The sequence below is a fragment of the Adiantum capillus-veneris genome, chromosome 2 (genome assembly GCF_014529385.1).
Source record: "Adiantum capillus-veneris isolate H3 chromosome 2, ASM1452938v2, whole genome shotgun sequence".
Lineage (NCBI taxonomy): Eukaryota > Viridiplantae > Streptophyta > Polypodiopsida > Polypodiales > Pteridaceae > Adiantum > Adiantum capillus-veneris.
The window spans coordinates 144277110-144349198 of record NC_140932.1 but is presented as its reverse complement, the minus strand read 5'-3'; the positions used below and the strand labels follow the sequence as shown (position 1 = coordinate 144349198).

At 40.4% G+C, this 72089-nt stretch overlaps 1 protein-coding gene and 1 pseudogene across 1 annotated transcript; one reads left to right on the top strand and one right to left on the bottom strand.

Annotated features, from left to right (window-relative positions):
• Positions 1 to 29447: 29447 nt before the first annotated feature.
• LOC147463790 (protein argonaute PNH1-like) lies at positions 29448 to 35429 on the top strand. The gene is made up of 3 exons (XM_086491033.1): positions 29448 to 30750; positions 32319 to 33600; positions 33694 to 35429. The coding sequence occupies exons 1-3, from the start codon at positions 29727 to 29729 to the stop codon at positions 35183 to 35185; spliced, it is 3798 nt and encodes a 1265-aa protein (XP_086347159.1). The 5' UTR covers positions 29448 to 29726; the 3' UTR covers positions 35186 to 35429.
• Positions 35430 to 42396: 6967 nt separating this feature from the next.
• Positions 42397 to 42942, bottom strand: LOC147463789 (large ribosomal subunit protein eL27-like; annotated as a pseudogene).
• Between the last annotated feature and the right edge of the window lie 29147 nt (positions 42943 to 72089).

Genomic DNA, 72089 nt, shown 5'->3' with positions numbered 1-72089 from the left:
GTAGATTCCTTTTGTTGGAGTACCTTTTATTGGTATGCTAATGAAACCACTCTTTTTGCTTCCTATTAGTAGACAGGCATGGGTTTACACTAAACTCCGTAGCTACAATAAGTCTTGACCTAATACTAACTTCACCTATTGGTATAAAGCACCGCAACCATTTATGTTGCTGATATGGGGCTGCTTTTGGTTTCTGTTGATAAACAGGTAATTATCCTTCTTATTTAGCAAATATAGCTCAACGTCGGGCTTTCTTTGCTGATGCGATATACATTAGCAAAAATAATTGTTATTTACGGTTGTCTAATGGAATTCTATTAGCTTATGACTCCTTGAAACAATGGATGACATGGCTGGATGGATATGGTTATTGGCTCTTAGCAAGACTCTAAAAGAATTACTGATTTCCTATTTTCGAGTATAAAACTCCTGCTTTTTACATTTTTATGGTTATTCTCGACATGGACAATATGTCCAGAAACATAGACATGATCTGTTGTTTGTAGGTGTACTTTATCCCTTGGTTTCTTTTGCTATAAGGAGTAGGAGGGAATAACTTGGTGGGATCAGACTAAGGGCATATTTTTATAAAATAAACTAGTTTGGTGATTCTTTACTGTCTCGGCATGTTATGGTAGCATGTTTTGATTACTTCATATAGCGTCTGAGTAGTGAGACTCTCGGGTTCCTTGAAAGTTTGTTGGAATCCGGCCATTTATTGGCTAGTGTTGCTCATGATTTGGCAGAACCTATCAGGGTTTTCTTGTATACAAGAGTGTGTATATGACCATTTCTGTTGGAATTAGGGTTGCAGGGAAACACAAAGAGCTTGGAGAAGACAAAGGAAGCTCAAGGCACACAAAAGAGTGTATTACTTAGTGTGCAACAAAAAGATAGATAGCCTTATACCAAGCACACAAGGAGATTGCTTCAACCCATACAAAGCCTTCTTACATCTGCACACTTTGTCCTCTTGTCCTTTCCTTACAAAACTGAGAGGCTACGTTACATAAACTTCCTCAAATATGTCACCATTCAAGAAAGCAGTAACAATGTCTGTCTGATGTACATCCCAACCAAAATGAGCTGTCAATGCACATAAAAACAAACAGAAGTCATACGACAAGTGGGAGAAAAAGTTTTTCATAATCTATTTCTTTTTGTTGCACATAGCTTTTTGCAACAAGTTGAGCCTTATGGCGATCAACCTCACCATCCGGCTTGCGTTTCAACTTGTAAACCCACTTTGTAACAATGGCCTTTTTGCCATGAGGCAAATCACATAAAGTCCACATGTCATTTTCTATAAGTGCATCATATTCTGATTACATGGCAACCATCCAATTTTTTGAATTCTGGTGCTTCGACAGAGGTTCCTCAACATCATGTAAGCTAGACACAGCCAAAGCATAACAATCTGATGCATAAGAGGCATGGCGAGAACCTGAACGAGTATGAGTAGACAGGCGAGAACCTGAACGAGTATGAGTAGACAAAGGTGCATCCAATTTACTATCACAAAAAGTGTGCACCAGCCATTTTTGCATACCTCTAGTCTGCTCATTTTCAGCCCTTTCCTCATCAAGTACACATGTACATCTGCATCAATAATAGGCTAATCTGTAACATTTTCAGAAACCCCCATAGGCTGTACATTTGCCTCATTGGAATTTACATTCGTACTTTCACCACTGAAAGAGGCAACAAAGTGTCATAAATGTCCTATGAGCTTACATTACTGTCTCTAGCATATGACAGCAAAGGCTGAATGGAATCTTACACAAACATAACATCACATGAGACCAAAATACACTTTCTTTGGGGATGGTACAACTTGTAACCTTTGGTTTCAGCACTATAACCAACAAAAATACAATTGACAGCTTTATCATCCAATTTTCTGCGATGCAATTGTGGCACTAAACCATAAGCCAAACAACCAAAAGCACGCATGTGCTCAATAGATGGCTTTCTATCATGCCATGCTTCATATGGAGTCATAGACTGCAACGCTTTTGTAGGACACCTATTAAGTACATAAGTGGAACACATGATAGCGTTGAGCCAAAACGAATGTGGTAAAGCTTGATTATTGACCATACATCTTGCCATTTCCATAAGTGGCTTGTTTTTCCTCTCAACAACACCATTTGTTTGAGGCGTATATGCCACTGTACATTGGTGTTTTATCCCAGGACTAGCCAAAAAATGCATTAAATTCATGAGATATATACTCCCCCCCTCGATCGGAACGGAGGGTGCCCATAGTACATTTCGAGACATTTTCAGGCATAGTAATAAAGTGCTTGAAGCACATGAACACTTCGGACTTAGCTTTCAATGGATGTACCCATGCAAGCCTAGAGTAGTCATCAATGAAAGTCACGAAGTACAAGTAATTTCCCAAGGACGGAGTTTGCATAGGCCCACAAACATCACTATGCACAAGTTGCAATCTGCATGTAGCACGAGCTAATCCATCCTTTGGAAACTTAGCATGCTGCATTTTAGCCAAAATACAGCCTTCACAAACATGTTTGACAGGTGCTTCAAGAGGCGGCAAAGAAGCAACCATATTAGATTTTTGCAAACGTAGCAAACTGGCAAAATTTTAGATGCCCAAAATGTGCATGCCACAGTTTTGCATCTGAAACAACCCTTGAATCTGCAACTGCATTTGCAAAAATTTTGTCCACACTTGTCATATAAAGTGAGCTTATACAGCCCATGACGCAAAAAACCAGATGCAACAATTTCATCACCAAAACCGAGATGATGAACTGTACATCTATCATCCAAAAATTTGACTACAAGTCCAAGTCTAGCAAGTGAAGATATAGACAAAAGATTCTTCTTGATCCCACATATATAAAGTGCATCAACAAGTGTGAAAGAACTATTATTTACAGCAGTAAGCATGATCTTTTCAACTCCTTGAACATGATAAAAGGCATTGTTGGCACAAGTCACCGTATTCCCATGAGGGAGGGACATACTCAATAGAGGTAAACAAATCACGATGTGAGGTAATGTGCTTTGTAGCACCATTGTCAAAATACCACACATGTGAATCTGTAGCAACTGACATACATGCATCATGGACAATAGAATCATAAGTGCATTCTTTACTAAATACCCAGTCTGCATCAACATCAGCATCACAATCTCCTTTGACAAAAGACTCTACAATCGTTTCACTTGTATTGGACCCTGTAGTGGATCCAACCTTTTTCTTCTTAGCATCTTTTGCCTTCAATTTTGGACATTGCTTGATCAAGTGATCATTAGCTTTACAACAATGGCAATGCATCTTCTTTTTGCCCTTATCACCAGAATTGCCAGACGAAGTGCTGCCAACAGAAGCATTAGAACAAAAGATTTTCTACTCGCAGCAGAACCATAAGAAGTGGTTACATTGTTGTACCCACCTTTTCTTTGAGCTGCAATAAAAGCCTGTTCAACTACACGCTGCCTAGTCATGTTTTTTCTGGAAAGTGACTCTTGCAATAACAATGTGCATAATGCATCAAACTTGACAACTTCAGGATTTCCTTGGGTCATAAGTCTCCAAGTACTAGCAAAAGTCTGGTAAGAATCTTGCAAAGCATCAAGAACAATTTGCACAAGTGAACGATTAGAAATGACTTCTCCTGCAGATATTAGGTGCTCATTAACATCCTTGACACCAGTAAGGAATGTGTCCATTTCATCTTCCCCATGCATAATCTTTGATTCCAGCTCTTTACGGATCAATGCAATTTTAACGTCATTGCGGCTTGCATAAAGACCAGTCAGAATATCCCAAGTTTGTTTTGCAAATTTTGTTGAACAAATGTGAGGAGTAATGGTGACAACACAATCAACACATGAGCATGCGCATCCTTTACATCCCAACGAGCTTGTTCTACCGTAGGCAAAACAACTCTAATAGCAACAATCCTTCCAACATCCTCAACATTGCCTACATCCTCAGAACCAGGATGTACATCAATGCCCTGCACAATATTCCAGACAACCTTTGACACAAGAACATGTTGCATCATGTAAGCCCACATAGGGTAATTGTCCCCATCCAATCGTTCCTCAGCAGCAACACATATGTGTTGTTGTTAGCCATGGTAAATGTTGCACCTGATGTGAAAACCAACCGAAAAGAGGATAAACAAAGCGAAAACAACACGTGCTATATAGCACAAACCGTAGAAGACTGTAAGGGAATTGTTATACAGAAAATGACACTGACAAAAATTTTGCACAAAATAACAAAATAACTTGTGCAATATTGCCTGTAGTGGAAACGGAGGCGGAAATGAGCCCGAATCAAAAATCTGAGCAGACTGAGCTCTACGAGTATATCCAAAAAATTTGTTGACCTATGAACACTCGCCAAAGCTCACTGAAACTGGAGAAAGTGAGCAGGCGTGTGTGCTGGAGCTGTTGTGGTGACTAAGCCCGTGAGGATGCAACCTGCTCTGATACCAATCGTTAGAATTAGGGTTGCAGAGAAATGCACACAACTTGGAGAAACGAAGGAAGATCAAGACACACAATAGAGAGTGTATTACTTAGTGTGCAATGGAAAGATAGATAGCCCTATAATGAATGGGCGTATATACAATGCACGAGGGGAAAAACCTCCTAGAGAGGAAAAAAATGCCCCGATGGTCCTAAGTGTGTTCGCACACATCACTACCACATGTATATGGTAACAGTTTCATTGCTAATAAAGCCAAAAATGATTTGTCTATTGTATCGAGTTATATCAAGGTACAAGCTGACTGCTTGGATGAGGACTATAGTCGATCCTATCAAGAGGGCACAGATCTCAGAAAAGCTTAAAGCGGCTAGGGCAGAATATGTGGCCTCTTTTGCAGCTAAGCACATGGCGTATTCAAGGAAGAGAGCCTATCTTAATAGAACCTGCAAGAATAAGGAGATAAAATATAAAGACCCTTAACATAAATTCCATCTAATGACAATCATTGGTAGTTGGTAGGCTGCTGAAGTTTTTATGATGTTGTAATTGGCTACCAAAGTCTCTTAAAGTTTCTCTTTCAATGATAAGTTGACTTGCACACAAAAAAGTTGTACCTTTGTGACATGGATAACAACCAGGATGCCCATGCATCCCCTGCATACAAAGCCAATGCTAATAGAATGTTATGTTGTTTCTATGGGTGCAGGTGAGGTCTACTCTCTTTGGTTCAGCTTTTTGGTTGCTTTATTCTTTGAATTTTGTGAAGGAGTTTCTACCTTTGGGATGGTGATTTGTACCAACTTGATGTTATTCATTTGGACAAAATCAAGCTATCTAAGTTTGTTTTGTACAATAAACCTTGTATTTATATGGGTACCTTGGTCTTTGAACATGTATATGTTCGTCTATGTGTAACATAAGTAAATAACTAAAACACACACAAATTGCACTTAGATCGAGTCTTACCACTGGGTCACGACCAGGCTCCCAGTATTGTGCTAGGCCAGGTTGTTTTGCTGATACAGTCAATCTGCGCTAGCAAGGGCTAGCCTCACACAATCATTAAGAATGTTTTCTGACCGGTTGAAGGTTGAGGTTGCTACTAGAATATTATTACTACACCATTAGCTTTATAATTTTTTTAAGATTCTACCCTTTATAATATTTCCTTTCAAATTTCTAGGACATTTCTAACTATGCCTCCTTCAGGCAATTTCCTTGTATCAGGGATTGGATTTGCCAATGGAGCCGCTTTCATGGGCTTCAATTTTGGTTCTTACATGCATTCAAGATGCGAAAGCATCTGCTCTCATTGTGGCCTCAACTAGTAATCGTGATACCTCCCTGATTCACACAGTCTCCTTTGACAAATGGGTCAAACTTTGGTTGTTTTGGTTAAAAACAATAAGGAGGGTGTCTCTAAAGCTCATAAAGAGAACTTGGCTAAGTTCTCGTCTGATGGTGATGAACTTGCTAACCTTCTTAGAAAGCAGTGTGGGATCAGCTCGAGTTTTGTCACGGCCCTGACTAATCCAATTCTCACACCTACCAACAGTCTGGGATGTTGCAGTTGCGGAAGCTATTAAAGAATTTCAGAAATTTTTCTCTTAGTGAGACTTTGCTTTTGGAATTAGTACCTAAAGTATCCAGAATTTTCCCATTTCTACCTATACGACAAGTGGAGGTTGAATCTTTACGGGTGGAGCACAAACTTTGGTTACTCCCTAATAAAGGTTTTCTGGCTCCTATATCAATAGAGACCTAGTTTTTTTGAGCAAATCTGACAACTGCTACAATGGAGGATTCTCGGCTAAAGATACTCAAAGGAGTGCAATGTTTGGACAAAGGAGAACTGATTAAAGCTTCATTCAACATGTATTTTTTGGATTCCAAGAAGTGTAGCTCTAATGCAGGTCTTTATGTGAGAACCAAAGGTCTGATGGAATTCAGTAAAAACAATGTTGATTATTATGCAAAATCAATTTGGAATATTTACACACCGTATCTCAAGTATGCTTGCAAATTTCTTGACGCTAAAGCGTCATGTGAGTCTAGCATTATATGGTTCGACCATGCAGTTTGGTATGCAATCAACAATTTGGAATCTATATTCCCAAAAAAGCCTACATCCTTTCATCTTACTCTCATTTGTTCTTGGTTAGGTGGACAAGCCAAAGAGTTGGTTATGGCACAAATTGCCTTCATACAATTTCTTACATTGATGGTTGACATGCTCAAGGAGCTCGGGGGAAATGAACAAGGGATGCTCCTTACTACTTACGGTTCTTGCAAAGGGATTAAAACTATTTTGGGTCTTCTGTTGCCTAACTTTGAAGATGATGAGTCCCCTTCTCAAAAAAGACCCAACACACTCTAACTCCAAACTCCATGTTTACTTCCTTTCTTACCCCCTCTTCGTCTGCTGACTCCAATTTTGGGAGAGGAAAACCTAGAAGCTTTATAAGAGGACGGAATCGGGGCTATTAAACATCTTTTGGAAATGTGATGTGCAAGTAGCGGTCAATGAGATCGAGAGGCGCTGTCTACCAAGCAAAACTGGGGATTGTAGTGCAAATTCCAGTCATTGTCATTTCACCAATAGAATTTTGGATTTCTTTTCACCAAAATCAATTATTGTTGAATGCTTTGATTTGATATATAGTAATCATTCTGTGATTGAAAATGTGGTGTTTGGTTAGAAATATTCTGACCCTATTAAGTGTTTTGTATACTCAGATGAATTTCTGAGACATGAACCTATTTTAAGGTGTAAAGGTGAAAATTTTACCGCTTACTGCAAGGATTTTGGTTTACTTGGTGTGCACGTCTGTACAACAAACCTAACTATTATTAAGGTTTCTTCTCTTCAAGATTTACTTGGAATGGGTTTGATTCACATACTGTAGAACCTCTATAATCTTGGAATGGCAATGTCCGCACTACTGGATTGACTGGCTGACTTGGCCTTAAAGCTCCAACTAGTAGCAGATCCTACAAGATCTTGTTGAAAAACTTAAAACGGTCTTTTTTCAAAAGGCTAGTCTTTTGCCAGCAGATAAATGGCTTAGCTTGGATACTACTTGGGTCACTCCAAAAATTATGCAAGACTGTCATGAGCTGACTCATGTTGGTTTATAGTCGGCCTTGATAAAGCTACTAACACTGTATCAGTTATATGTAAGAACTTGTTTATGAAGCTGTCCTGGTAAGGTTGGGTGGAAATGAATTTGAAAAGGCGAATGAAAGCTTTGCTGAGAGATTTGGACAATATGGGATACAATGAAACTTCAAGAAGCTTCCCGTGTTGTTCTTGACTTTTAAAAAACATAAACAAAAGTTCAGATGGATTTTCAATGCTTCAATCTATAATTTTTTCTTGTGTTACAAAAGATGTTACTTCTTGCCTAAACCTAGTCATGGTAGAGGTCTACAATCTTTGTGCTAAACAAAGAACACATCTTAAAAGATTCAGTGTTAGTGTACTTTTTGGCTTGCTAGGAATTTGTCGGAGGTGTTTATCAACTTACCTACGGATATCTATTGTATCTTCACCGCTGATATTACACAATGGTATGAAAACATTCCTCTCTCAGGAAATGACGGTCTTCTTAAAGTGCTTGAAGATATTATCAACCTGACACAAGGGTTTGAAAAGATCTTAGTGGTAAGAGCACCTTGTTGGGTTAAAAATTCAGTCAAAAAGCCACCGTTGTGCTTTGACAAAGTTACTTTGATTATGGTAATTAAATGGATATTACAAAATTGCTTTATTCAATTAGGGCCAAATTGTTATAGACAAAAGGTGGGAATACCTATGGGGTTCTCCTGCTCACCAACAATGTGCAATCTATACTTATTATTTTTTGAATACAAATGGTTGTGTTAAAAAATGAAATATTATGAGGAGGCCAAACAACTTTTAGTCTTTAATAACACGTTTAGATTCATGGATGATTTATTGATGAATATTAACAATTAGACCTTCAAAGACTACCTAGTTGATACTTACCCACCTTGCCTCATGATAGAGCCTACCTCGCTAGAAGAGTTGCCTCGTGATATTTACCTGGTTGATATTTACCCACCTTGTCTCACGATAGAGCCTACCTCGCTAGAAGAGTTGGTGGTAGATGATAAAACTATAGTTAAAAAAACCTGCTTTTTTAACATGGAAATTCAGCTTCACTCTCCCTATATTGGACAATACACTACACGCTTCTTTTGGAAGCGGGATAATCTGTTACTTAATCCTATTGAATTCGTTAAGAGGAAAAGTAACAGACCTATAAAAAATGTGCATAACACTTGCTTAGGTATTCTGTCACTGATTATTTATTTATCTACAGATAGGTTCTCCGCCTATGAAGAAATCAACAAGTTGGTATGTAAATTTTGTAATAATGGTTTTCTGCAGAATGAACTGGTTACTAGTATAACAAAAGCAATTTGCTTAAATAGCTGGCCGGGTGCCAGAACTGATCCTATTTTACTTTGCAATCTAAATAAGGAAGTAGGCCCATACCTAATGGGTCTACGACCTAATTAGGTATGTGTCTGGGTATGGGTGGGTGCACACACACACACACACACACACACACGCCCTTAGAAATTTTGGAAAAGCCTAAAAGGGGCTTAGTACATTATTATCTCATGCATGCCTATTATACGTGTGGAAACACCATCATTTTGATGCGATGAGCATTTTTTCCCATCACTTGGCAGATATGCCATGCGCTTATATGGTTTCTCCTACATACGGTAGCCCCCACAGAAGAACGTTTTTTTTGGCCTGGCTGAGGAGTGGTGCCACTCCACCACTACCTTATGCATGCATGGCTATGGATTTACAAGAGGTGTCTTTTATTACGAACCTGGTGCAAGAAGAGACTTACTACATTCAAGTGCTTGTGTATGACAATACCACCCTTGGCTTCACAAAGCAGTTATTGGGCCCTTTTTCCTACATTCAACACAATCCAATAGCTATGGAGAGCATTACCCAAGTGCCAGCCTCCTATCATAAGGAATTTTTCTTTGTAATACATTTTTTGGTTGACATCTATAACACGTGGGTTTTTCTTTGTGACACCTGTCTTCCACTGACTAATGGAATTTTTTCTTGTTGGCTGTGATGGTGACGAGTATAGAGGAAACCCTTACCCTAAAAGCTTCTGCAAGAAAAATCTCTCTATGATTTGAAAATGGCATACCTATGTATTATGATCAATTCCTAGCTTTTTCATTAATCAAAAGATGGTAGCCTATTCTCCATCTGTTGCTTTTGTGATGAGCCCTGGTCTCTTGTAACCTACACACACACACACACACACACACACACACACACACACACACACACAATCAAAAGATGGTAGCCTATTCTCCATCTGTTGCTTTTGTGACGAGCCCTGGTCTCTTGTAACCTACACACACACTTTTTCATTAATCAAAAGATGGTAGCCTATTCTCCATCTGTTGCTTTTGTGATGAGCCCTGGTCTCTTGTAACCTACACACACACACACACACACACACACAAGAGTCTGGATGTGAGAATTTTTTCCTATTTCATAGGTTTGCTTAGCTCACATCTTATGTAGCTTGTAGTTACATAGTATAATTTTTTTGGCCGACCATGGTCCTTTTTTCATGACCACATATGTATGTCCTTTTTTGGTTTTACATTATGTTGGCCTCACTTAGTAGCATTATCTTATGGCTCTGTGTAGAAATAGAGTTAAGGTGGAAACAAGAAATTTCACTCGCCTACACATGTATGCGCGATGAGTTGGATCTGCAAGTTGTGAATTCCGCCCTATTTTGGAGGTCGTCTGTTGGCATTACACATGGCCCCATTTATGGCAAAACGCCTTCCGACTAATGATTGACCGAGGATGAGCCGCGGAGCTGAATTTGGTTGTTATGAGTAGTGGAATTACTCTCAGCCTGATCCGTCAATCCTATATAAAGGTGAGGGTTTCCCTCACTTAGCAGGCTCGTATATACTCTATTGGTAGTTGTTGTGGTGAGGAAGAGTTGTTTAAGTGATTGTACTCTCAGTGTGTGACGCTATGGCTAAAGGGAAAGAAAAGCAACAAGCTTTGGAGGTCCATTCTCTGGCTTCTTCTTCTCATGTGGAGTTCTTTGGCTTGATGGGTTAAGTTTTGAAATTAATACCTCTTTGCTTGATAATTGAGAACTTACAGACATTTCTAAATGTGTTGTAATGTGCTTATGGTCTGCTTGCAGTTTGGATGGGCGACTCTGGTCTTGATAGGTTTTGTTATGATTAAATGAATATGGTGCGGATAACCACATTAAGGGGCTGAAAAGTATATATTTTTGGAATGGTTCTTTGAGAATTAGATTGGTGATGGCTTGGTATATAAAACATCTCAAAGGTTTGTTTGATAAACATGCATGAAGGAATATTTTTTGGTAAAAATCTGGTACTTGTGCTAGTCGTATCAGTTTAGGGCTAAATTGTTTTTCATATGAATACATTAGGAAGGTATGCTAAGCAGATTCAATTTGGATGAGTACCTTTGCTGGTATGCAGATGTGATCACTCTTTTGGCTTCGTCCTGGGATGGCATAGTTATACTCTAAATTCCTTAGCGCCTTTTTGGGTTTTGACTTGAGACAAAATTGGATTTTGACCTAAGATGGTTATTGTGAATTAGATTGGTGGGTTGGTTGGTATTCTCAGTGGTCTGTTTGATAACAAGCATGAAAGAGTCAGTCGAGAAAACCTGCCTTCATGTATAAAGGGCTGATCTGTTCTGTTTGGGCTAAATCATTTTTTCGAGGGATGCTGTGGGTTGATAGGTTGAGTAGATTCCTTTTGGATTAGTACCTTTTGCTGGTATGCTAATGAAACCACTATTTTTTCTTCCTACTAGACAGGCATGTGTTTACACTAAACTCCTTAGCTACAATAAGTCTCGACCTAATGCTAACTTCGCCTGCTGGTATAAAGCACCGCAACCATTTATGCTATTGATATGGGGCTGCTTTTGGTTTGTATTGATAATCACGTAGTTATCCTTCTTGTTTAGTAGATATAGCTCAGCATAGGGCTTTCTTGGTTGATGCGATATACATTAGCAAAAATAGTTGTTATTTACAGTTGTCTAATGGAATTCTGCTAGCTTATGTCTAATAGTTGTTACTGGCTCTTAGCAGGACTCTAATAGAATTGCCGATTTCCTATTTCCAAGTATAAAACTCTTGGTTTTTACATTTTTTGGTTATCCTCGACATGGACAATATGTCTGGGAACATAGACATGATCTGTTGTTTGTATGTGTACTTTATCCCTTCGTTTCTTTTGCTATAAGGGATAGGAGGGAATAACTTGGTAGGATCAGACTAAGGGTATATTTTTATCTAATAAATTAGTTTGGTGATTCCTTAGTGTCTCGGCATGTTACAGTAGCATGTTTTGATTACTTCATATAGCGTATGAGTAGTGAGACTCTCGGGTTCCTTGAAAGTTTGTTGGAATCCAACCATTTATTGGCTGGTGTTGCTCATGATTATGGCAGAACTTGTTAGAGTTTTCTTGAATACAGGAGTGTGTATATGACGGTTTTGTTGCTAGCCAAAAATAATTTGTCTATTGTATCAGGTTATACCAAGGTATAAGCTGACTGCTCGGATGAGTACTATAGCCGATCCTATAAAGAGGACACAAATCTTGGAAAAAGCTTAAAGCGGATGGGGTAGAATATGTGGACTCTTTTGCATCTAAGAAATGGCATGTTTGAGGAAGAACCTCCAATAATAGGGAGATAAACTATAAAGACCCTTAACATAAATTCCATCTAATGACAATCATTGGCAGTTTGTAGGCTGCTGAAGTTTTTATGATGTTGTAATTGGCTACCAAAGTCTCTTAAAGTTTCTCTTTCAACGATAAGTTCACTTGCACAAAAAAAAGTTGTACCTTTGTGACATGGATAACAACTAGGATGCCCGTGCATCACCTGCATACAGAGCCAATGCTAATAGAATGTTATGTTGTTTCTATGGGTGTAGGTGTGGGCTACTCTCTTTGGTTCAGCTTTTTGGTTGCTTTATTGTTTGGAAGATTGGCTGCTGGTTCAAAGTTTGTGAAGGAGTTTCTACCTTTTGAGACAGTGACTTGTACCAACCTAATGTTATTCATTTGTACAAAAGCAAGCTATCTAAGTTTGTTTCGTACAATAAACCTTGTATTTATATGGGTACCTTGGTCTTTGAACATGTATATGTTCATCTGTGGGTAATATAAGTAAAGAACTAAAACACACTCTTGTTTAAGTTCACACAAAGCAAGCATGTGCATCACCTGCATATAGAGCCAATGCTAATAGAATGTTATGTTGTTTCTATGGGTGCAGGTGAGGGCTACTCTCTTTGGTTCAGCTTTTTGGTTGCTTTACTGTTTGAAAGATTAGCTGCTGGTTCGAAGTTTGTGAAGGGGTTTCTACCTTTTGGGATGGTGACTTGTACCAACCTGATGTTATTCATTTGTACAAAATCAAGCTATCTAAGGTTGTTTTGTACAATAAACCTTGTATTCATATGGGTACCTTGGTCTTTGAACATGTATATGTTTGTCTATGGGTAATATAAGTAAATAACTAAAACACACACTTGTTTAAGTTCACACAAAGCAAGCATGTGCTACCTTGGACATGTGGCGTAGTCAAATCTGTTGGGGTATAGGCGTCTGTGCCTTGCCCGGCCGCCCAGAGTCTGGGCGCCCACTCACTTGTATACCTTATACATAGCATAAGTGTATAGGGGGCTACTCACTCTTTGGAGTCTCCCCACCCACATTGTGTGTATTTCTCCTTCTCTCTCTCTCACTCTCCGTCTGTGGTGCTCTCCGATCCCCTTCAATTGGTATGAGAGCTCTGGTGACCGCGGAGAGCACGACGGCTTTGAGAGCTTCGAGGGGATAGCTCGCTCGCTCTCGACGGTGGAGTTTGATCGCGGAGTTTCACAGAGAGCGATTTTAGCTTGAGGAGCATTGTCTTTGGAGCTTAGGAGCTTGGTGTGGTCAAGCTTGGTCGAGGAGGCGGTTGCAGCTTCCTTGGTGAGAGGAGCTTTTGAGCTCAATGGAGCTCGTTAGAGAAGTGCTCGGCGGAGGAGAGCTTGACATTCGAGTGCTTGGATGCTGTTGTGGCAGAGCTCTTGTGTTGGAGCTTGCATTGAGAGGACATTGCATCACGCAGAGTGGAGTAGGAGCAGGTTCAAGACTGTGTGCAGCTCGTTTTTGCCATTTTTGGGTTCTAAAACGCAGTTTTTTGCGTAGCTCCGTCTTACAGAGTCAGATCTACATGATCCAGGAGTCTAGGTCAGGGTTTTGGCACGCTCCGGACGCGATGGTGATGTCTATTTGCTGAAATTATGCTTTGAATTACAGCAGGTACAGCAGCAAGTTTATTTGTGCACTTTCGGATCCCAAAAACACTGTTTTTGGCATAGCTTTCACACCCGGACTCGGATACATATGATCCAGGAGTCTACCTTGGGGTTTTGGCACGCTCCGGATGCGCTCGTCATATCAGAATTTTAAAATTCTGAACGCTGAATTTTCTGCAGCAGCAGTTGTTTATTGTGTGTCGAGGATTCCACACATGGTTTGCTCTCATATGTGAGAGTGATATTTGCTGCAAGTTTCCTCACAGGTGGGAGGATACGATGTATGCCTTATGTGGTTTGATGCTCAGGGAGACTAATGTGATTGCATTTTGAGCTCGGCAATGTATGCCTCGAGCATGTTTTTTGGCAGTCACAGGTAGAGCAGATATTTGTGTACTAGATTTGCAGGTGTTTGCAATGATGTATGCAAAGTGTGGAGATTGGTGCATGCATTTGGAGTGCGGTTTGATGCGCTTTGGTTGCTCATGGTTTTGAGCGTGCAGTCAATTTGGTTACTAGTTTTGTGGCCGTTTTACTGACGAAACTCTGGCGAAATTTTCCCGGGAGTTTTATGCGCATCATTTATGCGATCTAGGTAGAGATTGCGGGTTGCACTCAGCATTTGTGTGCGGTGTTCTCTGCAGGTGGGAGATTTGTGCGTGTGTATGCATCGATACCGCACAGTGTGGGCTTGGTGAGTAGCTCACAGATGGCAGTGTGATACTAGAGCAGGCAAGGCTTGTATTGACATTGCGGGAGCTCTATTTTGGAGTGTGTGCGTGTGTATGCATCGATACCGCACAGTGTGGGCTTGGTGATTAGCTCACAGATTGTAGTGTGATACTAGAGCAGGCGAGGCTTGTATTGACATTGCGGGAGCTCTATTTTGGAGTGTGTCTCACAGGTTTTACATTGTGTTTCTGGCCATATTTGTAGACAGTTTCCAGGTGTTGTTGGTGAGGTGGTTTTGCTTTCTAGTTTGCTACATTGTGCTCATGGCAGAGACAGTTGATCGATCAGATTGTGACCTCTCACAGATGCGCATGTTTGACGGGTCAGACTTTGCGGCATGGAGAGAGTGTATGCTTGATGCATTGACACAGCGAGGGTTGCATCGACCATTGAGTGGTGATGTAGGTAGACCTTCAAACATGTCTGATGATCAGTGGCAGGAGCTAGAGGAGATGGCACTATCTACGCTCTCTTTGCACCTTGCGGAATCTGTATATGCTCTTGTTATGTATGAGACTACTTCGAGAGCACTTTGGCACAGATTACATGATATGTATGATAGATCTGAGTCATCACGGACTCGTGTGAGACATGTACATTCACGAGCACGCCGACAGGTGACATGTTGGTATTGTGGTCATTCTGGACACGTTAGACGACGCTGTTTTCGTCGTATGCGACATCGTAGGAGACATGGCAATCTCAGAGATGTATGTAGTGATGCCATGGACTCAGTTTCTTTGACAGTCGAGGCACATGTAGTGTCAGAGTATACTAGTGACGGGGATGTCACTTTTACCTCGAGCTATGCACGAGATGCTATACATGTGGATAGTGCACTCCCTTCGCAGTGGTTGCTAGACGCAGATGCTATGTTTCATGTCACGCCGCATCGTGCATGGTTTTGTAGCTATTCTAGCGGGATGCTTGGCAGTGTACGTTTGACCGATGGATCGGTGCATGCGATAGCAGGTGCAGGAGATGTGAGACTGTCATTACCGAGTGGTGCATCTTACTTGTTATGACATGTGCGCTATGTACCAGATTTGACAGTGAGTTTGATCTCGATTGGTCAGCCTAGAGATTGTGGATGTCAGATTTCGCTACGAGAGCGAGATTTTGTGATGCATTTGGGTTCGCTAGTGATTGCGAGAGGTGCCAGGAGTGGTACAGGTTACCCATTGCATGTGGATCACGCGAGAGACAGTGTTGTCTCTGTGATCACGCAGCCAGGTAGAGAGCGAGAGAGGAGGCGAGTCTCTTTTGCTTGTGGGTTGCAGGATGCTTTGCATGGAGTGCAGAGTAGTGAGCTCGTTGTGCACACAGTTGGGGCACGACTTGAGCAGTCACACAGAGAGGTGACAGAGTTAGACATGCATGCTTTGCTAGTGACTAAGCAAAGCAGAGAGTCAGTTGTGCGAGATACTTCTATGCAAGATAGACAGGTAGAGCGGTCTTGCTCTAGTGAGTCACGACAGGAGGACGTTGTGCAAGAGTCTATGCATACGGAGTTAGAGCATGAGAGCTCTAGTGAGTCACAGCAGATTGAGTGGTCATGTTTGCAGTGGATGATTGCAGAGGAGGCTGAGATGTCAGCGATTATGCAGTCATTCCTTTCTATGCTCGACAGTGAGCATGGGGATATAGTTGTGCAGGATATGTCTTCCAGCAGACACCTAGAGCAGCTGGTTTGCTCTGAGGTTGCACGACAAGTTGATGCGTCTTTTGCGGACAGTCAGGAGATGCATGTGGCTGACACGCCTTGTCAGTCAGAGATGCCTATTGCCAGGGACATATATGTTGATGCATGCTCCGTAGAGCTAGCAGGGCCCGCTAGCATTGCATCGGCATTCGGTGGTCTCATGTATGAGATGTTGATCTTGAGACAGGATATCGCAGCTGCAGTGGGAGCATATGTAGTTGGGATTGTCAGTCGTTTGTTGACTGATGATGGCATAGTGCACGAGGGAGATATGCAGGTATTGCGTACATACTTGCAGTACGTGTGCGGTACGTCTGGTGGTGTATGGACTTACACGGGAGCAGGACAGCCGGATTCACACGATCACAGCCAGCCAGTGGGCATCGGTTGAGAGCGGTTTTCTCTCACCTTTTGTAGTCTTTAGACTAGGTTCCCTTGCTTAAAGGCACAGTCGCCTTTAAGTGGGAGGTTGTTGGGGTATAGGCGTCTGTGCCTTGCCCGACCGCCCAGAGTCTAGGCGCCCACTGACTTGTATACCTTATACATAGCATAAGTGTATAGGGGGCTACTCACTCTTTGGAGTCTCCCCACCCACATTGTGTGTATGTCTCCTTCTCTCTCTCTCACTCTCCGTCTGTGGTGCTCTCCGATCCCCTTCAAAATCAAGCTTAGTAAACAAAGATGCTATAGAGTCAACTTACTAAATGAGTAAGGGTTGATCTAACCTTAGTCTTTAGATTTTTCTTTTCATTTAATAAAAACCATAATCTTACCTTTTAATTAATAAAGTCGGGTGTATGACCTTTGCACAAACCGTGGAGGCTTACGAAGCTGTCCATAGGTTACATCCTACCTACTGATTTAGGACCTGTTAATTTAGGATAAACTTTGGCAAAAATAAAACTCACCCTTTGGACTTCAAAACTTTCACCTCTTGTGCAAAACCTTAGCACAGAGTGCTTTGGAGGTGTAGCCAAGCTGCTCCCAAAACCTGCTATATTTGGATATTTTGTGGCATGTTAGAATTTCACCCTAAGTCTTTCCAAACTTTATACTTGGATTCTAAAGAGCTATTCTAATGACTTGAGCTTAACACATTCACTTTTTATTTTTAGACTCTTATAATTGCTCTCGGTCATCTCTTTTGTCATTTACCTCTTATCAAGGCTGTTGAGGATACAATTATCCTTCCTTGACCTGTACCAATGAGTGAGATAACTAGTTAGTAATCACCCTTACTCTTTTATGGACTTTACAATTTTGGTCCCAAGCCTTGACCAGGTTGGTCCATTAGCACTTAATCAATTTTATTTTTTCTCTTTTTATTTTCCCTGCACTTAAGTGGCTAATTTAAGTTGGAAACTAGTTTTAGAAGGTTAGAAATTAATATTCATGACAATGCAACACCAAAACAATTGAACCATTGTTGCACTAGTCTCTCAATTCAAGAGTATCAAAACATAACTTGTAGACGTTGAAAAACAAATTGAGAAAGAAGAAGCTTGTGTAATTTTCTTTAACAGTGTATATGCATGTAGTGTTCACTATGAATAAGTGGTTATCACCTTTGAAAATGTAACTAACATGAATGTTGCAAAAATTGAAGCTACCTTACTACAGCAAAAGAAGAAGCTCAAGGAAAATTTGCAACCACCAATTGTGAGAAAAGTACTCAAAGAGTATAATCATTGCAAGAAAAATGGACATAATCCCAAAAATTATTGGAATGAAGGAAGCCCTAAATGCAATAAATTAACAAATTTGGACACACCAAAAGAGAATGCCAAAGCAATGAAGAAAAATCTTCTTGAAAACTTGTATAAATGGTCATTTGTTTTAGCAATGCCTAGAGAGCAAAAATAAATGTAGGAGACTAGAGATCTATGTAAATGGTCTATCTAAACCCTATGACCTTGCTTAGATAGGGCCTTTTCAAGGTCTACTCCTAATGATATTGGCTTTGCTAGAGGCAAAGTATGGATTGAGGGGGGGTGTTAAAGCAAACGAGTGATGCCTAGAGAAAAGTGTACAGCATGCAAAGACTATAAGTACTCCTAGCATAAAAGAGAGGCTCCAAAACCACTGTAAAACAAGTTATTATCAAGAATCAAGTATTCTTGAGCTCACAAAGCTAGTTTTGTCTCTTTTCATTCACAATTTTCATTATGTTTTTAAAAGATATCTTGATACTCCATATCTACACTCCTATTACTAGATAGTTTGTTGATATTTATGTCATCATTTGGTCCTTGAAATTCCATGGATAGAGCATATGTGCATCGGTTGACCGTTTTATTGGCCACTTTGTATATGATAAGACATTTCTTGGATACGTAATAATCATAGATAAGACCAACATTTATGTGCTAAACAGGTTCAAAAATCCCCCTAGTTTGTAAAAAGATATAAAAAAACACCTTTACCTTAGTAACTCTATCCAATTTTGTTTATGATTAGTGTTTCTAATAAATAAGCTTCTTGTCTAGGCTTGTTTAGTATACCTCTAGCACCATTTGTTTTCCCAAGATGGGGTCAATAAGCATGCGATCCTCCTTAGCTAGACTAAGCCCTGAGTCAACCTTATTCTCTAAAGAGGGAAGTGATGTTGCTAAGAATGATGAAGCTTGGATGAATAGATAGATGGCTACTTTTTCCTACTGTGCATAATCAATCCAATTTGCTCACTACAAAAGCTTACTAGTCATGCAAATTAATGGTTGAAAGAACAGTGTTGAGGAGATCTGGGTAAATTTAAAACTGCACAAGGAATCAGTGCGAAAAAATCATCATTCCCTTGAGATAAATGAGTTCTAAAAACATAGAGAGCGGAACTTCAAAACCAATGCTCACTACTTTAATTTCATCGATTTTTATAAACAAGCATCCTAAAATGACCGCACTATGAGGTTTGTACAAGGCTAAACCTCCCCTAAACCACTAATTGGATGCTAAAATACCCTCATCCCTTCATGATGGCATTTTTGGGTCAAACTCTTGAAGATGATCCAAAAGGCTAAGCAAACTCTAGGAAGCAGCCACTTGAAACGTACTAAAACTAGCTCCTTAATACCTCAAGGGGGGATTTCTTTATACGCAAGAGTAGCTCAACAGTTCCAACTAAAGCTTACCATGGAAAAATGGGTTTCTCTACAATTGCCACAAAGCATGTCAATTGTCTTAAGGCCACATGAACACTCTAGAGTCTTGACCCTATTGAGGACCACCAATTCGGCAACCTCAAAGTATCCACTAATCTAGAGTATATGGACACATAACAACTATATGCCTATGTTGGCCAAAAACTATTGGGGACCACCAATTTGGTACCCTCAAATTGTCCGCCGACCTAGAGTATAGGGCTGCATAACAATGATACTCATCTTGGCCAAGATTCACCAAGGGTTGCTAGGAGGCAAGGAATTTCTATAGGTGGTAGTTGAGGAACTGTAGATTCTATTCATGCTAAGAAAACACCATTAAAAATGAAGAGAAAAAATAATCTATAATATATGGAGTTGTTGGGTACCAAAAAAGACATTTGTAGTGTAGGGGGCCATTGTTTCATCGTAGGGTGCCCTAGTCCTCTTTCAAAATAGAGGGTGCTATGCATCAATTCTAGAGGCTTAAATCAACTAAGACTAGAAAACACGTATCCCATTCCAAGGATTAATGAGCTCCTAGACCATTACATGAGTCTTAGATCCTCACAAAATAGACCTTAAGCCTATATATTATTATATACGAGTAAAAGAAGAAGACGCTTCCCAAAAATGGCCCTACGTTTAGGTACAAGCATCATGAGTGCAGAGTAGTTTCCTTCGGGTTTGAATATTCCTCCTACCTTTAAATGAAGAAGGAAATATATCTTCCTAAAGCAGCTAGAAAAAGATGCATTGTTGTTCTTTGCCAACATTCTTATCTAGTCTCAAGATAAAGTAGAGAATAAATGGCACATAAGAGAAGTCTTGGAACTTATTCAAGAGCAAGAACTCTTTTCCAAAGAGAGTAAGTACACCTTTGTCACCAAGAAAAATATTGTACTAGATTCAATGTCTCTAATGAGACAATATGTGTAGTTCTCAAGGATTTTCCCCAACCAAAGAATGTAAAAGAGATCTATGGATTCTTTAGGATCATTAGGTGGTACAAGGACTCTATCAAGCCCTACAAAGATTATTATACCCCTAAATTAGCTCCTTAAGTGTAAATTAAAAGGCTCTAGATTTGATAAGCTTGAAATAGCCTTCACAATTGAACCCATTCTAAAGTCTTGAGTCCAAGTTTGAGGTAGGCATAGATGCAAGATACAAATCGGTTTGCAATTAGAGGTGCTCATCCACAAGAAGCGAGACATATAGCTTATACCTCTATAAAGGTAAAGGTTATGAGAGGAGCTACACCATGCATGACCTATAATTGTTAGTATTAAGTTATGTCCTACAGTTCTACACACACTACTTACTTAGGCAAAACCTCATGCTCAACACGCCTTAAATAAATTTTAATCCAATCTGGCCTCAAAGGAGATGAATGGTCACCCTTGCTTAGTACAACATTGACATCACAAAGACGTTTGAAGGATGATGTATAGAAAATCCTTTGTTGGAGCCATCTCCATGCTACGAAAAATTGCATTATATGAAGATACGTTTTGATTAGATGGATGCTTTAAACAAATTATGCAAATCATGTCCCAAATAAGAGATTTAGATAAGAAAAAGGATTCACACAAGGTTATTGAGTCTCAAATGGGTGGCTTCTCTACAAGTCTTGTATGATTATACCCAAATATAAGGACATCAAGCAAAAAATCAAGGTCTTATTCTTCTTTCTATACCAATGAGTTGTGAAGAATAAGACCTTTGTTTTTCTTTAGATGTGTGGACAATACTCTTGAGCTTGAAACTAATGAGTTTATTAACAGTCATATGAGGTGCATCTATGTCTTACCCAAAGTTGGATGACAATGTCAAAGGAATAATGTTTTTACAACAAGGAGTGGTATGTGGGGGAAACACGTCATATATGAACATTCAAGTGTGAGTAGGGTTGCTCATTAGTGAGTGGGAGGCATCTCCTACAATTTGAAAAATATATACTGCTTTCTCAACTTCTAGTTGATGATGGTAGGCAATGTACAAGAGAATGCTAAGACAAACTGCTCTAAGTGGGCCACATCCACCCATTGTAGTTCAAGTTCCTAAGTGGGCTTGGTGAGTGCTGTGTGCCATCATCCATTCTTGGTGGTACTTTGGTGTAAGTTTCATCCTTATATAGCAATTTTCGTAGAAGTTTCAAGAGGTAGGTAGCTACTAAAGATGCACTCTAGAGTTGTCAACCTTCAAATGAGTGTTTGAAACAAAAGGAACTTTTGTGTGTGTGTGTATAGACTGAAAATGAGATAGAGAGAGGGAGAGAGCGAGAGAGGTAGAAATATAGAGAGAAACGAGGTAGAGATGGATTGAGAGATAGAGGTAAACGGTGGAAAATTGGAAGAATAGGGAAGAGCATGTTATTTGTCTATAAATATGGGCTAGTATGTCCAACAAATTATATCTGCTTGTACAACTGTATTCTTCTTCCAACTATGGCTTTCTTCTCAACATGCAAGGTCAGTTTGTTCTTGAATACTATTTTTGTTGAATCTTTGTTACTTGATTGCCCTGCAAGATTTGCCACGGTGAATCCGAGAGATTATGGGGGGTAGTAGTAACAGCGAGATGTATGCTATTCTTTCCACCCTTGACGGCAACATTCAGACTCAGGTGAAAGATGGTGTGACATTGGGTGATCAATTTCAATTTATATTGGATTTAACATTAATGGTCTACAAAATTTGTATTGGTTGCAAACAAGACTACAAACAACAATCTTTTTGTGGAGGAGTCCTCAAGGTCACATTTGGCCATGGTAGAGTGTAACCTCCAACAAAAGCCTTCAATATTCTAAATATATGTGCCAAGAATCACTGCAAGATGTTTGGATAAAAGAGGAGAAGGAAGACATATTCATTTCTTCTAGTTCAAACAAGGCTGGGATAATACAAAGTACATTGGAGCACATTGTTCTAAATAGTCACCGGTATCCTAAGTTGAGTTGAATGATTTCTAGGTGTTTAATCAAGAAGAAGGTTGTGGAAGTTCCACACGTGTACAATGGGGACTATATTTATGACTTGGACCCTATGTCAGATGGTGTTCCAAATATGACAGGGATGGATCAAAAGTATGACGGCCATTGTTGGGTTAAGCTTATCAGAGCAATAAATGGACGGGCAAATGATACTTCTTGGACATGAAAGTTGATGACGTCAATTTTGTCCATTGGTATGTTGAGCTCAAAAAATGGAACTCTAAGGTGCTTCAACTGTGGTCAAAGTCCAGTTCTACTTTGAGAATGTTCTTGTACTGTCTACTACTTGCTCGCTAAGAAAGGTTGGACCCGCTTGTTCATCCACATTGAAAACCTAATCATCCTGTTGCAAAGGGAGTTTTGCAATCGGCAATACAACGCATGAGAGAACTCGTGTCTCGTGTGGTGACTGAATCACCGACGACTGGACCTAGGCATTTGCAGTTGAATCTTGCAAAGTAGACGGTAATGGGAGCAGTTGTTCGAGAAAATGGGGAGCCACTAAATGCTAATGAGTTTCTCTCAATATTGGAGGAGTTGTAACCATTGATCCAGACACAAAGGTGATATTTCAACATCTCAACTTCGAAGATGTTTCATAGATTTTTACCTAATCTCCTTGTATCTGCTATCATTACCAGGTTCAAACACGTGATGAGAGAGGCCACTTCTGCATAGATTGGAGTTGATGCAGAGTCACAATTGCTTTGATTGAAGAATAGTTGCGGGTATAAGTTTTTCCACAACATGCTATTTCCAGGACAATCCACAAACCCCACAACAAGCTTCCATGTATTCAAAATGCCAATCAACGGTCCCGAGTCTGGAGTAGAGCTAGTAAATAGAATGCGACAAGATGGGAATGGGGACTTGAGAAGGAGTTGGATTTGCTTCAATCACGTGTAAAGATTGGTGGGGTGGACAACAATGGCATCACATGTCTATGATCCTATGTAAGCCCTGTGCAAACATGCTTCCACCACTTGTTTTTTCCTCAGTGACAATGATTAATCATTTGTCTATGCAAGATTCAAGAGATGCAAACAATTTCCATCTATGAGATAAAAGAAGAAGACACGCATGCACAAACCATGTTCTAGGAAATGATGAATGCTTTTGTTGCTAGACAACGGACACCCTCTAGCTGATTTTAGAGGATACACGACAGATGAGGCTGGGAAAAAATTGGAAAGCTATTCAAACTGTGTTCAACGAAGTCCTTGGCAATGTTATGGAAGGAAGAGAGCGCTCATGCTTGTTTCATTGGGAGCAGAGCTTGCACATTCACACCATGCAAAACGTGCATAAGAATTTCTAGGATGAGCACAAGCGTATGTACAAATTGTGGCGCTATGCAAGAAGTGAGGAAGAGGCAACCAGCTTGTACAGAAATATACGAGCGTGGTGGGCTATTGGTAAATTTTCTGATAGTAACTTGTCGTAGATGAACTATTAGCTAAGTTGGTGGCATGTACGGTACCCTAGATGGAGAAAACACTTCGTCGGGGTAAACATTGTCAAGTTAATTTTTGTGGGGAGGTTTTTTCCATAGTTGGTATACTATCTCTTAATGAAATTGTGTTGCATGAAGTGGATGATCTGTCATACATACCTACTACAAACCTTGCTGAGACAAAGCACCCGAGTTGGCTTGCTGGTGAGGGAAACAAAGAAATGCTAAGCTTGTACAATGCATTCGTGTCAGATATGTCGAACGCTTTGCTTCAAAGTGTGAAGATGCATGATTTTGTGGAGGGTAGATACCATGGGACTGGACCTTCTGCAGAGAAACTTGGTCGTTGGACACAACAAGTATGAGCACCAGGCCCGACTACTATCGCAAGAGAGATTGAGGATGAGCTCAGAAGTACCCCCTATATCAGCAACCAACAATAAAGGGGGATAATATTATAGTAGCCAGAAAGCAAAAACAGATTGGGAATGTGAGCTATGAAGAGGGAAAAGCTACACATTGACCTGAGTACCTCACAGAAAACATCTCACAAAATCATGAAGGTCTCCATGCAACTACCAGAGTGGCCAGTCATGTGGACCATGAACAGTAGGGTGGACTAGTGGTTGAGGAGACATACATTAATAAGACATTGTGGGGCAATACGTCGTATACCAAAGGGAAGTAGGATTCAATGTCAAGGGTGGTTGGGATGTAGAGTCGATAAGCGTAAGAAGAAAACAAAGAACACGAGTGCATGTGCTGTTGCACCATCCTTTTGGGGTATTCGGACTTGGGAAAGAGGGGTTGCCAGTGCTCATGGTAGCGGTTCTAAGGCGCAATTCATGTGGTTCTGTAATGATAGTGTAACACGATCACTCATTGCCTCGCTAGAGTCCCCAATATATGGCAAGTAGAAAAGGGAACAAACATAACTACTTTTGAGTTGCGGGAATTGGAATCAGGAGGCTACATAGTGAAGAAGATTGCAATTAAGGAAACAAACAATGTGCGTTATCGGCCTGGAGTATCAATTCAAGCCTCCGTGAGAATTGAATTGGCAGTAATCATGGAAGCCCAGATTGTGCAACACACTGTCGTAAAAACGAATATACATGATAAATTCATGGTGGAAACATCTTCTTCACAAGTCCGAGGTGATGTGTACATGTGGAGACTTTACAGAACAAGTTATACAAAGCAAAGCGTACATGGTCTTCAAGTATATCTACTTCGTCTTCCTTCGCTACTTTGGATTGGATTTAAACCACAATATCTTTATTCATCAGAGCAAGCTATCGACTGAGGATCTGCTTCATGTGTTTAACTGTCACTGAACGGGATAACCATGGAGTGAAATTGAGTTGTGTCTTTCAAATCTCTTGGTCCAATCATGTAATTGCATTGCATAGATTGTAATTGGTCTTTTAATATAGTATCTATCTTTTTGAGAAAGTCAGTATATGCTAAATTCTCCCATTGAGAGACACTTGTTTACAATGCAATCTTTGTGTTTTTCAAAGCCCTTGAGAACATGAAGGACAGACTATGGCTTGTGTCATCCTATTTTGCAACTTGAACGTGCATATAAAGAAAGTGTACAATACCCTAAATAGAGGGCATTGTGTAGAGCCTTGTAGATAGAATCCAAACAATGTTTTTCGGGTAGAGGGCATTGTGTTGAGCATTGTAGATAAAATCCAAAGCATATTTTTTGACTTTGTACATATTGGTTTGAAGGTCCTTTTTGCATCAAAAGCTCCCTCCGAAAAGCTCTCTCCATCCACGGTGTGGAAAGCTTTCTCACAACAAACGTCGCATTAATGAAAGTCTTTGAAAAAGCTCGCTTGTGAGCTCCCTCGAGAAGCTTGCTCGATTCCCATCCCCAGCTTTGAAATGTAACAACAAACCCTCTATGTCTGGCATAGGGCGGTTTGTGCAACTTTAAATGAGTAAAAGATGAAAAGGTTTTGTGACACACAATTTCTTTTTAAAATAAAGGAAATGTTCTTGAATAGTATATTGCCAAAATGTGTGTAGAGAATTGTCAAGCATAAGCAACCATGTTATTTCTAAATCATTATCTTGTGCATTAGTCATAAAGTCAAATGAGGTTGATAGATTATTAAGAGTGGATCTTTGACTCAAAGCAACAACTGCAACATTTTCTTTACCAGGTTGGTATTGAATGTTGGGCTGAAAATTTTGAACCAACTCACTTTCCCTTCTTTGCATGCATGCACTTACTACAGTACCCCACTCCATGACTCCCTCTAGCTAGCTCTTGATACCAATGAGAGGGCATAGGGAATGGCCCCTAGACTATCCTCCCAACCTCCCCTATATAGCCCCACATAGGCTACATAAGGCCATGAGCTTGTACCTCCCATGTCAGCCCTTGCCTATCCCTTTCCCTCACAATATGTATAAGTATATATAAGTTTTGAAAATATTGTAATATTGATGATCTTTGATATATTATATAATAAGTTTTGCCCTTCTCAATAAGCAACCATACTAAGCTGGCAGTAATGTGGGTGGTGTTGATGTGGATAGAAAGCCTAGTGTGGCAATGGTATTAAGGTTTCATACAAGATAGTGAATGCAAAATGTTGGGAGCTAGATAATGGGCTACACAACATGTCGGTTGAAGGTTATGTAGTACAATTTATATGCAGGTTGGGTGCTACATGAATAGGCAATGCGATTACACACAACACAATCCGACCGAGTTTGTGAAAGCAAATTAAACACCAAAATTTTCATAGCAAAACAAGTCTAACATGGCCACTTGATGCTAGTCTATCTAAAATAGGAGCATACGCACACCTACAACATGCCATTCTACATCAAAGCAAGTAGGCTTGGAATTGGGACCATCATGATGAAAGTAGACCTGTTGTGTTAGAGATCTTTCCATGAGCAATTGGCAATGGCTACATTGTGAGCACTAATGGTGACCTTGCAAACGCATCAACATCCAGATAATCTCTCCCATGCTGCAATGCAAGCTCATTGCATGCACCACATTATGACTCCTTCCCCACCTTGTTAGATGGGTCCTCAAGAGTGGACCGAAATCGAGAAGGGTTGCAAAATTTAGGTGTTGAATTTTGACGGGCTACGTGGACTTAGAGCCTCTTCTCGGTTGCTCTTCCTAGGAGGGCACCTTGCAAATTTGAGGGAGCTGAAGAGTGAACGCTGAACTGTTTTTACTTCGTTAGCGTAGAGGGCAAAATCGCAATGCTGCCCTCTCGTTAACCCACGTGTCCGGCATTTTCTAACGGCTCCCTCGTTATTTTTAACGAGCCTCGCTTTTTCAATCGCAATTCAATCCCAATTCAATCACCTATACTTTCGTGTTGGAGGCTATGCTTAGACCTTGAAGGCATGTGGCTCTACGCGAGTGCTCGAGGAGCGTCTTGTCCGGGGTGTGGACTCTTGGAATGCACTCGTCGTAGGATATGCACAACAGGAGCAGGGCCAAAAAGCTCTAGGTTGTTTTCAACTGCCTACCCAGACTATCGACTCTTGGAATGCACTGATTGCATGATTTGCCACAAGAGAAAGCTCTAGTCTATTTCCAACAAATGCAACCACCTATGTATGCCACCTATGTCTTGCAGGCTATGCTTACATCTTGAAGGCACATGGCTCCACACAATTGCTCAAGGAGCTTCCTGTTCGGAGTGTGGATTGTTGGAATGCACTGATGAAAGATTTCCCCCTATAGCAGGGCCAGAAACTCTAGTCTGTTTTTAGCAAATACGAAGCGAGGGCCTCTCTCTAGATGCAATCACATAAGTGTGCATCTTGAAGACATGTGACTGTAAGCAAGATGCAGATATGTCGTGCTTGGCACTACCTTGGTCAATACGTATGCCAAATGTCGAGCGCTTGAGAAAGCACAAAAAGTGCTTTGTGTGGAATGTCGCCTCTTAGAATGCACTACTTGCGGGATGCAAAGCACGTGTATCTCTCCAAATTCAGCCATATATAATTTTGTATTGCAGGCTATGCTTACATCTTGAAGGCATGTGGCTCTACGCAATTGCACGAGGAGCTTCTTGTCCGGAGTGTGGACTCTTGGAATGCACTGATTGCAAGATTTGCTCCTATGGCACGACCAAAAAGCTTTAGTCTGTTTTCAACAAATGCAAAGGGACGGCCTCTCTCCAGATGCAATCACATAAGCAATGCATCTTGAAGGCATTTGGTTGTACGCAAGATACCAATATGTTGTGATTGGCACTACCTTGCTCGATATGTAAGCCAAATGTCGAGCGCTTGAGAAAGCACAAAAAGTGCTCTGTCTGGAACGTCACCTCTTGGAATGCATCGATTGCGGGATGCAAAGCACGTCTACTCTCCAAATTCAGCCACATATACTTTTGTCTTGCAGCTATACTTACATCTTGAAGGCATGTGGCTCTACGCAATATTTACTTGAGGAGCTTCTTGTCCGGAGTCCTCTGGCAAGGCCAAAAAGCTCTAGTCTGTTTTCAGCAAATGCGAAGCAAGTGCCTCTCTCCAGATGCAGTCACATTAGCGTGCATCTTGAAGGCATGTGGATGTACGCAGGATGTCGATATGTCGTGCTTGGTACTACCTTGATCGATATGTATGCCAAATGTGGAGCGCTTGACAAAGCACAAAAAGTGCTATGTGCGGGATGTCGCCTCTTGGAATTCACTAATTGCGTGATATGTGCAATAAGAGAACTGCCAGAAAGATTTACAATGTTTCCAACAAATGCAAAGAATGTCGAGATGGGCTTAAAAAGTACACCACACTTGTCATACATGTCAACCAAAGCATTGCCAACCACGACATCTTTTTGTAACAGCACCTGCCTAACAATCTCATCATGACTCTGCTTGCCCATGATAGCTGGAGACCTATGTGGAGATAGTAAAAAATATACTTCTCTCTCCCCCTCTCTCTCTCCCCCCCCCGCCCCGTTTTTTCTTCTTGTTTTCTCTTACCCTCGGACTCTACGGCTAACGAAGCACTCTAGTTCACACTGCACTGCCGAGGAGGGTAGGGACGAGAATCAAGATGGTCTCGAGTCTCGACTCTCCTGTCCTGCTCGTAAGTTAGGACATCCAAATACAACGTTGAATAATGAATCTTGCTTTAGAGTAGGGCTGGGCTCGGAGCTGGCTGCGGGAGGCTAGTGTACGTTTCCATCGTAGGGCTCATTACTTTGATGATTATGATAATGATAATGATAAAATGATAATTATTTATTTGCTCGAGAAAAACTGGTTTGTTTACCGCAGAGTTCAGATGCCGTGCATTCGTAATGCTACATTTCAAAAATTGGTAGACAAACCATTTCCAAGGACATCAGCAGGCACGAGAAATAATTTGAAAATTGAAAAAGAAATGTGATCGGTACGAAGTGTTACAGTTTGCAAAATGCGGGCTAAAAATATAATTTCAAGGACAGTATGTAGGCTGTAATGAATAAAGAAATGGGTAAAAGGACTAAACAGAGATAATTAAGTACTTGTAATTATATTTTATTATATATCATCAATTTCATTTCCTTCCCCACAGACCCTCGACTTAAGCTCGCCATAGCCGGGTCCTCCAGAGAGCAGAGCCGTCCTCGTCTCCTTCCCCTGCCGAGCCCCCTCCCCCATCGCACTGTCTGGGTGCGTTTTCCAAATTCGAGATCAGCTGATACTCTCGGCTGGATTTTGAGCATTGAGAACTGTAGTTCTGTCTATTGTCTGTTGCGCGCACACATCGTGTGAGCTTCAATATCATCGGCTACCCTCGTTTTTTTCCTTGTTTTTTGTATTTCTCTGTATAATGCCTCCAAGAAGAGGTCAAGGGCGTGGTTATGGAAGCTTTGGCAGGGGTCAGGAGTATGAGGAAGAGAGAGTGAGCAACATTTCCAGAGAAGAAGGGCACTTGGTTGAAGGAAGGAGGCAACATCATCAACTACCCGTGCATCATCAGGAGCAACAACAGCATTATTCTCCTGGGCATCGTGGGGCCCGCATGGGCGGGCGGGGCTACTTTCACCAGAAAGATTTTGTGGAAGAAAGAGGCGATCAATCTTGGAGATCAAACTCTCGCGGTAGAAGGTCAAGTTATGAGCCCACATATGTGCACTCTCACCAAGACTGGCGCTCAGATGCAGGTTTTCATCATCCAAGGACTTCGCGGATGCTGGCTTCTGAGCCTGCAGCAAGTTTTGAGTACGGTGGGAGGAGGGGAGAAGATCAAGGGGGTGGAGGAGAAAGTTCTTCCAGCAGTTGTTGGACAGCTCAAGATCAAGGTGCTGGTGCTTTAGTCCATGGCGGAAGAAGGGGCCAAGATCAGCCGGGCTCTGGCTATGGCACAAGCAGAGAAGGATATCAAGGAAGCGGTTACAGTGGAAGAAGAGAAAATTATGGTGGGGGAGGGGGCACTAGCTCTGGGAGCAGAAGAATTGAAGATCACGGAGGGGGAAATGGCTCTGGCTATACTGGGAGACGAGGTGAGGATCAAGGGGCTTCTGTCTACAGTGTCAAGAGGGGAGTTGATCAAGGACCTGGCGATGGCATGAGAAGAGTCAATGACCAAGGAGGGGGATTGGACCCTGGCTCTGGTACAAGAAGGGTTGATGATCAAGGAGAAGGGACCCCTTGCTCTGGTGCAAGGAAGAGAGAAGATCAACGAGGAAACCGAGGACGAAGGGGTGGAGTTTCCAGGAGCAGTATTGATCATGAAAGTGGGTATGGCAGACGCTCCTATGCAGCTGGAGGAAGCAACACTACTACAGACAACACCTACGGCGGACGAGGACGGAGAGGTGGTCGCCTGGCTGCCTACCCAGTTCCACCTCAGGGTTTCACGTTCTTCTCCCTCTTCTTTTCAACCTTTTTATTTCATTATTTCATTATTTCATTATTTCATTTGGCTAGCAATTTTTTGGGCTTGGAGTATCACCATTAATCACCTTGCACAGTGTGAATTTTGTGGAACTGCCACTTGTTTGGGTGTGATGGAACTGTTGCACTTGCCGAAGTTTGGTGTTCCAATTTTATGAATGTGTAGTAAACTTTTGTCAACGATACCGAAACCCTAAACAATCTTAAAAGCAATCTTGAAGGAAAGTCCATAGAATATAGAGGCTCGTCTTGCAAGAAAATAGGTAATTGGAGTGGAGTTTACAACGCCTTGAATTGCCATTTTGCTGAACCTTGGCTAGGCTGGAAGAGAGGTTATGATGCAGCCATGCAGGAGTTCTCTAGTCATCAGTCAGTTTTAGTGATATTTCAGGTGTAAAAAGACTTTGTATCTTCGTGACTGCTTATTGCCTGCGTCTACTGCTCAAACCTGTGAACGTCTCAAATTTTGTGGGTCAGAAACTTCTGTACTGGGGTGGTATTCTCTCATGCTGTCTCCCCCCACCTGAGTAAAATGAAGTTAGCCAGCTTTGGGGAAAGATGGAAGCGAGTGTTGTCTGATATTAAAGGTGGCTCACTGTTCTATGGGTCAATTGTGCCATTGTTCATCAATGCTGTCAAAAGTTTAGGTTTCACTCCCTGTTGTCACCCTTTGACATGGTGCTTTTTCTCATTCTCCCTACTCTGTCAGACTATGGAAGTTTATAAACTTCAGTGAAAGGCTCGACCATTAACTTGTTCTTTAGCATCAGTAAGAATGGCTCTGTCATGGGAAAGAAGTATACTTCTCAAATCTTTATGTAATCAACAATATCAAAAGGGTGGCTTAAATGATCTGCAGTGCCTTGGCATAGGCAAACGAGCTCAACTCTAGGGTTGGTTGAACACAAGCCATTTTTGTGGCTATAAACAACTTCTGTTTAAATTCCTTTTTTCATGAACCACAAAAAACCGATACTAACCTTTTAGGGATTTGCTCTCAAGGCATGTAGGGAGTTGAAATAAATAATTTCATATGGGAGTACGGTTTTTTAAGGCTCATCTTTTCAGTACAATCAAAACAAAAATTCTCCAAAGTCTTGATATTCCATGTAGATTAGACCCCTTTAAAAATCTTCAAAGCACGTTGAAACTATTTTGATCAATATTTGGACATATAAAAGATGAGAATCCATGCTTATACTAGTTTTAGGAAAAAGACTATTAACTTGTTCTAGGCCTCAAAATGAGATGCAAAACCACTGTTGTGTCTCAAGCCACTTAAATAGCTTAAACACAAACCTAGTGTTAAATGCAAGCCCTCCTTAATTTAGGTTTGAGTCAGGCAAATCATTACTGTTTTTTTTTCATTCGAGAAATTCTTTGCACCATATAGTAAGGATTATGCCCGTGTTTCTTTGCAGTGTGTGTGGCTGTCTCGGTCAAAAGTGCTCATTGTAAATTTCGATTTTGTAAAAGATGGTAAGAGCTTGTTGGTTGCTTTTGATTGAATTTTTGGCTTAAGCAGGGTCGGGGGGTTCCCAAGCACCGCCTTTGGGTGAGCTCCTTCCAGGATTTTCTCGCTTAGGGATGTATGAAGAAATATCTCAAGGTCCTTGTACATCTGCAATAGATGAATGCTTGACCATGAGGGTCGATAAAGGGGGCATGTCTGCTATTTGTTCAAAAGAGGTGCGATCGTCCACAATACCCTCCTCCTTCAAGCTAGTTGCTCCACAAAGGCCGCTTGCTGGAAGCACAGGGCAAGCTATCAAAGTTCGGGCTAATCATTTCGAAGTGACTTTCCATCCTGGTGACAATATCTATCAGTATGATGTGGATATCAGCCCAAAAATCTCTTCCAAAAGTGTTGCACGCACTCTTGAACGCCAGCTAGTTGAGGATTACAGTTCTGATTTGAATGGTAAACTTCCAGTTTATGATGGTAGCAAAAGTATGTATACTCATGGTCCTCTTCCATTTGAGTATTGCGAGTTTCTTGTCACACTCTCTGCTGAAGATAAGGGGACGTCTGGCAGGGATAAGAAGTTTAAAGTTGCAATTCGCCATGTCTCCACACTCAACAGGAAAAATTTAGAGGATTTTTTGAAGGGTAAGCCGGTGCCAACTCCACAAGAACATCTCCAAGCTTTGGATGTCTTATTGAGGGAGAACCCTGCACTTCATTTCATAGCAGTTAGTAGGTCTTTTTTCAAAAGTGAACTGGGCAGTCGTCAATTGGATGGGGGGCTTGTTGCACTGAATGGCTTCTACCAGAGTCTTCGGCCTACAGAGAATGGACTGCAGCTAAACATTGATTTGTCCACGACTGCGTTTCATGCTAGCATCCCTGTGATTGATTTCCTTGGACAGCAGTTTAGAAACTTCGACCCACGCTACCGGCTTACAGATGTAGTCCGTGTGAAGGTAAAGAAATCTCTTGCTCGTCTGAAGGTGCAAGTCATTCACAGGCAAACACCTCGGAGGTACAGAATTTCTGGCCTTTCCACAAGCCCAACAAAAGATTTGAAGTTTCCCATTGAAGGTGGCGAAGAAATGCGGGTGGTTGATTATTTCAAGCTGACTTATAACTATGTGATTGAATTTCCAGAACTCCCATGCTTACAAGTCCAAGCTAACAAGCCAAGTTACTTGCCAATGGAGGTCTGTGTTATATGTGATGGCCAGAAATATGGTGGCAAGCTCAATGATAGGCAAACCACAAGACTCAGAGAATTGGCTTGTGTCCTACCCAAAGTGAGAGAAGCTAAAATTCGGAGTATTATGAACAAAAATGATGGTCCAGGCAGGTAACTTCAATTAGTATAGATTGTTTATTATACAAGGTACTACTGAAAATCAGAATGCCATCTTATGAATGTCTTGTTAACGAATCCTTGCAGAGGGGAGCATGTAAAGAATTTTGGTGTACAAGTTGTTTCTGAGATGACACTGGTAAATGCCCGCCTTCTACCTCCACCCAAGCTCAGATATGGAGATCAAGGGAAAGTTAAGGAGATCATCCCCAGCTTGGGTTCATGGAATCTGCTGAATTCTTGTGTTGTTGAAGGTGGAAATGTTGCTTACTGGGCGTTAATCAGCTTTGATCAATCAGTGAATGACCATACGGCTGCTAATTTTGTGTCTAGCTTGAGCAGGCGGTGCAATGAACTTGGTGTTCAGATGGCTGAACAAACAGTAATTTCTCCAGTGTTGCGAAGGTGGGAGGATCTTGAGACTCCATGGCTTGAGAAAAATCTGAGATATGTGTATGATCTAGCATCTCAAGCTATTCATAACAAAGGTCATGAAACTCGGTTACAATTGCTTGTTTGTGTAATGGCTGAAAAGCACCCAGCTTATGGTGAGCTGAAAAGGATTTGTGAGACCCAGATCGGCATTGTGACGCAATGTTGTCTGTCAAAGCATGTGAAGCAGTGCAAGTCTCAATACCTAGCAAACCTCGCTCTAAAAGTAAATGCAAAAGCAGGTGGGAGGAATGTCACGTTGGCTCTTGAGCTTCCCAGTATGTGCCCTGTTTTCAACAGACCGACGATTATATTTGGTGCAGATGTGACACATCCATCTCCAGGTGATGATACAGGACCCTCCATTGCAGCGGTTGTAGCAAACATAGATTGGCCTTCTGCCAACAGATATGTAGCGCGTGTTCGAGCACAAACACATAGAGAGGAGATAATTGAATACCTCAGGGAGATGGTGCAGGAGCTCTGGCATGAATTTTGTGAGAAGACAAGGAGCCGGCCAGATCGCGTTATTATGTTTAGAGATGGTGTAAGTGAAGGTCAGTTTGATGAAGTTTTGCAGAAGGAGGTCGTTGCTATAAAGGAAGCTTTTGAAGAGGTAGGGGGTCCAGATTATAAGCCGTTGATTACATGGGCAGTGGTCCAAAAACGGCATCACACCAGGCTATTTCCTGCTGATGACATCTACAAGGACAAGAACAACAATATTTTACCTGGAACTGTGGTAGATTCAACCATCACTCACCCTCGAGAATTTGACTTTTTTCTTTGCAGCCATGCTGGGATACAGGGCACTAGTAGGCCCACACATTACCATGTGCTTTGGGATGAAAATAATTTCAAGTCAGACGATCTGCAGGGTCTGGTGTATAACTTATGCTATACCTATGCACGGTGCACTCGCTCTGTTTCAGTTGTTCCTCCAGCTTATTATGCTCACCTTGCAGCTTACAGAGCTCGTCTTTATCTGGACTCTCTAGGGGGCTCAGACACTTCTGCTTCTTTACGAGGATTGCGCTCGGGTACGGCATCAAGTGGTGGAGGTGGCAGCTCCAGAGCTGCTGCTCCTGCTGTGCGACACCTTCCTCGTGTGCAACGCAATGTTCAGGAAGTCATGTATTTCTGCTGAGAGTTTTCTTCTAGCTTATTTGAGAAATGGAACATTGTTCTCATGCTATTCCGGTGTCATTATGGCTATTTGATGCTATGCATCCTACTGGTCAAGTAGAAGCATACAATTATCTTCCATATTTATGCTTTGTTTCTGCCCCACCCCAATGCAGAATGGGAGGAATGTTGACTTTTACGTTCTCCAACTTTTTTGAAGTGAAATGAAAATATGACTGCAAGAATCTTAAAAATGGTCAACACTACTCGGTTTTCTTGGTGCTTTGTCTTCTTTTACGAACCTGCACTTTTTCTGCTCCCTGTTTTCTCTGTGTATAGTCTCCCCTTGATTGAGTGCGGTTCAAGCTGAGATTATCTTGTGCCGCCATTGAAGGGCACGGAGAGATTGGGACATAGAGCCTTCTTCTAGATTAAAAGCTGAAAAGGAAAAATGCTGATCATGTTGGAATGGCTATTAAGAAATTGGAGAACATTCTGTGGAGAGCTCCTCATACAGCGATTGTGTTGGGCTAAATGCAGAAATGTGAATGGAGCTGTCTTGAAGTATTTTACACTTTATCAAGACTGGTTCCAGGTTTCAAGGATTGAGGTTGGGAGCCTTTTGAATCATTGTGGGTTGAAGCATTTTAGACAATTCTTTCTTTGCTTTTCAAGAGCTTTATTTTCCTGCTTTGCTAAAAGAGAACACTTCAGCTTTATTTGAGCTGCCGGCATGGCAAATGGTTAGTTTGGTAAGTGCTGGTAGTTTGAGATGCCTAAGTCTACGACTCATATTTAGACTGCTGCAAAATGGGTGATGCCGTGGAAATCAAGGTTTGAACTTTTACACAGGAAACTGATCGGGGTTGAGAAGCTACTACATTATTTTGCTTTGAAGGTGGAGAGTCGAGACTGTCGTATGTGGGGCCATAATGTTATTTATTTTTGGAGCACATCACATGTGTTACTTACGAAGCAATCGGCACTAGCAACGGCCACCCAGGGGGTCCCCTTCCCGCTGGGACATGCTGTAAAGAAAATATTGTTCTACGAAGGGCAAGGGCACGCAGGCCGTAGCTGAAATTTGGAATGGGGACAAAATGCACGCCCACCCAAGTGAATTGTGGGAGGACAGGAGTGTTAATTGGAAGGGAGCTGGCACTGCCACAGTACACTGCCACCCTCTCTTTGTACCCTTTCAGTTTCGCCCCTGCGCTCTCCTTCCGAGGTCTCTCCCCCACTTCCATTGGAATTCGGTGAGTGCCACGTGGCATAGAATAGATAGCTCAAGAAGAAGATTCACACATCGCTCTTGATGTTTGAGCTGCTAGATGGTACCACTTAGTACATTTTGTGCAATTTTGTCGTCTTTCGCGCTGCCCCTCTAGAGTCTAGTCTAGACTCTAGAGTCTATACTGTTCACCACTTTTTACTTTTGGGCCTCCAGGACGAGTAACTTTCGACCACCTCTTTATACCACGCACTCCCTGCCCTTACCACACGTACACAGACTCACAATGCACATACTTTTCTTCTATGATGCCACGATCCTTTGTTTGCCAGGGGGTATAGACATGCAATCCCAAGGTTAGGTTCCTTCCTGGAGCCCAAGATGGATTTTCCACAATTGATGGCCCCCTGATTAAGCGATAGGGCTCTCCTATGCATTGGGACTGTTGAGCCCATGCCCATGAGTTCGTGGAAAGCAAAGAGGAGGGTGCCATGACTCCTAAGGAACCCTCCAGTTTTTGCAGATTCCTATGTCTTGCCAAACCAGCTATTGAAGGTGGCTTCATTCAAAGGTTGCTTTGTTGACAAAGTCTTGATCATTGATACTTTGCATTGAGATTAATATCTGAATTTTAAACATGCTTGGTAACATTTATGTGTGATATTATCTTTTTTTTTTTCCTTCGGTGATTTGCATTGACCCAGGGATCGATTCGTCCCATGGGCAATAACTAGAAGGCTTCCATCATTTGAGTGTATAAACGTAACTCGGATGGGTGACTATCCACTTATGGGTGACTATCCACTTATCTCCTACATGAGGGTCTACCGTGGGACCTAAGTGGCCATGCACAAACCACCTTTTGGTCAAAATTTTATTATACACTTAGGTAACTATAACTATCTTTAAATTATTATTGAAGTGCTTTTAATTGTTTCAATGGGCGTTCTAGCTCTAACGTCTTTACTTTACTGAGGGTCTAAGTTTATAGACTTTGTTTTGCTTCTGTAGTCCAAGATAGTCATTACAAATGCGTTGCTTTGCACTAAAATACCTTCTTTAATTTTCATGGAGGATTCTTGGTGGAGGTAACTTGCCCACCCTACACAAATTGTGTCGAGTCCTCTCGACCTTATCCAACACCAATTTTAAGAGATTAGTCTTCTCTTTCTTCTTAGCAAGTACCATTTCCATGGTACTTACTATGTACAGATATGTTTGTCGTGGACATATGCCATGTGCACTCTGTATAGATGCACATTACATGACCTTATATATTTATATGCTAACACACATGCAATGCTAGCATATTCTTCACCAAGCATTTCAAGCGCCTTCTTTATGTGTAATGGAGGATTTCGAGTGAAATTAGCTTCCTCCACCCTTACAAATTGTGTGATTTCTTTTGACTTAAAATGTTTGGCCTTCTTTGTTTGTGCAAGTATAATTGCACGTGCTGCATCTTTCCTTGTAATGTCCTATATTGGTTCCCTTGCTGTCTAAGATAAGAGAGTAACAACCTTTCTTTTTTGTGTAAGAAAAATATCTCCTTCTCTATCTCTCCAACAAACAAAGCCTTGTTTTTCTTAGAGATTTGATTTATTGACTTTTTATGTGTTTAAAAGAAAACAAGAGATAAACTGTGTGTGTGTGTGTGTGAATGAGAGGCTTCTCTCTCTTCATTTGAGCCGAGATTTCTTATTCATATACTTGTGATAGTAGATTGTTGTTTAACTTATCCCAGAGACCTCTTTATTGATTGAAACGAGAGTATAAATCTTAATCAGAGGTATTTCACAAGAGTCTTAAATCTCTCTTACAACACTACAAATCATCCAGTTAGGACCACATGTCCCAGTTGGATCCAAGGGGCCATATCATCAGCATGCCCTCGACAAGGCAGTGTTGCTCTCTCTCTGCCTTGTTGCTCTCTCTCACGCGACCATATGATTCTCTACTCAGTGGCTCGACATCCAATCCTCCCCCAGCTTGCCCCCAGCACTAAATCCCATGGGGTGGAAGTCGTGGGATCAATGGAGGGTAATAAAAGTGGGCATCCCAAGGTGGATTAATGGCTGAAAATAAGTCATCTGGATTAACTTCTACCCCGCACATCCCATGACTCAAACTCACACCAACTTAGTCAAAGCCTCATTGCGTAACCACACGGTCTCGTGTGGTTGCTTGTTCGCATGGGCTGCCCTCTTGCTCAGTTACAGTTTAGACATGCCCATGAGAAAGTAAATGTCATGTCATCTATAGCATCAGGACCACGAAGCATAGATGACATGTGAGGCTAGGTGCATAGATGACACGGTTCAGGGGTGAAGTCCACATGGGTTTTCATGAGGTTAGACGGCCACATGGGTGTGTAACCCAACACACTATAGGTTAGGTTTGGGCACACTTAGCAAGTATCCCTACCAAGTGTGAATGGCTAGGTCTATACAAAGGGACTCCTATGGTTGGGTTGGCAATCTATTCCAATGCTCTCTAGTTAGAGAGCTCATAGGAAGAGCTGTTCACGAGAGGTTTCGATGCTTAGAATTCTGCATACATCACATTGGTATCAAAGCAGCAATGATTCATCGGGCGAGATCAACAATTCACTGAACCAATAAGCTCATTTGTTTAATATTTAAATGCCTATTGTATGAGTATATGTGTGCTTTGTTGTATTGTTAAGCATGGTCTTTCTACAGTATGCGTGGTTCTAAATTTAAGCTTGATTAAGAATTGTTTCAAGACTATTAAAGTTGCAAATAGGTTTGTCGTTGTATGGGATGTTGTCTTTTGCACTATTACACAGTGTATGTGTGTGTATGTGCATGTGTGGCAGAGAAACAAAGAAGACAAAAGATGGTGGGAGAGAGAGAATTGGTAGGCTCGTCTACAGACCCACTTTTTTTACCAACAAGAAGCAAGACTGCAAGGCCATGAAGCATTGGCATTGGTTTTCCTCGTTTTTCCTTTCTAAATGACATTAGAGCTGCCTTTTTTGGGACAAGCGAGTTGACGAACCTCTTGTATCTGCTTTCCCTATTTCTTCTTTCTGGAGGAATTCAAAGAATAAGGAGATCAAGGGGCAATGCTAACAACGCCCAAGAGCAGAAAGAAGGAGAGTGCACTCGAATTCTAAGATCAGATCTCCAGAATTGGAACTCCCATACAAAGGATTGTAATTTCAGTGATTCCGATTCAATGACCAACTCTTTGTTGGAGTCTCACAACAACTTTGTGCGCCTCTCTACTCATGTTCTCCTTGCAATCATGTATTGGCTTCTTGATAGTGGCTGTGGGTTCAAGAATTGAGAGTGTGATCACACATTGTACATTGATCTCTCAAGGTGCATGCAAAGCTAGCTATAGGAGTACTAGACGAGAGTCATTTTGATCTTCATTTGAACAACATCCATCCAAGAAGAGAGAGAGAGAGAGAGTCCTTAATGCATTTTGCAAGCCTCAACGTTCTCTCTACTTATTATTGAAACAAAAGATTAGTATCCAAACATCCTCAAATCATAAAAATATGGTTCCTATATGGCAAGCCTTCCAAGACCTATTTAATCCAGCCATCAATCATATATTTGACAAAGTGAAAGGCATATTAATAATCATTAGGAGGTCGATACAAACAATAAGCCAGAGAACAAAAAAACCTCCTCTATGTATCTTAGAAGGCAAAAGGCCCTACAAAACATAGTTCGTAGCATACAAACAACCATTTTTCAAGGTGGTTTTCCCCACCACAAACCAAATATAGATTATATCTCTTTATGAAGTAGACTCAAGACAATATCTGTAAAAATTAGAGACAAAAACCATTTCCTGCACAGACTCGAAAGGGTATCACATGCAACGAAACGATAAGCCTCATCCAAGGTCAACCCAAATAGCCATCAATTAGTATTGTAAGAACGTGCAAGAAGGTACCCTTGCAACCTCATTGGGAGGTTCATTCTAGCAATGTTACATGAAAAAATTCTTTGTTTATGCGCCTCAAAAGGCCCTGCAAGATATAATTAGTACAAACAAACCTTACATGGTTTGCTTAAGGTGCTATAACCACCATTACAAACCTCATTATTCGCTTAATGATCACCAAGGGCAATGCCCATTAACAACTATGATTACAAGCAATTGTCCATACACACAGACTTGAGAGGGTGTTTAAAGTATTCAGCGATGTTGAAAAAACACAAAAAAAGGGGCAAGTTCCGGGCAACACCTTGTGCATAGATTCCCTTATAAGGGGGATTCGGTATTATATTGAACGAGAGAACGCAATATCTATAAGTCCCCAAGGAGCTTGGTTGAAAATCACAACCAATCATAGTTTTATAGCAAAACAATCCCCCGTTGTGGGGCGGTTAGCTTATCTAATCCGCATTTGATAGGGTTGATCATAAACAAATTACAACCAAGTTACCTAATAAAGCAGGTATTAGAGGAGGTTGATTACCTAGCATGGTCGCCTCATCCTCCACCTTCTTTGATCCTTTAGTTCTCGATTACCACTCTTTCTCTATTGAAGAAAATATAGAATTCAACACATAGACCTTGCAAACACATGCAAGACTAAATGAGATCTAGAGCGGCTCACCTAAACATATGACCAGGTTGTCTACAAGATCTCCATTTCCTTTGTTTCATCATCCACGACTGGGTGCCCACCAAGTTTCACACTAGTGCGCACACACGCGCGCGCGCGCACACACACACACACACACACACACACACAGAGAGAGAGAGAGAGAGAGAGAGAGAGAGAGAGAGAGAGAGAGTAGTGAAGCGTGAATACTCATTCCAAGTAACAATTACAATACCTCAAAATGTGGGGTGTGATATATTGCTGGAGACATTTCCTATGAGAAATAAACTCGATCAAGAAAAAATCCCCAAGGGATTAAGGTTGGGGGGAGAGGGTTGCCAAGAATAGTGTATGTGCATAGAAATTAGTGTATGTGTATCTAGTGATCAATGCATGTGTGTGATGAAATTGACCATATTTGCTACCTAATTATACTAATTATGGCTAGATTTGGGTTGATTTTGACACTGAGTTTACCAAGTGTTGTAATCTCAATTTTGGGGATTGATTGATGATTAAATTATGCAATATGTGATGTGATTATGGTGGCACTGCATTTGATTGTGTGGTTTGCTGATACATCGGTATATTTTTTCTAAGTTCTATTTTTTTGCTAATCATTACACTAATAATTGCGTAGTTCCATCCAAATTGGCTTTAGTGGTGCATTGATGAAATTACTTGGCTAATGTGTCTTTGAGCATGTGTGCATAAGTATTTGTGCAGTGCTATACATTCTGCCATTTCCAAAATGAGGACATTGTTTTTCGTTGAATTTGAGCATTTGAAATGTTTTTTTTCTCTATTTTTGGTATTCATGTGCATATATATATGTTGGTGTATAAGCTTGTCGATGACTTCCCTTTTTCTTTTTTTGAAAGTTTTGGTGCTTTCTAAGCTATTTTTGGACGATCTTTTGTTGCTTTTGGATTTTGCATACTTTTAGGCAACAAAATTTTACAAAAACTTTCTTTTACTCTACACTTGCATACACAACTAACACACATTCATTCACAATTACCCTCACATGTATTTGAACATGCACGTGCCGCTACTCATTCTTTCTTTTGAGTACACATTCACGCACTCGAACAATCGCACTCGTCCATTCGTACATGTGACCACACACATGACATACACAACAATCCCGGTGATTTCATTGACAACAGACAATCCCTATCTCTTCAACACACACACACACACACACACACACACACACACACACACACACACACACACACACACACACACACACACACACACACACACACACACACACACATATCTGACCTACACACTCAAGATTTCTCTCTCGACTAGCGTCTCTCTCTCTCTCTCTCTCTCTCTCTCTCTCTCTCTCTCTCTCGACTAGCGTCTCTCTTTTTTTAAAGCTCAATAAAATTGGCATTAAAAGATGGAACAACCCCTTGGAGGAAGTCGTCCATGCAAAGACTTCCAAAACTTGAGAGCTCGCAGCCCAATCATGATGTCCAGACAAGTACCATAGCTAGCCTAAAACCGCAACTTGGAGAAGAACCACCCGTTCTTTCCTGTCTTGAACCTTTCCTCAAACAACCCCTTTGTTTCCTTTCTTGTCTCTACCCTTTTTGTCTTGGAATCCAGTTTCTCGGTTGTCACAACATTTTTCAAGTCCACATCCAAGGTATACCTTGTAGGCATGATATGGTTTGTAGTTAACTACTCTAATAAATGGCTTCAAGCGAGACCTCTTAGCAATCTTCTTTTGAGAAAGCTTTTTAATCACCTTTCGGGGGTATTTGTCGATGCTGGCGACGAGGGCGTGACCATACGGCCGGGTCTGCGTACCTTCGTCAAAATTTTTCACAATAACGGCCTTGCGACCTGCAAAGCGGCCTTGCAGCAGCACCACCACCTTGTTGGGCTTCAGAAACTTCACCATCTCTCCTCCCTGCTGCGCTCCCCCTCTCCCGCTGCGTAAGAGTCTCTCTCTCTCTCTCTCTCTCTCTCTCTCTCTCTCTCTCTCTCTCTCTCTCTCTCTCTCTGTCTCTGTGCAATTGGCAAAATGTAGGTTCATTCCACCATACCTCATCTTTCAGCAAAAACCAATGTCAAGGGAAACTTTTTGTCAAAAATAGTAAATCATAACTTAAATATGGATTGATAAAGAAAATTTTCTTTGAGCATACTCAGCTAACCCTCTCATTAATGAGAATAATCAAGGGCCCAAGGTCTACATTAGGAAAGAGAATTTTCCTAGCCATTCCTTATTTAACTTTGTGGATTGTCAAGAAATGTTTTGCTTCAAACCTCCTTGCTTGTAACCGGCATCATTGAATCTTCTTCAAGTGGAACAATTGCAAGCTCAGACATTATTCCCAAACACTAGGCTGACATAACATGACTATGATCAAGGTTTACGATCAAGCATGATGGAAGACATAAGTTCTAAGTTTTAGATTATTGATCAAGATTGTGCAGTATAAACTTTTCATTGAGCCCAAAAAGCTTTGTTTTGCTAGCATATTAAGATATTGGCATCACTTGGACTTTAAATAACGTTTTACCCAAGCCATCGTTTACAAGCATTCCAAGAATAGACAAATTTGTGCAATGTTGCATTTAAATTGAACTTGAACCATCCCAAAAATTTTCCTAATTTGCAATGAGTCTCCACTAAAAATAAGATTGTGTACATCACAACATAATGAGAAATCAACTATTGCTTAATTTACAATTAATGACTATTGCTTGATTTTATATTTACTAGTTAACAAAGTGAAGTTGTAAAGAGTCAATGTAAGAGGATGAGGACGAGGTAAAAGGGTAGCTGAAAAAAACAATGGGAATATAACTAAAAACAATTGTTATAGAAATAACCTAAATTGACCCCAAGTTGTTCAACCTTTGTGCGATTAGCCTCTACAGACTAGGGAATAACTATCTGTCTAATTCACTGAGATACACGATCCAACATAAGAAACATGTTAAAATTATTTGAAACCATATGCAAAGAGTTGATGTATTTCTTGAGTCCAAAATCAATACTATGATCATAAAAGGTGCTAATGCATGTAATGTTGAACAACTCAGATGATACATGCACAATACAACCACTTAAGTATTAGCTAAGGTAGTCTGATAGAAAGTGAAATAATGTTTACTACAATGATATGAAGGGCCATACCTAGGGAGCAATCAAAAGCTAGTATTATAGTGGAAAATCCTCTTAGTGCAAGTGTGATCATTGATTGGTGACCACAAAGTGTTGACTAGAGCGATGCATTACAAGTTGCACAATCATGTGCAAATAAACATGAACCAAATCAACACAAATAGCTATCATGAGTTGTGTCGTTCTCCCACTAGAAGTTGGCTGCAACACTTGGAAATGAGGACAACACACATAGATGGCCATGGTGCATTCTAGCTTAGAGGGCAGTACGACATGAATACTTTCAGCTATGCTATCATTATAGACACACTAGTTGAAAGGAGGTAATGCTATGAATGTAACACGTTAGTTGATGCCAAGGACCCCATCTATATATGGATCCACAAAAGCACATAAGGGTCTCCTTTGAATGTGTTTAGAAGACTGGAAAGAGCTATCATATACCTAGCACCCCAAAAGATAAAACCATCTCTATCTCTAGGAAGAGATTGCCCATCCCATCCTCCATAGAGTCTACAATTATACGTTTGCATTAGAGACTGTAAACATTTGGGAAATACATAATTGCCATGAGTCTCACTCTCAAGTTTGGGAGGCAAACATTATTGCAAGATATCTATTGACAATTCTTGGATTGCACAACCGTGCTATGTGTGAGAATGATGAGCAACTTGACCATAGATGACAATTATCAAGTAAAGATGCTAAGATAGTACGTGAGAAATTGAGATAATGATGCACTATAATGATGGGAAGGGCCATACAGATGGAGCAATCAGAAGCTTGACTTATAGTGGAAAACTCCTCTTAGTACAAGTGTGATCATTGGCTGGTGACCACAAAGGATTGATTGGATCGTGTATTATAAGTTTCACATTCATGTGCAAATAAACATGAAGCAAATCAACACAAAATAGCTACCATGAGATGTGTCATTCTTACATTAATAGTTGGCTACAATACTTGGGAATGAGGACAACACACATAAACCACCATGGTCGACTCTAGCATAGGGGAAATATGACAAAAATACTTTCAATGAGGCTTATCATTATAGGCACACTAGTTGAAAGGAGGTAAAGAGACACATGCTTCTTTAAGGAAGGCAAAAATCTTTTAAAAAGGCCACTTCAAAAGTTAAAATTTTTATGAAAACAACAAATGTGGGGGTAATGAAGTTCTATGTTACTTCATGTAATGTCTAAGAAAGATACAAAGTAAAGTAAAAAAAAGTAGAAGAAACAAACAACAACAATCACATGCTTCCACCTCTGAAAACCAAAAGACGAAGAAGAAAAAATGGTTTTCCAATGGGTCTTTTCCCATATCATACATTTATTAAGTTTTGTATTTTCTCTCTTATACAAATATGTGGCTACATCAATTATGTCTTTTGGATCCACTCTGAACAATAGTAAGGTTCACACTTTGGAACATCAAAGACATACAATAACATAAAGCTCTCAAATCTTTGATATACTAGATGAAGCCTATAGAACCAATCTTCTAGTTCAAAGAGCTTTCAAAGGAAAAAAAAGAATAAGTTGAACTTTAAATTAACATGATAAAAAAAGAAGGTACACGTACCCTCAAGAAAGGGGTGAATAAGACCTGAGCTAGAAAGGTTAAGAAATTGTCATGTCTCTCATCTTGAATCTAACATCAAAGTAGAACTTAGGGAGGTGGGTTATCCATTGTTGCCACCCAAGTGTTTTTTGGAGTTCACAAAAGGACATATCTCCTAGGACATCCTTAGTCTCTTCACAAAGATTAACTACAGCTTTAGGTAAGTCAAACTACAATACAAATAAATGGGTAGAATGACTACCAAATACAACTGAGATTCTTTGTGACTAAATAAACCATAAGATACTCTCTCTCTCTCTAAATATTCCATAGTGGAATATCCAATCCTTTGCAAAGCATGTCTCGAAAGGAATTCCTATACATTTAGAAAGGTGGTGGAGCACTACCTGCACACTTTCTTCAAAGAAGATAGAATTTGCTTGTTGTGTTTATAGCTGTAAAGCAATGAGAGCAGTCCTCTACTATGTTTTTGCACCTCTAACAAATTCCATTACTAACTCTAGCCTTCAAGGCCCTTTGTCCACTACAAATCCCTTGATGAAGTATTAACCCGAGTAAGAAACTATTTTTGCTGACAATTGGATATGCCCACAAGCATTTGAACTTGTACATCCATTGTTTGCAACTCCATTGAACTTTCCATTTGCTGTTAATGAGGTCCACGTTCAGTAGGCCTAAAACCTTCTTTAATCTTTGGTAGGCAACATGCTACCCAAGCTACCTTGGGAAGCTTGTAATTTTGATCAGTATCTCCCCACAAGAAGTCTCTAGCCATTGCATAAGCTTTTTTGAGTTGGTATTTAGCAGGAGACCAACATGATAGAAAGTAAATAAGAGTGGGCAAAATAAAGTGGTTAAGCATAAAGGTCCTTGAGGAAAGAGAGAGGCTATGGTTCTACCATTTGAATTTTTTTGTTTAAACTTATTAAGGATCCATTCCCATCTTTGATTCAGAGTGATTGAATCCCATTGGAATACTAGGGAGCCAAAAATTCTATCCATCAATTATGGGGCTGCAACCTGCATCAGTTATATAAGTTGAGGGACACTACTTGAGGATATTTGTAACCTATTTTTGAATGGTTTACAACAGAGCCATTTGCTACACAAAAAATCTCCAAGCATTCCCAGAAGGTAGCGATTGTCTACGTGTCAAGTGCCATTATTCCATTGGTGTCATATGCAAATTGCTATAGACACAAAGCTTTAGTGGCATTAGGAATCTTTATACCTTTGATCTTACCTCAAGACATTGCATCTTGGACAAGCCACCCAAGTGCATCAGAACATATGGCATATAAGAGTGGAGCTATAGGGTAACCTTGCCTTATAGAGCTGGTCAGAGAAAAAGCATTTGTAAGGTCATCATTGATGGCTATTTTAGCATAGGCATTTCCAAAGAGAATATGAATGAACCTGATGAAGGCTTTACTAAAGGCCTATGTCAAAAAGGGATTGGAAGATGAAGTCCCATTGCATTCTATCATAAGCATGATCAAAATCAATTTTGAAAAAACAAAGTTCTAGTTGCATTCTTGTGCATAATTAATGGCTTCCCACAAAGTGATGATAGAGTCCAAAATAAATAAAACCTTTTTTCTCTAGAAGAATGACTTGATGCACAATAGGGCTGATCCTTTAACTAAAGCAAGGGCAAACATGAGTCAGACAAGTGATGGGTCTTCAATTACCTAAATCCTCTTTTTGTCTCCTCTTATGTATAAGCTTAACTACACCAGTGTTTATAGAGGTGGGTAGTGTCCCAACTTTAAGGGCTTCCATCCATATGGACATGAGGTGGGGGGCAAGGAAATCGAGGTCGTTATGAAAAAATTCATTTGGGAGACCATCCAATCCAAGGGATTTACTAGCTTTCAATGATAAGATTATTTGTTTGATTTCTCCCTCTGTGAGAGGCTGATCCAAAATTTTAGCCATGTTTTGGAGCACACTCTTCTTCCTTATTCTAACAATGTAAGCCCTAGCTTTGGATTGATCAACCCCCCTTTGAGGGGATTAGAAAAGATGTTTGTAAAAATTCATTGGCCGTTGTCGGATTGTCTACATCCACAACTCCATTTTTTTATCTTTGAGAAAAGGTATAAAGTCCTTGTTTTCCTTCCTCTTGAGAAGGGCAAACGTGCTATTATGAGGTCTATCTATTTAACCTGACCAATGGTCACTTGTTCACAAGGTGGAAGCCCTAGCAGCTATGATTTGCTCCTATTTCAATTGTTCTTTGAGCTCTAAGAGGGGAGGAGAGGAAGGACTATTAGGAGGGGTAGATGATTCTAAGTCCTATATTGCGGCTCTTATCATCATACTTCTCTTTTCCCTGAGGTCTCTAGACTTAAGACTTCACAATCCAAGATTTAAAGGCTGAGTTGTGATTGCAAAGCTTTCTCAAAGATGTTCATGATTCTTTCCTTGATGACTTTTAGACCAAAGAGTGTTTGATCTAAATGAGACCATCTAGCTCTGGATTTACATTCTTCTATTTGAAACTCAACATTCAAGGAGAACTACCAATAAGAGTGACGGGTCCTTGTAACAACTGACCTACTAATGATCCTATAAAAGCCCATTACTCATGTTGACTCTATCCAACTTGACTGTCTAAAGCAGATGCCATTCTATTTATTTATCCAAGTGGTACTTATTTCAGCTGAGATATCCAGCAAACTAAGAGAGTTAGTTAAGTTAGGCCAACTGTCCTTTTTACACCATTGAAAACCTGACCAAGATTGTTCCACTTGTTCTTTAAATCTTCCACCATATGAAAATCTCCCATAAGAACACATGATTTTTGAAGATTAGACAAGCCCTACCAAGTAGTAGCCCTTTCATAAATAGAATTGGATGCATAGACATACACTAATATGTAATTGAAAGGGTTAGTGCCATCCAACTTCCATTGCCAGCCTTTTTGACCTGATTGACTAGATGATTATACTTGCTGGAAATTAAAATTGTTGAGCCACCTTTACCATGCTAGTGCTCAGCATGGTACCAACAAGTATAGTTGCTTCCTAACCTTTGGATATTAGCCTTAAGTTGATGACCTGTAGTCTTAATCTCTTGTAGGCATAAGAAATTAGGTTTTACATTAGGACTACTAATCCAATTTTTTACTGTCTGAGCTTTGATAAGATCAATGAGCCCCTTGCAGTTGAGGGCGAATCCCCTTGTAGTAGGAAACTTCACTTCTTCTACTTTTGGAAGATTTAGCCAAAGAAACTAAGGTTCTTGTAGGGTCTTTATAGATTCCCTTTTTTTTTTTTAGCAGACAGTGAGAGAGGCATGGGTAGCCTCTCCTCCTCTGCTTCTATCATTACTGATTGGTCTAGAGAGGCCATGATCTATTTTTTGAGGGCTTGGTTGTATTCTTCTAGCTGTTGCTCAAAAGGATTATAGGTCCTTCAGATCTTTGAGTTGACTGGTTCATTGACTACTTGGAGTTAGGGATAGAGTCAAATGTTGATGTTGTTGAGAATCCTTTAGTAGTTTGACTGGGACTATAAAGAGGATTAATTTTCTCTAATCAATGTTAATAGGTCTCTCTTTAGAGTTACCTACAACCTGGGTGTTAGTGCTAGTTTCCTAGGGAGTACATGTACAAAAAGGGAGAGATTCTAAGGTGGAGGGCACATATTTATTCCTCAGATGGTCCTCTATATCATAGCTGAGAGGATCTAAGACATCTTCTAGCATTGGGTTGAAATTGTTTCTGTTTCTGGATGTGGAAGCCTTGGGATTTTTATTCATGTTGACTGAGTTTTTTTTCCGGAATGGTTGGAAATTCTCCCTTTTATTAGGAGCATTTTCCTCTTGAGAGTTAGCAGGCTTCAAGCCAAGGCAATATTCAATATAGTGGCCTTGTTTCATGCAATGAAAACAGGCATTAGGGACGTTTTTGTATTGCATGTGCAAGGTTTTACCCGTTGAATCTCTAACAGGCACCATGATTTTCAATTCTTGAGCTAAGTCTATTTCTATTGGAAGTTGGGGATCCCTTTTGGGGTTGGATTCTCCCCTTGCCCTTTGTCCTAGAAATTTCCCTACACAAGCCCCTATGGATTTTAGCCATGGATATGGCTCTGGGGTGCTCTGGGAAGTCTACCCACAGAAGGGTTTTGGCAGCTTTAGGACCCCTTGGATTGAAGCCTAGATACCAATTAAATATTGAAAGAGGGGAATTTCTAATAATCCATTGGCCATGCCGTACTGCTCGCAAAGCTACATGGGAATCATTGAAGAAAAATACGTAGTAGTTATTGGGCATATATTGAACGTGGGAAACTTTTATGTTTTTGTTATTCCAGTTTTGGAAAATCCATGATTTTAGGGCTTCAACTAAAGGCCTTATTCCATGGCACAAACCTATGACAGCTCTATCCTACAATTGACTATGCCAGAGTTCCAATTCTTTGATAGGTATTGTGATACCATCCTGTGGTAATTTCTCCTCTACAGGCTCCTCCCCTTCATCATCAAGCTTATTATGCTATTGTTCAAGAGGATAAGGGAGTCTAACTTCACTACGCACATTAGATGTGTTAGAATCCCCAAAGGGGATGCTTACATTATGCCCATTGTGTGCATTAAAACCAAATTTTTCTGTGTGTTCTGAGTGTAAGCCTGAATTAAGCAAAAGATGTGAGGGAATTCCATTACCTGGGTCACTAAAAGGTAACATAGGCATTGCAGACGAGCATGGAAGGTCATGAGCAAAGGGCAACACTGTATGTTGCAACCGTGGATCCATGTTGGCCATTGCAGCATATGTGAGATGTTGTTGAGGTCCTATAACCTCACGCTCTACTGTTGTAGGAGCACTACTTGCTTGACGTGCATCAAAATTGTAGTAGGGTACGTTGCCCAGTGTGCATTTGGTTGAGAAATTTGTAGTAGCGGAAGCAATGTGTACTAACGGGACTATGGTAGAATCCCTAGTGTTAACACCCACTGCAATCAGGCCGTCCCTCATGGCATGTAGTTACTCCATGTCGTCCCTCCCTAGGGGGTGGGGATTGGTGAGGAAGAAGTAAACAGTAATGATGCGGCGAGAGGTCCTCAATTGTAGCAATGTGTGTGAAGACGATGGTGATTGCTATTAGAGGATCTACTCATGACCTCCACTGCTTCATCTTTCCAAAGAGCTAGATATTGCACTAATTATTGAATAATTTCTCAATATTTCTCTTGATCTTTCAATAGTATGTAGCAATATCATGTGTGTTTGATTAGAAATTTCTTTGCATGGCTTGAGTAGTGTGTTGACTAATAATTTCTATGTTTGGTTAGTGCATAGTTGGCTCATGAAGAGATCCATCTGTGTATCCCTAGCCCATGCATGCTTCCTATTTCTCTTGGTTTTGTATATGATTGCAATAGAATTATTAAATTGAGATACAAAGCAATTGATACAATCTACTATAAATCCAAAGATTACTGCATTCACAGAACCAATGGCATGCAGATTTGATATCTCTGTAGGAAGTAGTCATTAGTCGATCGAGTAGAGGTTGACACCCTTTGCTTGCTTCCACGCGCCTACGGGTCGAGCTTCGTCCTCAATTGACATTATATGTTAGGCGAGTTCTCGCTATGCTGACGTATGTCGCGTCGTATCTGCCAACATTGGCGCCGCTGTCGGGGACGAGGGCCCTAAGTAGGTGACCAAGACTAGTCCTTGAGGATAAAGGTCCCTCTGGCTTGCCAGAGTACTATTTTACATTTAGATAGGATCAAAGGGTGCTGGACTCTCTAGGTCTTAGGAGGAGTCTAGGGAGCGTGTGTCTAGCCTGGATCTTTCGTCTTAGGTAGTATTAGGTAGTAGTAGGTTGTGGTGTAGAGAGTAGGAGTTGGAGTGGTAGATGTGGTGGTAGGTTGACTTGAGAGTCCGTGTGAGGCCAGGAAGCAACCAAGACATCAAAATCACCATCTCACACGATGAGTAGGCGTAGGGTAAGTAGGATATCTTGATTGTTGATCTAGAGTACTTTATGCATGTCTTATTTGCTGTTAGGCTCATTAGAGAAGTGGAAAATGCTAAGTAGGAAAGACGGTAAATTGTCTTTGGAAGCTGATTTCAAGTCCAAAAGTTTCTATGATTATTGCTAAGAGCTCTACAAAGCATAGGGAGTACTACTGCCAGAAAAAAATTGCATTTTAAGACAGTAGACATCCTACGCGTAGGATGTCTCCAGGGAACTTTTGGCAGGAAATTTGGGGAAACTGAGGTTACCATTGGATTCAGAGGGTAGGTTTTACCCTAGTAACATATTGACTTGAGTGTTTTTCCCTATTTTTGTTGACCAAAAGCCAAAAGGCGGAGTCAGAAAAGGCTTAAATTGAGTGTTTTTTGCATGTTTTTGCAAGTGTGAAGCATACTTGCACTTGCTGAGAGCATAAGGAAGCATCAGGGACACTTCAGTCTGAAAAAATAAGCAATAGACATCCTACGCGTAGGATGTCTACAGGGTGATCTGGGCATTTTTTTGAAAATCTAAGGTTACCAGTGTGTTTAGAAGGTAGGTTCTATCCTATTTTCACATGGAAAGTGGAAATTTGACCAAATTTGACGGATTAAAGCCAAAAGACTAGAATTGCCACATATCCTACCCAAATTGTGTCCAAGGCCTAATTTTGAGACTAAACCATAGGATGACTCCATAGGCATGTTCTAAATGTTGTATTGAGTGCATGTGATAAATTTCATCTCATTTGGGTCAATGAAAGTAAGATTGAACAGACTTTAGCGTTTTTGGACGGACAAAAGGCAAGAATAGCTAGTTTTGGGGTCTTTTGACATCCAAACTCAAATCTAAGCATACCAGTGGGTTGCTGAAGACTAGGGGAATTTTTGGTCCAAGTTTGTGTTCATTCTGAGCAAAAAGACATCCTACGTGTCTACTGCATGATTCTGAGACCAAAATTCTACTTTGACCATACCATGCTGTCATATAGCCTTAGATAAGCCTCCTAGGCAAATTTGGTCCAATTTGGAGCTGATTTGACTTGAAAATTCATCAGAACAGACATCAGGCTTCTAGAACAGATTCTTGATCATTTGACCAGCCTACAAGTGTCAGAATCAAAAAGTGAGAATAGTTGTGTGTTTAGCACATCAAGGGGAACCTTGGGTTCAAATTTTGGGCCAAATCTGAGCAAAAAGACATCCTACCTGTAAGATGTCTCAAGGTCATTTTTAGGTCCAATTGAAATTTTGAGCATACCAGTGTGTTGTTAGACTCCAGGGGAACCTGTGGTTCAAATTTTGGCCAAATCTAAGCAAAAAGACATCCTACCCGTAGGATGTCTCTAGGTGCTAAATGAACTTCTCGGGAGATTTTGACCTCATACAATTGTTTATCATGTCCTATTAAGCTTAGCCATCAAGTTTCAAGTCATTTGGACATCATTTGCTCCGGATATAAGACATCCTACCCTCTAAGTGCACTAGAAGCTTATGCAGCCCAAATCTTGCCCTTTTGGCATCCAAATTCAAATTTGAGCATAGCATTGGGTTGCTTGACTCAAGGGGAATCTAGGGTTCAAATTTTATTCAATTCTGAGCAAAAAGACATCCTACCCGTAGGATGTCTCTTGCATGATTTTGGACCCTAGATCAACATTTGACAATACCAAAGTGTTTCATAGCATCTTATAAGCCTGCCAGTCAATTTTGGTCCAATTTGGAGCTCATTTGACTTGAAAAATTAGCTGATAGAGTATCCAGCTTCTGAAATAGATTCTTGAGCATTTGACCAACCTAGAGGTGTCAGAAACAAAAAGTGAGGATACCTAGGGGTTCAACACACCAAGGGGAGTCTCTGGACCAAATTTTATTCAATTCTGAGCAAAAAGACATCCTACCCGTAGGATGTCTAGGAGCTTATTTTGAAATTTTGACCATACCACTGTGTTGCTAGACCCAGGGGAACCTTTGAACCAAATCTTGCTTCATTCTGAGCAGAAAAAAATTTGGGCGTAGGATGTCTCTAGGGGGTTTTTGGGTAGTAATTTGGAAATTTTGACACCACCACTGTGTTCAGAGGGTAGGTTTTACCCTAGGATCATGTTGACTTTGAGTGTTTTCCCATGTTTTTGATGTCCAAAAGTCAAAAGGCAAAGTCAAAAAGCGAAAAATTCATAAATTGCTTTGTTTGGAGTGATTTTGACATTCAAATGAAATTGTGAGCATACCAAGGTGTTGCTAGACTCTAGGGGAACCTTTGAACCAAATCTTGCTTCATTCTGAGCAGAAAAAAATTGGGTGTAGGATGTTTCTAGGGGTTTTTGGACAGGAATTTGGAAATTCTGACACCACCAGTGTGTTCAGAGGGTAGGTTTTACCCTAGAATCATGTTGACTTTGAGTGTTTTCCCATGTTTTTTATGTCCAAAAGTCAAAAAGCAAAGTTAGAAAGAGAAAAATTCATAAATTGCTTGTTTGGAGTGATTTTGACATTCAAATGAAATTCTGAGCATACCAAGGTGTTGCTAGACTCTAGAGAAATCTTTGAACCAAATCTTGCTTCATTCTGAGCAGAAAAAAATTTGGGCGTAGGATGTCTCCAAGCCAGTTTTAGGGTCCAACTGTAATTTTGACCATACAGGGGTGTTCACAATGTCACAAAGATCCCAAATCTTCTTTTAAAATTGAATTTGGACTCATTTTGACCATTCTAAAGTGCATTTCACTATTTTGGCCATAACTTTCACAAACGGTATTGGATTGGAAAAGTTTTTATATCAAAACATAGCCTGAGAGCGACACTACAGATCTTAGAGCAAAACTTGAACTAAAAGTATAACTTTGACAACCATTTAGGTCAACTTTGAAAAAAACGTCGTTTAAGGCCTCAAAATGCATCCGCAAGTCAGGTGTGTCTAAACCCGACAGTTCGAAAGAACTGTGAGAAAACGGTCACGGTTTTGAACATAGTTTTGACTTTTCCCTAGGAGAGGGGCTAGTGAGCCATTACGAGGTCATCGGCTAGAGTCAACCCAGGCTCTGGAACAACCGTTGAATTCGACCTAGAGCAGACACGAGTGCATGTGAGATTTTCATCATCGAAAATCTGAAATTTGAAACCAGATTTGGTCTCTAGGCCTTCTAATTGACCATTAAAGACTGCTAAGTTAGCAGATTGAAATTATCTTTTGGGAAAACCATTGGTGACCCGTGGGAAGGTGTAAAAGTTAACCGCGACCTAGTGTAAAATTGAGAGTCACCTCCAAGCTCAAAGGCACAAGTGTGGCTGTCAAGGGTACATCAAGAATTTTTGCATTCATTGTGAAAAAGTTTGCCAGCTAAATAGAATTTTGCAGATTGTGTGCTAAAATGGGCACAGGTTAGCTCGACTCAAGAATCGCTACGAAGGGAGCACTTGTTGCAGTATAGTGGTAAGTTGCATAACTTATCACAGTGCTTCCAATAGATCAAGCCCTGCTAAAAAGCTCTAGGCAAAGCAAGCAGCCAGACAAGTCAGTATTAGCCTTGGCAAGCAAGGGAGCTAAGAAGTTCAAGCAGTGCAAGCAAAGCCCAGTTCAAAAAACTCAGAGATTAAGGCATCCACAAACGTTGAAAGACCTCAAGCGAAAAAGACCGACACAAGGGTGCTAATAAAAATTGCTAATAATTTTTATTAGCATTGAGGCAAGCAATTAGAGCTATCACTGAACATGTAGAACAAGGGAGTCAAGACGAAAGCAATGGTGTCTCAAAGGAATCAGACCAGCCGAGATGAAGCTTCAAGTACATCCACAGAAATTACAAGAGAGCAAATTTGGATCTATCTGATTGGCCACTACAAAGGACTGCCATGCTATGAGGATGTCAATCAAAATTTGTACATCAAGACAAAGAAAGATACAAAGGAAACTCGGACATCTCAACATGTGGAAGTTGAAACAGCAAAGAATGTACTACATCCACATCCAGATTTCATGGAAGAATGTCTGGGATCAATTTACATGAGGCACGGAAAATACATCGACAATGAGATAGAAATGTTGTACAAGGATAAACTTACAGAACTGTACGCATATCCTCCAAGCATTTTTCTGTACAAAGCTCAAGATGGGAAACGGCAAATTGGTACCCTCTATGTAGATGAGGACGGTCGCTACTACAAAGCTGCCAGAAATCATGAAGTTCCTGCAGAGAGTAACCAATATTTTGCAACTAAAATATTTGGATCAAGAGGGGAAGACTACAAATCTGAAGGTGGTAATGTTTATCATCTAGTCATGTCTTTACCTCTTGATACGCAGCTAGAAAAGTTAACAACTACAGCTGTCACTACAAAAATGAGTGGCACAACACAAGGCACAACATGGAAAGACACGGCACAAGTCTCATGCACCGCACCAGCACAAGACAAAGCACAAACACACCAAATTGCACAAACAGAGAATACGCCGGAAGTATCAGCTATGAAGATAGCACAACTTCAAAAAGAACTAGCTCGGTCTCAAGAGCTACTTAACAAAGCACAAGAAGTCATATCATCAGGCATTAAACAGATGCCAACATCAGATATGGAACCCTCTCGGATGGAGGGAGTTCAAACTCAACAAAGAGACCCTATCTCTTCAAGAGTGGGATTAAGAAGTCCAGTTTTACAAGAAACAGTGTCCTTTTTAGGAGCCCAAGTGGAATTTCAAGAAGCATTGGAAGATCCCGAGCCGAAGGAGGAGAGACCACCAGAAATTCACAATGCCAAATGTAGAAGGTCAGGTCAAGATGTCATTGTGGTCAACAAATACGGTAGGCACTATGAAATAGCCGATGTGAAAAATATGGATGAGTTTAGCATTTGTGGGCAACCTGTAAGTCACATACTTGGACCCTGTCCAAAAGCACCATCCATGGAAACGGAAAACAAAGATTCGGTTCAATCTTCACCCTCGGTGCAAACCTCACCAAAATCAACTCGGAAACATAGCCCTAAAGCTATGCAGAAGCCCCACGTCAAAGACCATATGCTGATGGAAGAATTAGCATTACGACTGCTAGAAATCATGGATAGTGATTTGATCTTGTATGCAAGCAATAATGGAAGCTATTTTCAGCTTCTCAAGGACAAGACGATGAAGGATAAAGAGACGAAGCCAGTGGATACACCTAAGTCAATAGTAATCTATAGGTTCATGCATGCAAAGAAGAGGTCATATCTGTATCTAGATACCACAGGAAACCATTATCAACAGTATTATGGAGAGCTGCCTCGTCCAAAGGGTGCACATGTTGAGATAGAGACATATTGCAACCAATGTGCCATTGGTCATTTAGTGAAGGACTGCCCATCAAAGCTCTACATGGAAAAGAAGAAGCAACAAGCCAAAAGCAAAGTTCAGATAGTGACAACCAAGGAACGGAAGCAAGAATCCCCAACGAGATCTCCAGAAAAGAAGCAGATCTTGTCGCAAAGCACAAAAGATAGGCTCAAGACACAGTTGCTTGAAGTCAAGGGTGTCAACGACATTATCATAGAGAATCAGGCTTTCAAAAAAGATCAATTGAATCAGCTGATTCAAGATCGCTTAAAGAACCTCAATGAGGACAAGTCAAAGCATCCACAAGGTGATGAAGATGAAGCTCGTAGTTCAAGGTTCGAGAGCAAAATAAGCCAAGATTCTGAAGATGGTAAGTCAACCCAGAAGAGGTGGCAGAGGTAACATCAAATCTTAGTGCCACGTCACAAGCGGAAGGAATGCAAGAAAAGTCAACGAATGAAGCTGAAATCCCAGAAGGAAATTCCTCTACTTTGGAATCTGCATTGGTGGTTAAAGAAATCAAAGACCAGCAGAAGCTAAAAGACGATGTAGCTGAAGTCTTAGAACCCACCGAAGAACAGGAAATGATCGACTCCAAGATTGACTACCAAGGACAAGCAATGCGGGATATTAATGAATATTTTCAAACAGAGACTCTACAAGAACCCATGGAGCAATGTGAACCGATCGCCACGGCGACCATTGCATCAGAAGAAGAGAGTCAACCTCAACATCCTGCTACACAAGCTTCAAAATATTTCAAAGAAGAAAAGTCACCATTGAATGACCTTCACGTGCTAGAAGAATTAAATAGTGACAGAGAGTTTCTGAAATCAAGAATCAAGGCATCACAGTTAGAAACTAGCAATGAAGACCAACAAGCAGCTCAGGCTATAGACCTTCCCCAAGGCTATAGATTAGAAGATAGTAAGCACTTGGGACATGCTACAACCAGTCAAATGACAAAAAAGTTCAACATACAAGAGGATGACAAAGCTTCCAAGGCACAAAAGTTCAAGACAAGTACCAAAAGCAAAGAGGACATCAGTTACTTGGCAGCCAACAAGAAGATTAAATTCTCATTGGATGTGCATGAGAAACTGAAATTCAATTTTCCAGCAGAAATAGATTGCACTGTCACGACTAATGTCATGTCTTATGGGCTGTGGTAACTTCTAGATAAGCCAGAACTGTATGAAATTCAGGTACAAGTATCCCTATCAAATGGAGTTAAGGTCACAAGTTTGGGGATTGCAAAAGCTACCCTTAAACTACGGTCAAAGACAAATTCCTAGTATTGGATTCTTCCAAAATGAGTACACATTTGATTTTGTCCAAGCTATGGGAAAAAACACTTGAAGGAGAATCTGAATCTTCAATGATGGTCATCACGACTAGCTCTCAAGACGGCCAGCCTACTACCGCTCCAAGATTATCGGCTACCGACAAAGGCAAAGCCAAAATGAGCCCACAAATGTCCTACCAATAGAAGCAGCCCCTTAAATCAGAGTCTTCAATCCAACCCAGAAAAGTTCAAGATAGAGCTTCTATATCAACTGACCCCATGCTTCCACATGAAAGGCAGACTCCAAAGAAAACCTTTTCAACCGAAATACCCTACACTACGAGATCACCGCCGCCAAAGGTTTTCAAAGGTCTACATTAAAGCTGAAGAAATCAATGTCAAGGACCCAATATGGATCGTTGATCCAAGCCAATTGATGAACGGTAAACACATGGGATGGATATCCTCCCAGTACAACTTAGCAGAGCAAGTCTACTATGAAGGTCAAAAGAAACTTTGGTTACTAAAACCACAGACCTTGGCTTATGAGGTGGATAAAGTTTTCAAAAAGCGTCCCCAAAAGCAACAAAGCTCATATTTATATTGCCAAAGAAGACCAACCAACAAGGCTTGCCAAAGGTACGTAGGAAATTTCTAATCCAGCTGGCCTTCATAGCAACATAGGACTTCATCGGTAAATAATCCCAAAAATGGCACTCTTGTACATCTCAATAAGACATCAAAAACATCATGGGAAGTGCCATCTACAATTCTTCAAGCACAAGGTTACTATCAAGGAAATTGGAGAATCTGACTACCAAAGATGCTAGGTAAACATTCTTCAATCAAACGACTTCAGCTTGAAAATAATCGCACTTTCATGGAAGGCAAAATCAAGGACAATGTCACAGTCAAGGCAAAGGATATCTGCAAAGATACGCTAATCACACGATGCAGATACAAATGGATGCCAAAAGAACAACACATACCGAAGAAGATTGAAGTCATCTCTAGCTCTCAAGAGATGTCAAGACATGATAGACAAAGTGTTACGGAGAATGGAGCGAACCAATCTTCTCAACCAAGGGACCAACAACAACAAAAAGAAATTTTGACAACCAAGGTCACCCAAGTATGGCAAAAGAAACCAATATTGCCAGTATGGTCCTTTACAAATCCTCTCTTCGAGGATAGGAGTTTTGAATTTCAAATACTATTCTTGGTCGAAAGCTCCCGAGAGTAAGTCAAGTCGCCATAAAAATCATGGAATAAGATTCAAGAGTCGGGCAGCTGAGCCACTAAATGAGCAAGCGTCAGACCCAAACTTCATTTCTTAATACTTCTTGTGGTCTATGAGTCTAGATATTTAGATTATAGCTCAAGCTGGAAGAGTTGAGCATATTGTAAAATTGAGTCGCTCATGCTGGATAGGTGAGCAGAAGAGTCAAAGTTTAACAATTTTATTTGGTGGAGAGGCGGAGTAATCCACAAAACACTCACGTACATGTACACAGTGAGGAGAGTGAAAAAACCTCAAGCATCAACATCCCTTCTTGTGAGTAACGGAAGCTCTTGAAGTCAAATATATTTTTGCTTCTATAGCTACGTTCACTCCTGGAAGCACTCATTCAAACTCTTCTCGCACAACATATTGTTTCCCATGCATCTATCTATGCAAGCATATATAATGTCCCATCATTGGACATTTGCATTTGACATGATTTGTGTTCCATCCATGCACTTACGCAACAAAATGACGATGACGAAGTGGTAACGGATTCATAAGCATTTGCTCAACAACAACGACTTTGACTTCAAGCTATTAACACTTATCCAATGTATATCCAGTCAATAATAGTAGCCATACGGCCATAAGTACTTTAACTCAACAAAACTCGATTATATCAAAACATAAGTACATATAGCCTTACATTTAATTGTGACTAAAGGCATTTTTTTCCCACTCGGTTTTTCCCTTTAGTCCTATCCAGGTATCCAAGACCTTCATTTTGTAATATACGCCACATTTCATTTTTACTATTTTATTTTTTATATAAATACAGAAAAGCAGACCAACGACATCCCCAAACAACTAAAAATTCAAAAAGGCTTCAAGTTTACATGTACACATGTAGGATGACACCCAAAGAACAAACAATACAGAGCTGCCAAGAATAAGACTTGCCGCAACAACAAACCTCACTCAACCTATTCACGATACAACAACCAATCGGAGGGGGAGAGCTATGGCTTCAACTACACTACATGTACAAGAAAAAGATACCTCTACAACATACAAAGCATTTAGTAGAAGCAACTGCAACAACAAAAGCTTCAACCAACACCAAAACATGAAGCACTCGTCAAGGCCACTGCAGACATAGGGTCTTGTTGGGGACGACAATAATTCGAAGGGGGAGAGTGTTGACAGGCCAACCTTTCAACAACGCTTCCACAAAGATTTCATGAAGATTCCTCAAAGATTCTCTAAAGCTTCCATATGAAGATGCTGATGAAGTGATGAAGATGAAGATGGATGCTATAATGTGAAGATACAAGCTCATGGACATCATCAAATATCCTGTTATTATCATTTTGAGCCATTACGGCCACTTTTGTAATGTTTACAGAAACCTCATATTTAAATTGTATTTTGGCCACAGATGCTTGTCGGATGAGCAAAGCCAGCTCACGGTGTTGTAATTAAGCTCTATAGAAGCCTAGGGACAAATCGGGTCATTTTGGCCGGACATTAGGTTTTCTAAGGTTTAGTATATAAACCAAAACCTAAAGCTTTGTAAAGGGACTTCTTATAATCTTATCTTCTGTGTCGACTGGGAGACTGCAAAAGACTGAGAGTGTGTGTGTGTGTGTGTATGCGTGTGCTACAAGAGCTACGATGGTTGGAATCGAAAATAGAGAGCAGCAGCGTGTTGCCCACAAGGAGAGCTACGTGTTGATGCTTACATCACGTGCGTTCGTCTGTGTTTTGGCAGATTCACCCACAAGATACTTTTGGAGTTTCGGTGAGTAAACGTTGCCTATTTTTGCATTTCAGCATATCCACGCGATCAGAGCGAGTAGAGCTACACATTAGGCATGTTAGATTTTAGAAACAGTGATCTGTAAAATCCGACCAGACATCCCACGCGTTTTTTTGCACGGAGGGTATTGGGTTAGGATTTGTGGTCAGAAACCTTAGGGATGGCGGCCTTCCAGTGTGTGTAGGACTTCCCTTGAGTTTCGTGAAGTTTCGAGATCGTTTGATGGGCTTTTGGCTTGCGGTAGCATCATAGGAGACTCTCACATTCACAGAACCAATGGCATGTAGATTTGATATCTCAGTAGGAAGTAGTCATTAGTCGGTAGAGGAGAGGTTGACACCCTTTGCTTGCTTCCACGCGCCTGCGGGTTGAGCTTTGTCCTCAGTTGACATTATATGTTAGGTGAGTTCTCGCTATGCTGACGTCCGTCGCGGTGTATCCACCAACAACGATTGTGCCCTCGATGTCATGCATACGTCCCTCCATGGTCGCATATATGACTAAGTGGTGTAACTAGGATGAGTGAAGACGAGACACATCAAAGAGGAAAGGTTCGGTAGTTTGCCAAACGCATAGATCGGATTTCAAGGTTTAAGAAAGAGTGCACATTTAAAAAAAAGGTAAATTCTTGCTCAAAATATGAGAGCTCAAAAAACCAACTCACATTATCAATACATCAGTGGAACTCACATAGGCCCAGAAAATGAAATTGCATTATCACCAAGATCAATAAGGGGAATGCAGGAACTCATAAAGGAGAGAAATGTGGTTACAGATGATTAGAGATGAAAGCAAGGAGAAGAATTCTTAGTGACAAAAAGATGGACACATGGATTAGTTGGCAAAGAGCAGACTAAATTGGGAGGATGGGGATGCTGTAGATTTAAAGCTCCATCTAAGGAGGAGAATAGCCTGATGTATGCCTCAATTTGAGTGATCATAGAACTTTTCTCTATTACAAGGGGCAGAGGAAGACCATCTAGAGTGGTTAATTTATGCCACATCTTGTGGTAAAAGTTTTTACACTCTATATACCCCTTGCCAGGCGGCGACCAACTTCTTTGCTTTTTTTTTATTATAACACACTTGATAAAGTAGCACCAAGGACCTTTGCATGATTTTTGTTGTGGAAAGATAATGATCATACCATGCTTTGCGACGGAGCTTCTCTTCCTTGACATCACCAAAGGCATTAAACAATCTACTTTCTTTAAGCATGGAGAGATGAGAGAGATATGGATAGATTGTAGACCATATATCAACGAGAGATATGGATAGACTATACACCACAATCAACAAAAAAATTTACCTACCTCAAGAGAGCCTAAGTTGAATTCAAAAGGAGCAATGGCTTCAGTCTAAAGGCTAGCTGAAAATGGGTGTGATTGGTCAGTAGTGTCGAGATCAACTTGTTGACAAAGTGATTGCGGCGATCATTGGTAATCTTGAGGGTACACCCAAACCTGCAAAAGATATTCTCATACAAAAACTTAGCCACCATGTTACCTATGTAGTCAGTGGTAACCAGTACATCTATTCATTTGGTGGAATAATCAGTAGAGATCAAAAGATACTTACAATTTCCTAGTTGAGTAGGGAGAGAAATCGGACCAACAAAAATCTAAACCCCACCATTCAAATGACAACCATGCCATTGAAACCTAAAAAGGATGATTGGGCTGCTTACTGGGTTTAGGTGCGCCACAGTGACAAAACATCACAAGCCTTCGCATGGGCAATTACATCCCTAAACACATATGGCCACCATAAACCACTTTGAATATTTTTTTATGTTGTGATGTGACCAAGGTAATGACCCCTATTTGGACTACTTTGGGTATCCTCTAAAATATGTTCAACTTCATGAGGGGAGGCACAATTATGCAAAACACCATCTAAGCCCACATTTGTAGACTTGACCTCCAATCAAAGTGAATGGTTTAGACTTTAGCAATAGTCTTCTTTTGTGCGAGGGAGATAAATTCTTTGGATACAAGCCAGTGGAAAGAAAATAAGACACATCATCATACCATTTTGTAGCTTCTTTACCTATTTGTATGCTGCAAGAGAGGTGATGATGTGATACTTAGCTACACAAAGGACCATTTCAAAATCAAACCCGTGGAATAGAAGTAGTCACCACCAAACTCGGCCTACAACTTGGAGCTTATTCAATAGATAACACATAGCATGATGATCAGTAATAATTATGAATTAAAGCCCTAATATAAATAATGCCAATTTTTTTGCAGGACATAAACAATAGCCAAACCTTTCCTCTCTATTGTGCTATAATTGCACTTGGCTTTAGTGAGTACGTGACTTGCATAATGAATGGGCAATCTAGGTTGAACTCTTTGCTAGGCTGAGTCGCATTCATATCCACAGTAGTTTAACTAGCATCAATAATGTGCTAAAATGCGTGCCTTAGTGAGGTGCTTTTTTGAAGTAAGTGAAAGCTTGGGCCTCACCACGAAATTAGTACAATAACACTAGTAAGGCAGCTCAAGGATTGATTAGAGGAGGTAACCTCACAATGGAAATGATTTTTATCAGGGTCTAGGGATAAACCTTCAATAGACACCACATGACCCAAAATTGTACCTTATGTGACCCAAAAGTGGTATTTGTTGGGATTGAGCTTAAGGATGCCTCCCGGCACTTGAGGGAGACTATAGAGAGCTGAGCTAGATGCTCCTCCAAATTTTCATTGGGGTGGAACATTGAGCACTAGAGAATTTCAAAAATTATCCATGAAGATTCAACCATGATTCGTGAGCAAAGGACAAAAAATGATGTAGACTGTACAATTGAAAGAAGAAGAGGCGTTTTCCAAACCAAAAGACATTCTTCTATACATGAATATATCTCATGGAGTCATAAATAAAATCTTGATCTAATATGCAAGATGCATATCCAACTAATTCTAGCCAATCTAACCACATCTTTGAGCACAGGTTCTCAATGAAAGGTGTCAAAAAACCATTTGGGATTGTTACCTTGTTTAGGTGTATGCGAATTTTGTTGGATTGCTTCTTGGACACAATGACCCTAGGTGAGAGCCACTTGGAGTGCTCCACGGGCACAATGATCCCTGCTGCTTGCATTTTCTCTAGCTCTAGTTTGACAGCTTCTACATGCTTGAGGCTGAGCTTGTAAACACGACTTTTTGACCAGCTAAGCCCCCTCAACTAGAGGGATAGTGTGGACACCTAGTATTGGTGGAATTCTTTTAAATATTTGTAAGACCAAGCAAAAACTTCCTTAAAAGAGTGCATAAAAGAAACTACCCGATTGAGTAGTATCAGGTGATCCCATAGCCAAGCAACTAAAAGCACGGGCTGAGAAGTCAAGGTCCACGAGGTTAACTTCCTTGTTGACAGGCTCAAGAGATGTTGCTAGCAAGGATGTGTCAAAAGATGAAGAGTCCGCTGCTTCTTGGATCTTTGAGACATCATGAGCCAACAATATTAAAATCAACATATTCTTCTTGTAACCATCCTTGTGGAAGCTCATCAAAGGGAAGTTCATCATGAGTAGAAATATTAAAATCAACATATTCTTCTTGTAATCATCCTTGTGGAAGATCATCAAAGGGAAGTTCATCAGACACATAAGAAATCTTTGACTTGGTCGGAGAGTCAGACAAAGAGGAGGTTGAGAGTTAGGAAAACTCTTGTAAAGAATATTTCTTACCTCTTGTATGGTCTTTGATATGCTCCCCAAGCCCATAGGTTGCCATGACCTCAACACCTACTTCTGGGCTAGGCAGCACACTGGCACGGCTATTGTAAGGACCAAGGTAGATGGGGTATTCTTGGGCAATGATGGAATAGAAACCACATAACAAGGCATACACTTTGTATCTTCCAACCAGTCTAGTAAGTCTTTCTCTTGCTCATCAGGTGTGGAGTAGGCTATTTGAACAAGTTGGACTCCACTGATAAAGAACTGTGATGCACCCGCATCATAGTGGATCCATACCTCCCTCAAGGCGAATGGGTTTCATTGAAAAGCCAAGAGTATGTATCCACATTGTGTCATTGCCCCAATCGTGTAGCACTTTAGTGTTTCAAAGCCATGAACAATAGATGAGCAAGGGAAAGCCGCCCTTGATTTGGAAAAGGTGACAAAATCCAAGGTGAATGGGGAGTCCTATACCTGCAGAGGCATGCTGTCTACTATGCCCAAGGGGTAGATAGTCCTCTAGTAAGCCAAAGCCAGTGTGAATGAGACAAGCCTAGTAGGTGAAGACCCAATGCAGCATAGTGAACTCAGGCTTAGGTTGATGCCAGATCCCACATCCACAATTATACATGAGAAATGGCGTCGTAAAAGAGACACAGTGAGATGAGGATGTCTTCTCAACTACTAGAGATATACTAGGTTGTGAAATTGTGGATGGAGGAGTTGGACCTCCTGGAAGACCTCTAGAGGTTGAGGGCTACCCTATGTGCCCAAGTGAAGACACCAACGTGCTCCTTCACCTACTACTACTTGTCTTGAGGGGCAACCACATGAGTAGCAGGTGACGATTGAGGGATGTTGCCAACCACTATCAAGTTGATCTTTGGAAATGTGAACTCTAGTTGGTTTTGACTTGGGCTCAAAGATGTGGATGCTTGATGTTTGGGACAATCCTTATTGTACTGATTCTTAGCCTCAAGACAATGATGGAAAGGAGGAGACTCTTTGGTTAGGGAATATTTTCTTTGGTAATGCCCATATTTCTCGTATTTATCACACAAAATGAGCCAATTGGATAGGTGGTTTGGGGGAGGAGGTGGTCTCTACTCCTACTTGAGGTGGAGACTGAGGTGTAGAAGCTTTGAGGGATTGAAGGAGCATTAGCATGATAGAAGCTCTGAGATGAAAAATTACTATGCATACCTATCATAGGAGGTGTAGTCAACAAAGGTGGCATGTAGTTTAGATGGCCATAGGGAAAAACCATGCTGGAGGTCGAAGACTCTCTCAGAGTTTTTGTTGAGAAGCCTTGAGAAGAGCCTTCTCCACCCACTTCTTGACCATGAACTCTCTCGGTTGCTAGGAAAACTTGGCGACCAAAGACTTTGTCCTTGTTATGAGCTCAACAAAACTCTCATCTCATTGGAGCACTAGGTTTGCTACTCATCTAGAACCTTCTCTTGAAGGTTACCTGGTCTGAAAGCTTCATAGAATTGTCACCATAATGTTTTCCAAGTAGTAAAGTGATTCTTAGTGACCTGATTGTACCATATATTTGCTAAGCTATCCAAGGTTGATGGAAAGAGGCTAGTTAGGCATCTTCTTTATTGAGGCCATGAACCCTACAGAGGGATACAAATCTCCTTGCACGATCATCTACATCCTCTGTGGAGACTCCTTTGAAAGTAAAAAACTTCATGTTCACCTTAGCTAGAACACTTGTCAGTTCCTTCATGGTTCCTTGCTCAAGGCATGTTGCTCAAGAGCTTTTCTATAACATAGTTGGTGGAAAGTGTACAAAGGAAGGTGACTTGGGAGGTGAAAAATTGGTTGAGAGAGTGGAGGTATATGCTTGGGACGTTAGGAGTAGTGAGACTGGGGACTTATACTCGGCATAAAAGGTTGGTGCTTTTTGTGGTTGTACTTTAGAGGGCTCAATAGTGGACTTTTTTAATCTTTAGACTGCATTGTATATGTATTGTAGTGGCAATGAATCCACCACCCACGCTCTAGGCACAAAGGCCCTTGAATTTGTCCACAAGACCTGACTAGGCTAGACCACTCCGGCTAGATAGGGGCAAGAGATAGACTAGCTAGACTAAGATCGATGCGGTGAAGGTGGACTAGACAAGTTGGATGAGGGCAAAGCTGGTCTAGACCAAGCTGGACCACACCAGTAGACTAGATCGGCGAGGGCTGAACTAGCTAGCTCCTCAACCATATATGCTCATTGGAGTGGAGTGAGACTTCAATTGAGGTTTTATCGGGCATGCCAAAAAATGAGAGCACGTGTAGCAAGAAAAATGTAACGCACTTTCTACGTTGGGTGCTCCTCACTGCAATATGGGTAAAACCTCACTCCAAAAGGAAGAAAACACAGCACAACAATAGACTGAAAATATCATGGAGCTTGAGTAACTCATGGAACCAGTAGATAATACTCTGACTGGCAACACACTCAACTCCAAGCCCGGGACTCACATGTACAATGGGGGTGTTGAGGCTCCAATCTGCAAATGTGCAGTGTTGGGATAGACATAAGACACAAGACTCAAGCACGCTAGACCATAGAAAGTAGATGAAGGCCCCAACGACTAGAACCAATCACACACATATACAATCATAAAGAGCCACCAAGAGCTAGCAAGAATTCCTAGTCCAGCTATGTCTATCTCTAAATTGTAGTGGTGATGATCTTGCCATAGTGTCCACTAGACAACCACTCATATCACTGCCTAGGCAAGAGTCCATCCAATGAGAACTCTGTAGATGTAACTAATTGTCTATTCTTTGCAAGTGACATTAAAGCTCTTCTATTGTCCATCCATGAGGAGCATTTTTGTCAATATGATCAAGGTACTTTGAAAGATAATACATGCACTTTGAAGTCTAAATAGTAATACATGGGCTCTCCAAGTACCTATCTCTCAGCCATTTTGATCGTGCACTTTTGGTGAAAGTCCTTTCAAAACTCCCATGAATTTCTCAATCCAAAATATTCAATGAGTGCTAACAACATTTAATAACTCTATCTCATCCTTTATATGAGTGAGTAAGTGGATTTGAATGTCAAAAAAAGAAGTTGGTAGCACTCTCTTTTCTTTTATGGTATTGACTTTGTATTACTCTCCTTAGACATGATCCATTTATTGAAAAAGAAGGAACATTGTGTTAAACATTTATTAAAAGCACATATATAAACATTTGTGAGCTATGGATTTACCTTACTAGCTTCTCAAAATAGTAAATAATATTTCAAATACCATGTATTAGACAACATTAATAACAAGGGGAAGAACATGCAACATTTTAAAATTTATAATTGAGTTAGTTATCATCTAGTTGGAATAACAACTTGTTGCAATAATTTCTTTAGGTTACTATAATGAAATAATATGAATCATGTGTATTTAAGTTTGAGAGGGTTGTGTCATCCATAGTGAGTATGTTGAGATACCATATCCCATGGGTGTGCAGATAGACTGTATTCTATGATTGATTGTATTAATATCTTCAGAGTTAGCAGCCATGGTATAAGTGTGCATTCTTTTTTACCAATCTCTTCATCAACATGGGGCCACAAGTTGCACTTTTATTTTGATCTTTTAATTCATTCCTAAATAAATGCCTTCATGTTCTTCAAATCAATATAATGTTTCTATAAAGAGTGACTTACATTCTTCATAGTATCAAGAAAATGAGTATTCTTTTCAATACTTTAAATAAAACTATATAGAGATAAAGGGAGCTAGAATAGGTTGTCCTTGATATTGCTTTATCATATCTATTGCTTGCATCTCTAACTCTAGATCAATAATTTCCCATTCAATTCACTTTTAGTACATTTCCATAGGTGTTATCGATACTAGACATCCTCTATTCTTGACCTTGTCATTAAACTTTCTATCTTATGTGCTTCAATGAGGTAAGTGATATAACCCTTGGTTGAACACCCTACACAAGTGCTCTTTATTAAAGTAAATAAAAGGTTGAAAGTTGTTGTTAATTAAAACTAATGATCAAGTAGGCCATTTACTTAAGCGTATGAACAATGAATTCATACCATCTAAGTCAACACTCATCTTAATGTGTCATAACTCTTTTTAAAACTCTAGCCCTTTTGCATTGATATGCTATCCAAAAGAATTCATATAATCCCATCTGTACTTCTATTCTTTACTCCACCGTCCATAAATCTTGCTAAATCTAGGGTCCAAAATATTGAAGCATCTTACTAGGGATCTTTACATTTGTATCTTTATAACGAGTTGTTTTACATATTTAACTGAGCATATCTCTTTGCTCTTGTATTTGCTTCTATACAAAATGCGCTCGTTGAGGCCTATCTGTATTGTATTGTAGTTGAGTCCAAGCTTGCTTAAAATCTTTTTCCCCTTATCTTTTAATATAAGAAGTACATTATTTGAGTATTAGAACTTTTGAAATAGTAGCCTATAAAACATCACATATAGATGATCTAAATATCTAAAAATAATGTAGATAACATTTATAATTGAGAACTTAATTACTTTAATAGTACCAAAACAGATGCATTACTCTTAAGTTTAGAACAAGCAAACTTGCACTTAACCGTGATAAATTCGAACTTTTGTAAATTTTCTTAAGCACTTCAATACTAAGAAAACTTTCTTTATCACACACTCCACTTTCCTCGTGCTGCCAATCATTAATAAAATGCATTCATGTCATCATTGTGATAAAAATATCATTCTTTTTGTAGCAAAACATATAGTCTTTTGAATATATCATAATTGCTTGAATCACTCTTGCAAAGGAGTCTCATACACACACTCAATTGACATGCAAGAGATGCCATGATAGGATAAATGCACATCATTCTCACCATTATAATTTGAAATCTATTTTATTCACACAATTATGAGAACTCAACATGCAAGAAACAAACTTCAATTTTTGTAATAACTGCTTATTAGTAAACAAAGAGAAAACTTGATTAAATGAAGAAATGGTTGTCATCAAATATAAATATGTAAATTTTTAAATTTGATAGATAGTGCAAAAGTACACATTTTATGTTTACATAATTAGAAAATTGAAAATAAAGCCATCTTGAGAGAAAAGAATGTTGACATATACATTCTCAGGCCAATCCATCTCATACAAGGACACTATCAAGCCCACTTTACAAAACTGCCAGGCATCTTCAAGACAGTAAACAATATCGATATAGCAGAGAGAGACTTCCTTACCAACCTTATCTTTCCATATTGTACACCACTTAACAACAAAGAAATACACACATAACAGCTATCACAAATCAACCTTTTGTGTGTCTTACCCAAATTCAAAAAAGTAGACGTGCTTACACCACCTTAGAACAACCCTTTCGACAAAGAACCATAAAGAGATCAAAGTACTACAATACAAAATAAATTTAAGCCAGGTAGTTTCCACAAACCTGTGTAGGTTTCTCGGTGAGCTGGACAACAAGCAACAACAAACACAACCCTTTCTTTCAAAACCACACACTTACAGACACACTCAAGGCTAAGTGAGGGGCAAGAAGCGTCCTCACCTCTTTAAATAAAAGCAGGTCAAGGTTCAATAATCATAGTGCATCGCGAACAATATCTCCCATCATGCCAGGTTGATTTAGCAGGGTGCCATTTTCATCAAGGTCACAAATGCAATTGCCTCCAAGGGGGCTAGGCGCATGTACCTTAAGATCAAGGTGCATAGAGCTGCTTGAGAGCAAAAAATACGGAAGGGGATGAAAAAGAGAGAGAAGACGATAGTCTGGGCGTGAAGCCGACCTCGGTCAGAGGAAAAGGTTATTCCCCCACGTTTCTTCTTACAATTACTAGGTTATCTCTACAATGCACCCTCTGTAAGGGTAACTTCACACGGGGGGAATATCTAAGGGGTAGCCAAGAGGAAAACGAGAAGAAAACCCATCATTATGAATGGCTAGTTGTCCACAGGTCGTGCTAAAAAAACCCATAGGTTAATTTACGATGAACTCATTAAAAAAATCGTGTCTAAATCAAGTAGCATTACCCAAGTGTGTGTGTTTGTGTGTGTGTGTGTGCGTGCGTGTGTTCCCACGAGGAGTAAACGACAACCATATAATGTCTGCAAAAAGCCATCATGGGTTTAAAAAATCCATTCACACTAGGGAGATATCCCAAGAAAGCACAACAAAACCTTTTTAAAGAGGTAGGTGCCAACTGTGGGTGAAACAAAACCCATCTCCCCTCTCTTTAAAAGAAAAAAAACTAAGAATCCGCACTTTTCGAGGCACCATACACAATGGGTCGGCAGTAGGCCCATTGTGTATGGGCCTACTCCCTAATTAAAGAGATAAGAACACTACGAGTAAGATTTAGACCAAGTGAGTGGTTCAATGAGATAGCCTTAATGATGGTAAAAAATTAGGTCATTTCTTTTAAACCCATTGATGCTATTTTTTTGAATAAGAAGTCAGATGTCTTCCCAAGCAATGAAGGAATTAGAAGAGGAATACATGATCATGTTAAGAAGAATAATACAAGTATTAAAAGCTAATTTGTGTGGCATATTACTTTTCTTTTTGACAAATTCTATAGAAGATATGCTAAGTTGGTCCATTTTCCAAAAGAATCGGTGTTCAAAGTCACCATTACAGGGATTGTGTAATAAAATATTGATATTAAGGAATTGTAAAGAGGTGGAGAAGAAGCCAGAAGGCGTACTAAATCCTTCTCTATACGTAGGCTCAATCAAAAGGCAGTGAGCGTAAAGGCAATCTATCTCATCAAAGAAGGATTTGTTATTGAGGCTCAAAATATCATCCATATATCTATATGTATGTTTATATTGCGAGAGTTTATGACTGGTTTTTTCATCTTTTAAAGTTTCGAGAAACCACTTGTGTACAAAATAGGCTAAGTATAAATTGCACATAAGGGTGGGAAAAAAATTTCCATAGGGATAACCAAGGCTCTCATTGTAGCATTTGCTACCAAAGTGGACATAACAATATTGTATCAAGTAGCCAAGTAATGTGATCACTCCGCTTTTTTCATGAAAGTGAAAGGCATG

Bases quoted from the DNA above. Each gene is read 5' to 3' on its own strand.
- LOC147463790 (XM_086491033.1), top strand. From the start codon at position 29,727: ATGCCTCCAAGAAGAGGTCAAGGGCGTGGTTATGGAAGCTTTGGCAGG. The intron at 30,751-32,318 runs GTTTCACGTTCT...TGGCTTAAGCAG, and splicing joins CTACCCAGTTCCACCTCAGG to GGTCGGGGGGTTCCCAAGCA. The intron at 33,601-33,693 runs GTAACTTCAATT...GAATCCTTGCAG, and splicing joins AAAAATGATGGTCCAGGCAG to AGGGGAGCATGTAAAGAATT.